The following is a 70,722-nucleotide window of genomic DNA, read 5'->3' on the forward strand; positions in this document are numbered from 1 at the left end:
ATAAGGACATCATCCTTTGTGTAGTCCTTTAATCAAATTTGAAAATGCTTATAAGGTAGCACCCTAGAAAATATTTTTCGGGTAAAGTGAAACTAATTCACAACATTTCAGGTTATTCATTTCTGCTTATTTCACGTTTAACAAACGTTAACGTTTCCTTAAAAGCTTTCATGAAGTTAAAATTTTAAAATCAAATTCATTTTTTTCAAGGTTATTTTAAATGATTTCTTTTTCGAAGTGAAGAAATATTATTTCCAACCTTTTACAAGAATATATATAAACTACTGAAACCTCTTAGTGCTATCCATTTGACAGTTATTAAAAATTATTTACACACTTTCCAGAATTAACGTTTAAAAATAAGGATAAAATATAGACTCTACAAAAGAAATTATAGAAATATTTTGAAATGATGACTTTGACTGCGTGCAGTAGAACAGTGTTTAGCATTTCGCAAAAATTTATTGCGAATTTGAATATATTGGTGTATTGGTAATAGGATGATATCAAAAAATAAATTATATTCACTGTTCCAAAATTGGAATTTAGCACAGGAAAACTGGAAGTTTGAACTATAGTGCAGTGGAAACATAGTATAAATTTTTATAAAATAAAGATTCAATAAAGAATAAATAAAATGAAAAAAATTATTTTATATAAAACCTTTTTAGAATATAAAATTTTAAATAATAGGAAACATATTTTATAAGATTTGGTAAAAATCGAATAATGTTAACTATGAAGGTCAAAGTCAAATTTTGCAATATTGGGAAATTTTTATTGAAATATTATTTGATTTAATTTGAGAAATAAGGACCCATATTTATAATTGCATAGAAAAAATCGATATTAACTTTTAAACGTGGGTAACTGGGTAGATCCGGAACCTTCGGAAGACTCTTCGCACACTATTTAACCTGGCACGGCGTAAAAAGACTGCAGTATACTGGGATGAGTACCGTAATAAACTTGGTGAATATAAGAAAATCGTTCGAAAAACCAAACGAGACTCCTGGAAACTTTTCTGTGAACAGGTAGATAACGTAAATGACGTATCAAAGATAAAAATACCTATCCAAAACTCATGTCCAACCAGAATCTAAGGCACTTTTGCAGATGGAGGCAAATGAAGGTACATGCTTGAAATTAACATATATCCCAGTTAAATGGCAGGATGCAAGTGTAATATTTATACCCAAACCAGGGAAACCTAGCTACGCGACACCTAAGTCCTATAGACAGTCCTTCCTATTTAAAACTTTGGAACGGATAATCGAGAGTATGGTTAAAAGCAGTATACCAGACAAAGATAAGCAGCATGCTTATGTAAGGGGACCATCGGTGAAAATCGCTTTAAACGAAGTTGTCCACAGGTGAAATCTTCGAGATGTACGATATAACTATCAAAAAAAAGGTATTTCGCGGTATACCACAGGGTGGCATTTTGTCACTTTTACTCTGGGTTACCACAATTAATAGCCTCCTAAGGACGCTAACGGAGAAAGGACTTAGACCTGTCTGCTATGCAGACGATGTCGTAATACTTTTAAAGGGAAAGGATCCAAATTACTTGTGTAGAAGAGCTGAGGAGGCTCTGAATACGGCCTTGAGCTGGGCTCAACCGAGAGGCCTCAATGTTAACCCGGCGAAAACGGAAGTCTGTATTTTCACAAGAAAGACAAAGATTTCTACGTATACTGAACCCTGCTTCCTGAGCAAGAAGATACCGGTGACAGACAAAGTTAAGTAGTCAGGTGTAATCCTTGAAAGAAAATTAAAATGGAGACACCGCACAGAGGATAGGATCAAAAAGGCACATCGGTGCTAGATATTCCTCCCATTGAAACATATATAAAATGTGAGGCGGCGCTTACAGCCGAACGGCCCTTTACTTTAGGCGAACTGGCCACAAGCGCTTATAGGACGCGTCATTAATTTATACTGGACGTTACGAGTGTTAAAAAAGTTTACACTCCAGCTGTCCGTCCGTCTGTTTACTAAAATCAGATTTCTTCTTATCTTCGGAACCTAAATATTAGATTATTTTATTAGATATACTCTTAGAAATTTTCCTGAGTAAAACCAGTAAAATCGATCTATAAGTATCAAAGATATGTTCAAAACAAATACGAACAACAAATTTCAACTCGTTTAGTGCTTATTTTTATTATTATATGTTTTAACATATGGGCAATTCCACGAAACCACGACTAAAAAAATAAAACCCTTATAACTTTTGCATTTTTGATCATAATTCAACAAAATTTGGTATATGATCTTTTGTAGCACCAAAGACGAAAATGTTGAAAATTTTTGAAATCGGTCTATTTTTACACCTCGCAGCCATACAAACGGACCCGCAAATATCACTTTTTAGCTCATAATTCTGTTAATTATAATAACTATCTCTTCAAAAATCTAAAATGTATATAAGCCTAAACCAGTGTTGCCCATACACACACTGTTACACATTCATTTGTATTGGTAAAGCAGCAGAGAACAAAATGTAACCCAAAATAAAACTGTACTAATAAAATGACTGCATACTAAAAAGTATATTCTAACTGTCAAATTGATATTATGGATTTTGACAGACAGCGTACATTAAAGTTCATATATAAAAAACTATCAGCTGTGCTCTCTCATTCACCTACATAAATTCGGCTTTCTCAAAATTTTGTTGTTGTATTTCTGTGTGGATTTTAAAAAAGTTGCGTACAGATCTTACTTCGACAAATGCTGATCAGCAACTGAGTTGATTTTGTTTTGCAAGTTGAGAGATAATCAACTAGCACATGCTCAAATAAGAAAATACACAAGTAAGCTTATAGTGTAGGTGAGTCAACGCAACGTCAGCAGAATATTCTTGCCCTATCTCGCGTGATAGGGAATAGTGATTTTGGGCACCATTGGCCTAAACCATTATGCCGATTTTCATAACGATCACTTCTAATCACTAGTATTATGATAAAATTTAGCACAAATAAGTTTTATATGAATAAAAATCCCACCACGAAATTTTATGAGGATCGGTCCATATTTGACCCTAGTCACCACATAACTCCTTTTTTTATTTTTATCTATAAATTGCTTAATCATGTATATAGGTCGACCATGTCCGACTGCACTTTCCTACTCCTTTTTATTTGTTATAAATATTCATTATAAAATTATATTATTTTCTTTTTAATTTTGGATTACGAATGAAAAATATGTTCCATAGTTTAAGAAATTAAAACAAAAAAGATACACCTACAGAATTCGCATATGTTCGTAAATATTTACATGTACTCTAAAAACACTTCCGTTTTTTGTCATGTATGATATCTCCATATTTTAGTCCATATTTTGGATAATAAGGTTCCGAATGGGATGATTTATTTGTCTTCCAAGTACTCCTGTTTTTTACAAAATCTATACCACTCTGAATTCGTCACATACAACCGTATGGAATTGCCCATATGCACATTAAAGCGGAATATTGTTTATTTATCGCTTTTTTCGTTCGTCTTCGCGGACTCCCAATGATGTTCCTACGGACCACTAGGGGACCGCGGGCCCCCACTTGGGAACCGTTGATTTAGATAATGGTATAAAATATTGATCCTTATTGATAAGATATTTCTAAGGGGGGAAGATAAATCACAAACATTTTCATTATCAATATCAAAATTTGACATTCTGTATACACTTAAGAGGTTCTGTAGATTTTGTTTGTTATTCTGAGGGAGAATTATTTCTTGAATTTGGATGTTCGGAAGGTTCTAAAGATTTACTATTGTATGTAAATACTTGTATATTTACGCTTGTATTTATAAAAAAATCTTATTTTGCTTTTAATGCACTCAATAGTTAAAGCACACTTTAGCCTTAAAAACCATTAATAAAATTGTGATATTCATAAACAAATAATAAACGTATATTAACTATTGTGCTGATTTATGTTTAAGTTGGCAGCACTGTACAATATGGCTGTCATTTTATGTGTTAGTGTTGCGTACAATTAGGATAAATATTCATTGATTCGGTTTTCTTAATTTCATATTTTTGTTTATAATAGATTTTTGACAATAAAAACAAACTTTTAAGAAAAATAAATATATATATGGCTTTAATAAATGTCTATTTAGTTCAGATGTATAAATATAACATATAATTTCTAATTATTATTAAAAGTATCCGAATAACGGATATTTTGCGACAAAATATACATCACTATGACACATTTTCTTATTTTTACTTATTTTCCTTGTAATTTTTGATAAATTTTTGCAAATATTGATAAATTTCTTTGATATTTGACTAATTTTAATGCCGGCGAATATATTTTGCATTAGTATAACACTAATCAATATAATTTACATGGTTAATTACTTTATGGCATTATATTTAACCAACTAACTTTGAAAAAGCCAAATCAAATGATTTTGTCCATCATTTGGTTGACAGACGGGCACTTCCAAATTGACTAAAAATAGTGCTGGACAATTGGAGTATTGTCAAATATTCATGCATTAATCCAATAATGCCTAGATTTGAGTTTTTTCCTCAAAATATAATCGTTTAAAAATTTTCTGGTATTTTATTTACAAATTTGTAAACGTTAAAATTAGAATTTTTAGATTTTATTTTAAAAGAAACCATAATTAGTTTTCGCAATCAACCTAAAATTACCGGAAAAATCTTTATCTGAGAAAAAAATTGTTAAAAATCAACTTATTGTTGGCTTAAAGAAGGGTCGAACCTACAATAAAATTCTTCTAATTGTCAATGGTTTATTGAAGGTGTTTTAAGCTATTTCACGTTTATAAATACGATTTTCCTAAATTTTGCCTAAAATTGTTTAATAAACCTAAAATAAGTTTTTATAAATACAGCCGTTATTCTTTAAATTTCAATGATGTAGTTGATGTACGCGTGTCTATTTCATTTGATGAAGAACTATATGAGTCTTGTCGGGGAAGTTTCTCGGTAGCCTTATCCATCTTTGGAGATGTTGCATTTCGATGGGTGCTCATCACGACAATTTGAACATTGAAGACGAGTGCAGTCAGAGGGATCATGAGGTGGGAGGTAACATTTGTCATAAGATGTTTGATTAGAACGTTTATTTTTGGCATGTCCCAGAAGTTGGCAGTTGCGACAACGCATTGGGTAAAGAAATAAGCTGCATCGACAACTTTGGGTTACCATTAAAATGGATAAAATGGATTAAGATGAACCATCTTAATTTTTGGTGGCGAGATTTAAGCTCAGTAATAATTTCGTCATCATGTACGTCCTTTCAACAAGGTCCATATACAACTCCTTTAACAAAGTTCAAAGTCTCATGAAGATGGCCTTTGATCTCACCTAATTTTGAGATAAAGTGGTTTTCATTCACCATCTTCCTTTGTAGTGCTTGAAAAATATTTGAAAATGAGTATTGATTTTTGGGTACTTGCACCTGTTTTGGGAACCTTACAATCAACTCAGAAAAAAAATTCAATAATATAATAAAAATTAGGACTTCCTTTACAATATTTCTTTCTTTTTGGCCCGATTTTTAATAATTTTTTGATACATTGCAATGAATTTCGAAAATATTATTGATATTTTATTCCAGAATCAAACTTAAGGATCTGAATTTATCCCTCATAGTTCATTTCTTACATTCTCATTTACACTTTTTCCGAAAACGTAATTTTTATATTTTTGTGACAGGATTCCATTGTTATAATGTTGTGACGAAAACCAGTAAAATATTTTATATAAAAAATAACTACAACTCTAAATATGTATTCAATTTTTTCCTCGTATTTTAAACCTTTTTTATAATTTTCTTTCTTTATGAATAATTCAAAAATTTTACGACATAGATTTTTTTAATATTTTTTCTGGACCTAGACGGCCAAAATAAAGAAATTCATATAAGTTTTATATCATGAGCAAAATGGTTGTAAACTAGTGTTATTAACATATCCTCACCTGAAATGCAAAAAGGCGTAACAACCAAACATTTGAAATCGACTTTTTGATTGAAAATGGTCCGCGGCGTCAAAATACATATTGCCGGAAATTTTTATACCCACCATCAAAAAGATGGGGGGTATATTGATTTTGTCATTCCGTTTGTAACACATCGAAATATTTATCATAGACCCACAAAAGTATATATATTCTGGATCCTTATTAAATTCTATGACGATCTAGCCATGTCCGTCCGTCTGTCTGTTGAAAACACGATACATTCCGAACGGAATGAGCTAGAGGGTTGAAATTTTCCACAAATATTTTCTATAAGTAAGGTTTGTTTGGTATTGAAAATGGTCCACGTTTTCAGATAGCACCCATACAAGTGTACCCCCGAAAAACAGCTTTAACGGGCATATCTGCTTTAAAAGTACGAGTATGAAATTCGGCATAAAGAAGTTTCATGTGAGCCAAAATATCATTACCAATTTTTATGAGAATCGGTCCATAATTGACCCCCCTCATAAGGTCCCCTTCAGAAAATGACTATAACGCGCATTACTGGCTTAAAAATACGAATATATCGATGAAATTCGACACACATAAGTTACATGCGAGGCAAAATTATTCTACCAAATTTTATGTGGATCGGTTCATATTGACCCTACCCCCCCATATAAAGTCTTCTTCAGAAAATGACTATAACGCTCATTACTGGCTTAATAATACGAATATAGCGATAAAATTAGACACACATAAGTTACATGCGTGACAAAGATACTCTACGAAATTTTATGTGGATCGGTCCATAACTGACCCTACCCCCATATAAGGTCCCCTTCAGAAAATGACTTTAACGCTCATCATTACTACCTTAAAATGCGAGTATAGCGATGAAATTTGTAATAAGTAAGTTTCTTACGGGCCAAAACCTGCTACCAAAATTTTTGTGGATCGGTTCATAATAGACCCTACCCCCCATATAAGGTCCTCTTCAGAAAATGTCTTTAAGGCTCATTACTGGCTTAAATATACGATTATAGCAATGAAATTTGATGTAAGTTTCTTACGGGTCAAAACCTCCTCCAAATATTATGTGGATGGGTTCATAATTGACCCTACCCCCCATATAAGGTCCCCTAATATAAAAATACGAGTATAACGATGAAATTTGATATACATAAGTAAGTCTCTTACGAGCCAAAACCTCTCTACAAAACTTTATATGGATCGGTTCATAATTGACCCTTTCCCCCTATAAGGACCCCTTCAGAAAATGACTTTAACGCTCATTACTTTCTTAAAAGTACCAGATGAAATTCGACATAAATAAGTTTCTTACGGACCAAAACCTTCTACTGACTTTTATGAGAATGACTCCCATAAAAGCTCCCCTTCAGAAAATTACTTCAAAAGCTCATTACTGGCTTAGAAATACGAGTAAAGCGATGAAATTCGACACACATAAGTTTTATACGAGTCAAAATCTCTCTTCCAAACTTATTGAGTATCGGTCCATAATTGACCCTACCTGCATATAGGGTCTTTCAGAAAATTACTTTAACGTCATTGCTGGCTTAAAAATAGTGTACAGTTATGAAATTTGATATAAGAAACTTATAGTAACGTAAACCTACCGAATTTCATGCGGAAAGTGTCGATAACCCGCCCATATAAAAAAATACTTTAACGCAATTACTGTCATTAAATGCGAGTACAGCGATTGTATTCGATGTAAACAAGCTTTATAAGCATCGAAAAGGTATACATAGAACTGAAACTGAGTATGAGAAAACCTAAGTCTGCTGTCAAAAACCTAAGTCATGAGAATGTATTAGTTGAAAAATATATAACTCAACAAACATAAACTCTATCGTTTATTTTTTCAAACATAATCTAGAAAGAAGCCTTGACTTAAAATATTTCAAATATATTTTTATTTTCTATTTGTTAAAAAATGTTTGAAATTTTCTTAGGAAATTTTTTGATTTCTTTATGATTTTTAGATTAAAATCGATGAAATTTGCGAGTAATTGGCGGGATTGTTTGCTGATGTTTTCTTGTTTAAGATTATGTTTTTCAGCATTTCAATTTATATTTTTTTTATCATACAAAATTCGCTACTAAAGGATTACTATCTACTATATATGGAAACATATTAGTAGATAATAGACTTTGTTAGCAATTTTTTCATAGGTACTACATCAAATCCGAAGAAATACACCTAGGCCGCTATCGGGCCTGTTGTGCGCTCCAATTCATGAAAAAAAAACAAGTTAGAGTGCTATATTCGGCTGAGCCGAATCTTAAATACCCTCCACCAGCTACTTTTATGTTAATAGTTTTCTAATTGATCAAATATTTGTAGAAATAAGATTTCCCATGTCTTAAATAGAAAAATCCTAAGATTTAAACAACTTAAATCTATTACAATTCTAAGATTTATTGAACATTGCAAACGCCATTTTCTTTTATATTTTTATAGCGCTTAGCAATATTTAGTAATTTGCATGTATGCATTTGTGTGAAAGATTTCAGGATTTTCAAAATACATACATATATATAATTTTGTTCTACACAAAATGATAATGCAACTAGTTAAATACGGTTTTCTGAAGGGAACCTTGTATGAGACCGACCGCACCCTTGTTATGAAAAGATCGTGAAAAAATCTTGAAATAGAATTTTTGTATACAAAACTAATATTTGTGCCAAATTTTGTATCAATAGCTTTATTTGGTAATGAGTAATGTGTGTTTAAGAGATTTTCGTAAAAGGACCTTGTATAGGAGCTATTACCAATTATGTATATAAAGACAAAATTTCAAAATTCTGTATCTATATCATTATTTGGTAATGAATATTGTGCATTTAAGTGATTTTCTGAAGGGGAACTAGTATGAGAGCTATGACCACATATGGACCGATCGTAAAATGAGTTATGTGCCTTTAAGTGTTTTTCTGAAAGGGACCTTGTATAGCAGCTATGATAAATTATGGACCAAACTTTATATGGATATCTTAAATTAGCAATGAGTTATATCCGTTTAAGTGATTTTCGGGAGGGGACCTTGCATGGGAGCTATGGCCAGTTATGGACCGATCGGAAAAAAATTGCTCAGTAATATTTCTGTGCAAATATGCAATACTTGTACCAAACTTTATATGGATATCTTAATTTAGTAATGAGTTATGTGCGTTTAAGTGATTTTCGGGAGGGGACCTTGTATGGGGGCTATGACCAATTATGGACCGATCGGAAAATTTAATATTTCTGTGCATATTGGTAATACTTGTACCAAATTTTATGTGGATATATTAATTTAGTAATGAGTTATTTGCGTTTAAGTGATTTTCGGGAGGGTGCCCTGTATGGGAGCTATGACCAATTATGGACAGATTGGAAAAAAATTCACAGTAATATTTCTGTGCATATGGGTAATACTTGTTCCAAATTTTATATGGATATCTTAATTTAGTAATGAGTTATGCGCGTTTAAGTAATTTTCGGGAGGGGACCTTGTATGGGAGCTATGTCCAATTATGGACCGATCCAGAAAATTTTTTTCTTTCTGAATTCTATTGACCTAAGATTTTAATTTTTGAAATTTTGTAAAGATATCGACATTGTGACGGAAGTTATTAACAAAAAACCCATTTTCCGGGAGGTATATGAAATTGTGGACTGATTCAGGAAATTTTCAGCAGCTCTTGTGTAGAAACGAATGTGTGGTGATTTTCATGGAATTATCTTGCATAGTTTTCGAGAAAGTTACATCAGAATGTGTAAAAAATGCTTATTTTTTTCGAGGTTGTTTCAAATTTTGATTCATAACTTTTCCCGGTGTGAACCGATATTGCCTATCTATCACCACTGATGGTGGTGGAGGGTATAAAAAAATTGTTCACTGAATGTATTATTTTTCCATGTTCAGAAACTCAGTTTCCTAGACGTAATTCCTAAGAATCTTCCAATCAGTTTTAGTTAGGAATGTTATTTCCGGAATAACATCACTTCCAAGATACTTGGATCTAACTTCGACGACAGTGCCTGACAGTGGCAAAGAAAGTGCTCCAGAGTTTCACTGTCCTCTCCACATGCTCTACATTCGTCTGAATCCGCACGTCCAATTTTGTATAGATGTGCACGTAATCCTGTGTGTCCACTGAGAATACGTACCATCATACTAACCTCAGACTTGCTCATTTTGAGGAGATTTCTCGTCTTGCTCTCATCAGGGTCACCCCATAGGATCTTTGTGGTTCTACCCATCGTTTCATTATTCCAAGATGCCTTATGGGATTCTCTCATCCATATTTTTAATTCAGCTTTTGTTGCGTCGAATGGTTTTGCATTTGTCAGGTTAACTACATCGAGCTCCCTTCCCTTTAAAGCTATTACATTCGCCCTTTCGTTGCCGACCACTCCCGAGTGGCCTGGTACCCATATGATGAAAACCTTACCTCTGGGAGAGTATTCAGTTAAAGCTTTCTTACAATCCAATACGGTCTTAGATTTAATTCTATCACCTGATATCGCTGATCCGCTTGACCAAGACATTCTATCTGGGATTAGCGTTTCAAAGTTTCCGACATATTCTGTGTCTGGTATGCGATCAGGCACGTCCGATGAATGTGTATAACCTTCCAATGTGTCCAGTATACATTGATGACGTGTCCTATAACCGTTTTTGGCCAGTTCGCCTAAAGTAAAGAGCCGTTCGGCTGTAAGCGCCGCCTCATATCTTAAATATGTTTCAATGGGTGGAATATTTAGCAACGTCTCCAGAGCTTTGGTTGAAGTAGTACACATGGCACCACTTATACCCAAGCAGCATGTACGCTGAACTCCCTGTAGTAGTTTGATATTACACTTTAAGCATAAGCTAGAATTGGTCTAATTACACTTTTATGAAGCCAATTTGTCATAGTAGGACTAAGACCCCATTTCATGCCTATGGTTCTCCTACATATCGCCCAGCACCGATGTGCCTGTGTTGTCTCCATTTTAATTTCCGGTCAAGTATTACATCTAAGTACTTAACTTTGTCTGTCACCGGTATCTTCTTGCCCAGGAAGCAAGGTTCAGTATATGTAGAAAATTTTGTCTTTCTTGTGAAAAGACAGATTTCCATCTTCGCCGGGTTAACATTAAGGCCTCTCGGTTGAGCCCAGCTCAAGGCCGTATTCAGAGCCTCCTCAGCTCTTCTACACAAGTAATTTGGGTATTCGAGATTCGGCACAGCCGAATATAACACTCTCACTTGTTATAACTCTATTGTTAAAAGTCCATACTTTATTGACATGAAATTCAAAAGGGCCTAACAACAAATTAGTTATTTCCACAAGTCAGAAAGAAAGAAAATGTCATTTTTATTACAATAGTAGTCTAAGTTGCCTATCTCGAGTAATTACTTTCAAACCTGTTATCCGATTATAACAAATGAGATCTCGTTCGACAGGACGCCGATTACTCATTATTGGAATTTCATATTTTTTGTCCTGGCTCAAGGACCATAAAAAGTAAAATGTTTCTCTCTGGACCATAGTGTGATGTTTTATAATGTAAATTTTAAAATTAATTTGGAGGCTTTTTTTTTTGTTTTTGCTCAAAAGTAAGCTTATACCATTTTTTTAGATATGCCCCTTGCATCCCACTAAGGGACCACAAAGCTCTTTGAGGAAATGGTCTAAACTTTCTTTAAAAAGAAATAAAGTGCCAAAAGTTGAAAAAATCTTATTCTTAAGTTAAAAAATATTTTTTGATAGATATCCCATTCGCATCCCATTTAGCGACTATAAAGTTCTTAAAGGAAATTATATAAGATTTCTTTTCAGCAAAAAATGGGTCCATTTAAAAAAAATATTAAAAAATTGAAAGTATAGAAGAAATTGCTATCTAAAGCCCATTGGACAATTTTTGCTAGGACCAATAGGTAAAAAGTTACACTCATTTGATAAAAAACCCTGTATGACCAAAATGTCTAACTTTGACCCTCTCATTTTGGCAGTTCTTGACTGATAGAACTGAAAAATTGTGTCTGGCTTACTATCCAATAGTACTAACTTTGGTGCGAAATTGCCCACATTTCTTTTCGAAACTCTTATTGAAAACAGCAACAAAGAATATCATTGCAAAATACAAAAACAAAACTGCAACAGAGAAGTTTCATGTTTTTGCACCCTCCCCTTTTTTCTACAATGAAAAAACGCAGTGTTGATGTTTTGCTTCAATAAAATCAGTCAATAAATAGTGTCGGAAAATATTCCGAATCGTTTTGGCTTCGCGTATGAATATGTATATATTAGAGTGTACAACAATAAAGAATTAATAAGTATTCTTTAAAATAATATAAAAAATGCAATTTTCCCGAAATCCGCAGAGTTTAAATCGCAGGTACAGCAGGTACAGGTAAGAAGTATTGATCTAATTTTTTACAGTTTTTATTCAATTATCTATTGTCCATAAATCCCCATGAGATCTTCTAAAAATGTTAAATTTAGTTTAACAAAGTTTCAAAAAATCTGAAATTGGAGTTTTGAAACGAAAAAAATTGATTTTTTCAACGGCTGAGAACAAGTTTGCATTATCTTGTAAGGACAAAAACTACTATTCGAGTAATTATAGATATATTTTAAGTTACAAAAGGTTCTTTTTTTGAATATATCCCAAATAAAAGTAAACTTTTTTTCCCATTTCGAATTCTTGTGCTGTGAGACACGTTACTGGCCTGGAGATTTTATGAACCAATTTTTGTGTATTATATCTTTCTGAAATGCTTATTCTGTGCACATTACGATTCCTTCACAATAAAGTTCAAAGTTTATTATTTAATGGCAAAACTGAAAAAAAAAATCATTTTCCCCTTGTAATTGCTCTTGGAAACTACAGAACCGTTGCGGAACCTATTCACATTATCCTGTCAGCCTAATTTTTTGCATGATATAGTTTTACAACCAAAAGAACAATTCTAGAGGGGGCGTCAAAAGTGGTATAGGAAAAAAAAAAGAGGGAAATAATTCGGTAACTTCTAAACGGTTAATCCGATTTTAATGAAATTTGGTATGCACAAAGAGGAGGTGTTGTCGAGTTTAGGTTTTGAATTTGGACCTTATAGGCCAACCAGGGGCCCGGCGGGGGGTCCTCAAATTAGGACACCTCGGCTATGTTAAATTTTTAAAACGATCCTATTTCTTCATTTGAGTTCCGATTTAAAAAAAATTCGTATATAGAATCTCCTCATCGAGCACTATAGAAAATGTCGTAGCAGTAAATTATCTCTTATAGTTTAGGAGATATTCGCATTTGAAAATTAAAATTTTTACCGTCCTTACTTTAGTTTTTTGATAATAGCGGGTCCAAATATTCGCTTAACAACAAGTTTATATATCAAGCAGTGAAAGAATTATGTAAAAATCATGACTGAGTCCAAAGTTATAGGCATTTTAATTTAAAAAATTAAAAAAAGACGATTTTTTGCCATTTTTTTTGGGAAAAAAGTATCTTTTTCTTTTTAAGTCATCTAAAAAGTTTCTAAGAAGATGTATATAGAATTTATACTTTTTGGAAAGCTGACTTTACATAAAATACGATAATTTTTTTTAAATCGGAACTCAAATGAAGAAATAGGATCGTTTTAAAAATTTAACATAGCCGAGGTGTCCTAATTTGAGGACCCCCCCGCCGGGCCCCTGGTTGGCCTATAAGGTCCAAATTCAAAACCTAAACTCGACAACACCTCCTCTTTGTGCATACCAAATTTCATAAAAACCGGATTAACCGTTTAGAAGTTACCGAATTATTTCCCTCTTTTTTTTCCTATACCACTGTGCGTCCTGTTGGACAATACAAGCTTGGTGCACTGTAATATACATACAGTGTCTCACATAAATATTCGAATTTATTATTTTTTATGAATTACTGTGTTATTTTATGATGTTACTTTAAAAATAATAATAGTATTTAAAATTTTTTAATGAAATTTTATTAATTTATATTATTTCTACGAAATACAAGAAAAAAGTAATAAAAACTCATTAATGGTTTCCAAGAAAATGGAAAAAACCCAAAAAGGGTCATTTCAGGTACTGCGCAAAAATATTCGAATTTTTTCTAAGAACTTCTTTAGAATCCTTGAACACGTGTTTTATTGCCCATTAATTAACCCATTATGCAGGTAGTGGTTATATGGAATATTTAACATTATATTTTTTGGAAATTTGCATAATTATGTTGTAAATCCTTCCTGTGTAAGCGCTTAAAATGTCCAAAGAAAAAGAGTTGATCAATTCAAATTAAAAAATTAATTTATATCTGAATAATCAAGGCCGATCAATTAAATACATATAGGAAATGGTTGATAGATTCCCATCGACAATATATTTTGTCATTACACGCATGGAACAAAGAATTCCATTGAGTATTTACCATTATCAAGTCGTCCAAAACTGCTGTCAATACAGGACGACAGAGAAATACTGAGGAAATACCGAAGGAACCTTCATCTATCAGCTCCAAAAATTAACAACGAACTCATGACAGTCCTGTGAATAAAAATTAGTGTCGAAATTGTGGGCAAAGTACTAGGGAGCAATAATTTGCATGGTCAAGTACCAAGGTGGAAACCGCTCATATCGAAGTTAATCGATGTTAAGTGTCTTGACTCCGCAAATAGACTCATAAGTAAGAATATTGGATTCTGGAAGGAAGTTATCTTCGACGATTAGAACAAATATAATATTTTTGGCTCAGATGGTCGTCAAATGATATGGCGAAAGCTTGGAGATGCCTTGGAATTATCTAACTTAAAACCAACTGTAAAGGACCCAAGTTGCTCTGCCATATTTTGGGGTTCTGTGTTCGTCCACGGTGTTGGAGTGCTAAAATTTATTATTGTAATTATAGACTAGAAGGTCCACTTGTCAATTTTAGAGCAGAATTTGCATGCTAGTACCACCAAAATGGGGCTACAACCCATTCAATTTATTTTTCAACAGAAAAACGATCCAAAATACACGACCTGGTACGTGAAAATGTTGATCATTTACAACACTAAGTATCTTCTTTCACCAAATTTTCAATGGAGTATATGTCTGGACTTAAACTCCATTGAAAATTTGTGGTTATATTTACAAGAACAACTTTTAAATCTTCTTCTTCTAAAACCACCATACGGTTGCTTTGCATGAAGAATGGGACATAATAACGCCAGAACTATTCCATAAATTGGTAGAAACGGTCCCACGGCGCTTGGAAGTTGTTTTTAAAAACAAAGGCTACTATACAAAACATTAATTTCATTTTAATTATTTATTTTTAGTTCATAATGCTAATCTAAATATGATTTATACAAAAAATTCGAATAATTTTGTGAAGCTATTTTTTGCACTTTTTTTAAAAAAATAAAATTAGTTTAAGTAAATTATTTTTTTTTTTAATTTTTAAAATGTGGTATAAAATTTAAGGACTGTCTGGACAACATAATAAATTTATTTATTTATTTTTCCCACAAAATCTATTTTAAAATGATGTCTGTTTTCATAATACATTAAATTCGAATACTTGGGAGAGACACTGTACATACAAATATGTTTATGATGATAAGTCCTCTTTCACATAGAGACTTTTTCTGCCGTTTTTTCTCAATTTTCTTTTAAATGCCCTTCGTAAAAAGGAGACTTCAAAGTCAAGCCTGCTTTTTGAAATTATGAGTGTTTTGTCGTCAAACCGTGGTTCAGTGAAAATATACAAAATAAATAAAATACAAAGAATTTGTGTAATAACAAGTTAGAGTGCTATGCCGAATCTTAAATACCCTCCACCAGCAAGCTACTTTTTATTAAAACGCATTTAACTATCTAATTTTTATATAACTTGTCAAAATTTTTGTTTCCGTAGTGAGGGTACTAACATTTATACATATTTGGAACTAATTTTGATTAGGTTCATAAAATTTTATATTAATAGGCCTGTTGCAAAAATTTTATTATAATGATTTATCTATACACAAACATACTCATGTCGAATTTTATCTGGATAAATAAGTGGTATTAAGTGATTTTCAGAAGTAAAATTCCGTATAACGATTTATATATACAAAATACACATTTATGTTGAATTTTATCCCGATGACTTTGATTGTCAATGTGCGTTTAAGTAATTTTCGGAAATGATCCTTATATGGGGGTTGTGACCAATTATGGACCGATCAAGAAAAATTTTCGTATAATGATTTATATGCAAAAAAAAATTCAAGTGGAATATTACTCCAATAGATTTATTAATTAATAAAATATGTGCGTTAAACTTATTTTCGGAAGTGGACTTTATATAGGAGCTATTACGGGCCTCTCCAGAAACATTTCGTAGAGTGATTCATATGTATGTACATAAAACATATTTGTGTCGAATTTTATCAAGATAGCTTTATTTGACAATGAAATATGTGGGTTTAAATGATTTTCGGAAGAGGGCCTTATATGGGAGCTATAACCAATAATGGACCGATCCGGGGAAAAATTCGCAGAATGATTTATATATACACAAAACATATTCAAGTTGAATTTTATACCGATAACTTTATTTATCAATGAAACATGCGTTTAATTGATTTTCGGAAGTGGACCTTATATGGGAGCTATGACCAATTATGGTCCTATCCGAAAAAAAATTTCGTAGTGATTCATATATAGACGAAACATATTTGTGTCCAATTTTATCAAGATACCTTTATTTGACAATTAAATATGTGCCTTTAAGTGATTTTCGGAAGTGGGCCTTATATGGGAGCTATGGCTAATAATGGACGGATCCGAAAAGAAATTAGGTAGAATGATTTGCATGTACACAAAACATATTCAGCTTGAATTTTTTTATTTTTGGAAGTGGACCTTATATTGTGGACCGACTGAGATCTACGTTGGTAATATGATTTCTATTCATATTATATTTGTATGTACAAAATGTTGTGTTGGTATCGATATATTTGAGGGAGTTATTAACGATAAACTAATTTCCGGGAATATACACCTTTGTATAGGTGCTATAGGAAATATTGGATCAATTATTATGAGTTTGAACATACATACTTGATCCCTGGCACAAACAAATAATGTGTGACAAAATTCATCGAAATATCTTTGGTAGTTTCTGAGAAAACTACTTAAGAATTGCGAAGAAAAACGTTATTTTTTTCGAGGTAGTCTGAAATTTTTACGTAGTGCACCGATTTTATTGATTTTCAATACCAAACTGTACCGGATAATAAATAAAGTTTTGGGTGAATTTCGTGAATTTCTATTGCTTCGTTTTAACTTGAGCGTATTTTACACAGACAGACGGATGGACAGACGGACAGCTAAATCGACTCAGAATTTCATAAGGATCTATATACATTGTTGGGTCTCAGATGAATATTTCTTGGTGTTACACACGGAATGACAAAAAGGGTATAAAAAGGAGAAGTGTCTTCCTCTATTTTATAATTTACCTTAAGAAGTTGTGCATAACAAGAAGTGCTCTTTAAGGCTTCAAAATGACGAGTGTAAGCAAACTCACGATTCGCACGTGTCAAACAAAAGGGAGTTTCGCCCCAACAAAATGGATTTTAGAAGCTGATGAATCGTACGGTATTTGCGACAATAAAACTTCTAACGTATCAGTTATATGATAGAACAACACATAACATTGTTGAACGTCGTGATATCGAAATAAAATATCTTAAAGCCTACCTATTACGTTCACTATGTCTGTGATGTAACATCTCTATATATCATAATTCCAAACCTACTCACTTTTCTGTTGCCTATGACTGCACTTTATTTTTTGTTAATGAATATTGTAGGTAATGTAGTTATTTCATACATTACTTGGTTGTTGTTGTTGTAGCAGCTACATTACTTGGTAATGAGTGGTGGTTATCAATAATATTAATTAATTTTTTTTAATAGGATTTGTAGCCAATGGTCTATAGCGTATGTCTAATAAGAAATTAGTTAGTGGTTCTATTCCTAGTCGATATTAGAAGATTTTTAAAGAAATATTGATTTTTCATTTTTGCAGAAACCATTTCAGACAGAATGATAAAATAACTTGTTAATGGAGCACTGAGTAAGAGAATAGACTAACAAACATAGAAAACAACTTTAAAGCCGGTTTTAAATCCGAAAAGTCGGGTAAGTACATTTGTAACCAGTTATTTTTTGGTCATCGTCGAACAAAAACAAGTAGTTATTTACCCAAAAAGAAAGTACTTACACTTTGTTGCAATATTACTTGCCCACTTACTGGGTAAGTGAAGATTACCTTGTCAATTCCCTTGTTAATACTCTTTATTCATTTGTACCTACTATGAGAAGAAAAATTCACCCCTATTCAGCATTTCGATTACGTTTACGCATTTAGTTAAGCTACGATCGAAAAAAAGGTATTACAATAAAAAACTGAATCGTAAGAAAAAGAAGAAGCAATTCCATTTCGTTTCAATGCTTTACGAATGTATGTATTCTGCGTTACGATCGCACCTAAGTTTTTGCAAGTTGTTGTTTATGTGGCAGAGAGTCGAATCGAAATGCAGAATATCAATAGGCTACTTTTTATTTCAAAATTTGATGTGGGAGAAGTGCCACGCTCACATACAAACTTAGTACTAAAAGTCGTATATCTCAGAAAGTACAACAGTTAGTCTTCAAATTTTGTATGGACATCTTTGACATCCATAAGAATATTTTCGGACAAAATGGGCGGAATGGCTATAGTGGGCGTGGCACCTTCCATATAAAGAAAATAATTTAAGAAAAAAGGGGGCGGACTAGAAGTATGGGGTGTTGCACCTCCCATATGAATTAAATAAAAAATTTTGCACGAAAACCTTTAACATCCATGTAAACATTTTGGGTAATAAATTGGACTACCAATGGGGGGCGTTACTCCTCCCATATGAATAAAATATACAAAAATTCGTTTATCTGGGAAACTAATAGAGCTAGCTTTTTTTAATTTTTGGAAAAAAGGGCGGACTTTAATCAGGGGGGGGGTCTTGGAACCCCCATATGAATAAAATAGACAATTTCGTATATCTGAGAAACTATTAGAGCTAAAATCCTCAAATTTTGCAAGAACAACTTTGACATATGTACATGTGAACATTTGGGTAATAAATTGGAGTTGACGTTTGTCTGGGAAACTAATAGACCTAAAATCTTCAAAATTTGCACGAAGAAATTTAACAATTATTTGAACATTTTGGGGGAAATGGGTGGACTTCCATATGAATTAAATAGAAAAAATCGTATGTATGTCTGGGAAACTATTAGAACAAAAATCCTTTGACATTAATGTGAACATTTCGGTAATAAAAAAGCAAATTTGAATTAAATACAAAAAATCGTATATCTGAGAAACTATTAGAGCTAGATAGTTCAAATTTTATTTGAAAAACTTTGACATTCATGTGAACATTTAGAGAAAAATGGGCGGACTTTCAATGAGAATTAAATACAAAATTTCGTATATCTTGGAAATTTTTATATTATTCAAATTTTTCATAGGTTACATTAAAATCTAAATTAAAATTTGGAAAAATTGGTGAACTTGCAATAATTTGAGTGACATCCCCAATATTTAAAAAAAAAATATATATATGGAAAACTATTATAGTTAGAATCTTCAAAATCGTAGTGTTTTTTTTTTTTTATTTAAATTACTTTTAGGGTAGCAAAGCACACTGGGTATAGCTAGTACAGAAATAAAGCTAAACAGCTATTCTTAAAGAAAAGAGAAAATTCTACTCTAGACTGTTTTCGAACCTTGATTCATCGAATATGTATATGGAAAACTCTGAAGAACTGTAGTGTATATAATAATAATGGTTGGGAGTGTAATTTTAATGTTGATGATATAAATGATTATTTTGCAAATATAACTATCTCAACTGATAATAATGAAATTGATTTTAGTACTTTTAGTGAAACTATTGATTCCTTTTCTTTTTCTTGTGTAAATCAAGATGAATTATTTGAAGCTATCTGTAAGATTAAAACAGAATCTGTTGGTACTGATTCTATTCCCATTCGCTTCATAAAATCTATTTATCCTCACATCTCTGATATTCTAATTCATCACGTTAATACGATTTTGACCAGCTTGAGTAATCCCAATCTTGAAATCGAAAGCAATCCATACAATAGATGAATTAAGACCCATCTCTATTTTACCAGCTTTATCAAAAGCTGTAGAACACATAATAAAGGACCAAATAATGCATTCTGTTCATTATCATTTGGAAATAATGGAGAGGATTTAAATATTTCTATTGCTGGCTCACCTGTATCGTTTGTTAATCAACTAAGATGTTTAGGTATTCATATCGATATTCGTTTAACCTTTGGAAATCATATTGATAATGTATCTTGTAAAATTACATATACTTTGCGTAAACTTTACTCTACCAATATTTATTTACCTTTTGGGTTGGCTTTCTCTCATTTAATATCAATTATATTGTATGGTCTCGAGGATTGTGTCAGGAACTTTTTCATATTTTATTACAAAATTAAATAAAATTGTAAATACGATTGTTTTTAATTAATACGATGTTTTTAATTTACGAAGACGTGAACATATTTCTGACTATATCAAACATTTTCTTGGTTGTTCTTTTCTAAATTTCATACGCTATCGTAACTTATTATTAAGTCATTAAGTTTGGATTACCAACATTACTATGTTCTAAATTCTATTTTTCACATTCTATTAGGAACCCGCAAATTTTAATACCAAGGATTTCTTTAGTAGTATTTGAACAATCCTTTTTAGTTAGAATAGCTAGATATTGGAATTATTTACCTCTAGAACTAAGATTCCATTCCAATAATGAGTAAGAGAATAGACTAACAAACATAGAAAACAACTTTAAAGCCGGTTTTAAATCCGAAATGTCGGGTAAGTACATTTGTAACCAGTTATTTTTTGGTCATCGTCGAACAAAAATAAGTAGTTATTTACCCAAAAAGAAAGTACTTACACTTTGTTCCAATATTACTTGCCCACTTACTGGGTAAGTAAAGATTCCCTTGTCAATTCCCTTGTTAATACTCTTTATTCATTTGTACCTACTATAATTTTTTTACATATTGGGGATGCCACGCAAATTATTGCAAGTTCGCCAATTTATCCAAATGTTAATTTAGATTTTAATGTAACCTATGAAAAATTTGAATAATATAATAATTTCCCAGATATACGAAATTTTGTATTTATTTCATATGGGAGATGGCAAGCTCCCATTGAAAGTCCGAGCATTTTTCTTTAAATGTTCGCATGAATGTCACAGTTTTTCATGTAAAATTTGAATTTTGTAGCTCTAATAGTTTCTCAGATATACGAATTTTTATATTTAATTTATGTGGGAGGTTCCAATTTGCTAGTCCGTCAATTTATTACCCAAATGTTGACATTATTGTCAAAGGATTTTTGTGGTTTCCAAGCCACCCTTATAAAAGTCCGCCCTTTTTCCCGTGCCTATAGTTCCTTCCAGATATACAGGAAGACACTGTGAAAATTACAAGAAAATATGTTCAGCCGTTTAGCCGTTCATAAAGTCCAAATAAGCATACAAGCATACATACATGCATACATACATACATACATACATACATACATACATACATACATACATACATACATACATACATACATACATACATACAAACACACATTCATTTTTATATACATATATATTTTTCGGATTCAAATGTTTTTTATTTATTTTTAAAAATAGAATTCCTATTTTGTAAATTAAATTTTTTATTGTTTGTTGTTTACTCATTTTTGTTTTTGTAAAGGACATTCATGTTGAGGAAAAGTGTTAAGTCTGGGACACCCTTTTTACATGAATAGTATACAGTCCAAATTTCGTTAAATTTATTTGTATGGCTAAAATAAAAGGCTAAAAATTGGTGAAAATAAAGCACTTCGAATTGCTTTCTAAATTATAAATCTTAATTAAAGAAAACACTTGAAGTACGTTAATTAAAGTTATTTATTTGTTTTTAGATTTTAATAGACCTTTGGATCGCAAATATCGTACAATAAATGGAGTAGCTCCTAAAGTTATACTTATTCGAACTGGTGCAAATACTTTATGTACGGCATACGCTATTACAAAGTTACTTGCTCCTAAGGCAACGCTATTTTTTAAAGCTGTTGGTGCGAATTCCAAATGTTCGAGTATTGCAATTAAATCTATTCCGCTGAAATGAAAAAAAATATTAATTAATAACGAAATAATGTATAGAAATTTTAAATGCATAAATGGAGAATCTTAAAGCAAACACCCAAAAATTCTTTATATTTGGCCCACAAAAACTTTTTAGTACATTTTGATATTTAAAAATTTCCAAATTCTTAGGGTCTTAATTATAATGCCAAATGAGTTACTAACTAAAAAGCTTCATAGGGCGAGCTTCTTACTACCCAGTTAAACGAGGCTTAACTTGCTCTTAGATTAAACTCGGAACAAATTTAGGCGGACTTTAACCGATAATTGTGTTTTTCAGTTATTTATATATACTTTATAGGGTCGGAAAATTATATTGTGGCAATTACAAACGGAATGACAAACTTCTATATACCCTTCTCACGAAGGTGAAGTGCATAAAAATATAAATATTGTTTAATTATGGGAGGATGTCATGAGAGTGGATGAATAACGATGTCAACTTTAGAACATCTATGATCTTTAGGTCTAAGCGGAGTTTAATGGCCACAAGTGTCGTGCAAAATATTTCTTTTTCGATTAAGCTATAAAGTCATTCTCTAAAAAACTACATGAAGTTACAAAAATTTATTTATTGGAATATATGTATGTAATTAGGAGATTATAGCACCGTGCAACAGTCATTTTCATACATAAAAAATCTACATGTACAAGATGCTGTGGACCATTAGTATTAACTTTGTGTACTTTCATAATCAGCTCTTATGCCCCTGTAAAAGCACTTTAAAGTTTAAAGGACGTACAATTTCAAAAGATGAAATTCCAAATTTATATAAAAAATAATAATTATTAATATCTAATGAAGCTGAGAACCTAAGGTTCAAAATAATATTATTTATTTCAATTCATCAGGATTAAAAAAGAAATGGAAGCTTATAGAAAATTTGTCACAAAAAAAGCAGTTAAAAATGTTTGTTTTGAAAATGGGACCTTTTTTAAATATAATTTCTTTAGAACTCGTTAACGACTCTAAAAGGCTCCAATTTTTTTCATTATTTTCCATTGATAGTACTTTTAATACGGAGTCTAACGATACTATTTTTTGGTTTGCTCTCTTATAGTTATAGAGTTATACGCGTTCAAAAACTGTATATATCAAGTTAAAAATTTCGGAAATGGCTTGCTCGACTGCAAAAAAAAATATATATATGAAAGGTCACGGAAAGGCCTTTCAGATGATGTACAATATTATATGAATTACACATTAAGTGCCAAAAGCTAAAAAATGGTTTTGAAACATGACTTTTTTTGTAAAACTGTCCATAATTCGAAAGGTAGCGATATAAGCACATAACATAGTGTTAACCCTTTAAATGCCGGAAATATATGTAGTTGAATAAATTATATTTAAAAAAATCAATTTGTAATTTTAGTACCTATTTATTAAATGATAATAACTGATAAATGAAAAAAAAAAAACAATTTTAAAGTTCTGCATTTTTATATCTTGATATTTTTTCAAGTGAAAAGTAAGGACCGGGAATTTCATAAATACATATAATTCTAAAGTGTAGACCTACAAAAAACGTGATGCACTAATGGGTTAAAAAGAGTCGCAGATGGAAAAAGTATGCGATTTTGTGAAAAAAGGTAAAATTTTTATGAACTGTTTGTTGTATTCGTTTGAAAAGCGCCTAAGCGAAAAATTATTTGAAAAAATAGCGCGATTTTTTCAAATAATTTTTCACTTTTGTTGATTTTATCTTATATTTTATCCCACAGAGAAAAATTCCAAACATTTTGTGAAATAATTTATAAGTGTTATGAACTTTTTGTTGTATTCTCTTTTTTTTCTTTTTTAATTTTTTTCACTTTTCACTTTTTTAATTTTTTCTTTTATTTTATCCCACAGAGAAATATTCCTAACAACACAGAAAAAAATAGTACATAGCTGGAATAAATTTTGTAATAAATTGTATAAATCGAACATGACTTTTTTTCCCAAACCATTTTCATTCCAACTATTAAAAGTTCATAAAATGTATTTGTACATAAAAGATTTTTTTGGTTTTTTTTTTCATTTTCTTTGATTTTCATAAAAAAATTTGCAATAAATATCCGTTACCTATTAATGTCTTCCATTTTTTAGAAAATAATCACATATTAGCGAGTTTCTATGATAAATAAATAAAACTATTGGAAAACAAAATATGAAATAAAAAAAAAATCAGCAAATATAGCTGAACATCCATTCTTTGTTTTCAATCTAAAAATCATAAAGAAATAAAAAATTTTCCAAAGAAAATATCAAACATTTTTTAACAAATAGAAAAATATAAAGAAAATTTTTAATATTTTAAGGCAATGCTTCTAGATTATGTTTAAAAATATAAAAATGAAAAAATTCATTCAATTTAGGAACAATGAAAGCAGCTCATAATATTAATGCTGAAACTTTTTTCTGTGAAAAAGGTAATTATGTATTTAAAAATTATATTTTAATAATAAATATTTGAATTGGTTGGGGTCTCATAATATAAATATATCCAATGAAAAAGTATGATTTTGTTAAAAATTGGTTTAAGCAAATCGTATTTTTCAATTTAAATATGAATATAATAACTAAACTTCCGAAATAAATGAATTAACTTAAAAAAAATATTGAAACTAAGTTTTTAATTCAATCATTCTAAGGCATTAAATGGGTTAGGAATTTACAATGTACATCAAATGAAAGCTCATTCCTTCTCCTATTCAATTTTTCCGTTTATATATTGTGTTCATACCGTAAATTAAAGATAAATTCTTAAATTTAAAAATCCTAAATAAAAATCACATTTTTTCGAGATGGCGCTCAATGGGTTAATAGAAGGGTTCCTATCGAATGATATATAAAAAGTAATATTTGGATAGATAATGCGGAAGATATTCTACATTATATTATAAATCATTAAATGTCTGTAACTCCTAAACCAAATGAAAGCAAGAAAAAAATATTAAATTAAGTTTGCTACACCTGGCAGCCGTTTAGAGTCTGTAAGTTACGCCATTTCTTTTTCGATTTTTTGTCGAAGTGAGACAAACAAATAATATAGATAGAATGTACAGATTCCCAACTTTCGTTTGATACCAATATAAGCATCATACAACATATATAAATATTTAAAATATTCGTTTGAAATTGTAAGTCCTTTAAACTTTGATGTCCTTTTATAAGGACATAAGAGCTAATTATAAAAATCGGAGTACGCAGAATTGCTATAAATGGAATCTAGTTTCACATGCATATCAACTTTTCTATGTGTGAAAAAATTGTTACAGGGTGTAGTATTCAATTCAATTTTCAAATTCTATTTTAATTGGTTTGGTGGGTTCAACCTTTATTCTATATTATGGCAAATTCCATGTAAATCGGATCAGTAGTTTTTGTATGTTTTGAATGTAAATTTGGTTTATAATTTTAGTTTAACAATACTTTTGTTAAAATATTATAGTTGTAAAATAAGAATAATGGTACAAAAAATGCCGTTGGGTCAAAGATATCTTAAAAACGAATTCTTTATTCTTTAACAAAAATAGCTTAGAGCCATAACTGAAAAACACAATAATCGGTTAAAGTCCGCATAAATTTGTTCCGAGTGTAATCTAACAGCATGTTAAGCCTAGTTTAACTGATTAGTAAGAAACCCGGCCTTAATGTGCTAAACAAAAAAAACATAATAAAACAATAATAAGGTAGAATCAGTAGAAAAGTACGTTCTCAATTATACATGCCTTGAATTGTCACAAAAAAGAAAATTAAAAAATATAAAGAAAAACATCAAATAAAAATTATTGAGAAATTTTTGTTAAGAAAATAAAATTGAATAATTTGAATCAAAAAGATTGTAAAACCAATAAAAATCAAAAACAGGATACAGAAGTGTGGAATGCTGTTTGCGTGTGCCGTTCAAGAATCATTTCATGGTATTTTTCGTGGTTTTCATTTGAAAATTTTTAAGTTTTTCTCTTTATAGTTCTTTTTTGTTTGACTTAACAAGGCAGAGAATTGACAACTCTCCCTACTGATTCTACCTTTCTATGGTTGTATCATGAAAAAAACCAAATATTATAAAAAAAAAAAAAATACTTTTAGTAAAATAATCCACTCATTTCCATACAAATTTCAAATATCATCATCTTTCAATTTGCTTTTTGTAAGAAATGTACCGTTGTAATCGTATAAAATCGTATATGCAGCTATGATATAAGTTTTAAGTTTTTAACAGTTTAACGATAATCGGAGAAAATTCACAGCGAACTAAAATGACAATACTTAAGATAAGTGTTGTAAATTTTGAATATAGAACACTGTCACAGATGAAAAAGTTTTCAGTTGAGTATCTATTCACGATATTAAAAAACGTCTTGGGGCGTAGTTTCAATAAAATTAAAAATTAAAGTTTATTTCATTTACGTAGAAATTAAAAGATTAACAAGGACGTGTTCTGTACGTATCAACGACATAATCTCAACTACCTCAAGCTTCTAACCGTTGACCATTCAAAATAATTCAGTACAAAAGAAAAATAATAAAAACAGGGTTGTCATTTCAGTGTTGTATACTTTACAGTTGACAACACCAAAATAGTTAATGTTGTGAACCAAAATAGGGGCATACGATTCTTATTAAATTATATTTTTGATTTTTTAATATTAAAAAATCTAAAGGCCCAACTATAATGTGCATAAGGTAGCTTAAGGTAATGTCAGAACGAAAAGTCTTTCAAGTGCTTAAGAAAATCCGAAGAAACTTTTAGGTGGCTATAATGTACTTACGGGCATTCAAAACATTGATTTATTAAAATCTAAAACAATTTTTTTTTTTGTTTTAGATTTTAAGAAATCAACTTTATGTATTAAATATTTATCATACATGGGAGAAGTTAATTATATCGACTAATTAATTGACGATTTCATTAGCATTATTTTCTCTAATGGTAATGCTTTTTAATGAAACGATTTCATTAGTAATTATTTAAAAATAAATTTTCATTACCATTATTCAATGGATTTTAAAAATTTTCGAACATTAGTTCGAATTTCGAAATTAATTTCGAATATCCGAACATTATAATGTATTTTCATTAGGTGAAATCATGTATGCCAAATTTCAGCACATTCAGACTAGAAGAACTAGTTTTAACAGCTTTAAAAATTTTTCGAACACAAGTTCGAATTTTCGAAATTTTTTTTTTAGGTTTTATGACACAGAGATTAATTTAAAAACATAAAAAAATTTTCGAAAATAACTTCGAATTTTCGAACTTAATTTCGAATATTCGAACATATTATTGTATTGTCATCAGATGTACTTATGACTGCAAAATTTCAGCCAATTTGGGCCACGTGAACTGGTTTTAAAAGCTTTCAAACCTCGAATCTTCGAAAAATTTTCCTTAATATATTTTTCGACAATTATAAATACTAATTAAATTCGTTTTTGAAAATTCATTATCAAATTCATTACCATTATCAAAAAAAGTTATAATGAAAAAAATATAATTTTCATTAAATGGTACTTAAAATATTTTTCATTACAATTTTTTCTATAAATGGTAATGAAATTTTAATGCTTAATGAAAAATTCCCATGTATGATATTTATTTCGTTTAATATTTTGAAAATTAAGTGATGACGAATTTTTATTCACAAGACTTGAAAGAAAACGTCCATAAAATTTTGTGGTCGAGAGTAGTTCCATGTTGGAGAAATAAACACTCAAAGTTAAAATTTCTCAAAAATGTGATTGAAACCAAGTAGTTTTTTTTTAGAACTTTTTGATATTGTATACACTTACTGAATGACTATAGTCCATATATAATTGTTGTGCGATTTATAAGTAAAAAATTACGTGGTCGTTTTGAAACCAAATTTATACAATTTTACAAAATTTGCAGTTTTTTGGATAGAATAATTGCGGCTCTTCGGTTATGTAAAATTTAGAAATGAGAAAAAGTAGGCAATGTAATTACGCGTCGTTTGATGTATATCTCCAAAATGTGCTCTAGAAGGTATCACAGTGGGAGAAGCTTAAATATTGGAAAAACAAACGTGAAAGTTTCAAAAAAAAAAGTCTTTTTGGAGAAACACACTAACAGCGTAACTTCAATATACCCAAAATATCGCGTGATCGAAATAGTTTTAAATTGTACATGTTGAAATCATGTATTAGCACGTGAAGATGTTAGAGCGAATAAAAAAAATTGTGAATTTTTAATTTTTTACTTTAGCCAATTTTCGCACTATAAACAAATTTTAAATTCTGAATTTTATCAGTAATCAATCTTTATATAGAAAAAATTGGACTGTATACGCGGTGTTTCTTGTGTATAAATCGATGAAGCACACCTAAGCCGCTAATTTAAATTGGGGACATTATACATCAACCTCTAGCTGACAATGATGCTTATACGAAAATCTATCGATTAAAAAAGTATAAAAAAGTTCATTCATGTAAATATATAATTTCTTTACAAAATTTAAATTAACTGGACTGGTTATCATTTTAACGGTTTTTTGGATTAATAATTCATTTAAATTTCGAAAAGAAAAAAGCAGTTAATTGTAGATAAGAAGGGATATGTTAATTACAAAAGATATTTCATAAAAATTTCTCTTTAGCCGAAAACGCGGTGTTTCTTGAGTTACAAGATAATTCGACAAAGCACACCTAAACCGCCAATTAAAATTGGTAACACTTAACATTAATCGGTAGCTAACAATGATGCTTATACCAAAATCGATAAGCCGTTAGAAAAAAGTACGATTTTGTATTAAATGCATTGAAAAAAGTTAGGTCATGTGTATGAAATTTATTTCCAAATTTATATAGATTTTCATTTTAAAGGTTTTTATATTATTTACTCATTTAAATTCAGAAATGGCAGCAGAAGATAATTATAAACAAGCAGTTATTGGCTAACCAAAAAAATATTTGCATCAAAGTTTCTCGTGTGCAGACAACGCAGTGTTTTTTTTTTAAGAAAAACAAGTAAGAAAGTATAGTCGGGCGTGGCCGACCATATGATACCCTACACCAGTTATGAATATTAAATGTGATTTATTTTTCATAATATCGCATTTATCCTCAATATTCCCTTGTTCCGATACATTTAAGCAATTTATGGATGAAAAACTAATTTTCTGAAAGAGGCTTTATATGGGGGCTAGGGGCAAATATGGACCAAGCCCGATAAAATTTTGTGAATATATTTATATTTACATAATATTTTATTGTGCTGAATTTCATCGCGATATTTGTGATAATAAGTTAATTTGGGACATTCAAGTAATTTTCTGAAGGGGACTTTGTATGGGAGCTAGGGTCAAATGGGGCCCGATCTTTATGAAATTTGGCAGGGTTATCAAGACTTCTATAAAACTTAGTTATGCCGTATTTTATCGATATATCTGTATATTTAACATAATTATGAGCTCAGAAGCCCTTTTCGGGGGGTTCTGTTCTATGGGGGCTAGGTGAAATAATTGACCGATTTTAACCATTTTCAATAGGCTTCGTCCTTGGGTCAAATAAAACGTGCGTGCCAAATTTCATCCAATTATCTTGAAAATTGCGACCTGTACCTTGCGCACAAGGTTTACATGGACAGCCAGCCAACCAGCCAGCCGGCCAGACGGACGGACGGACGGACATAGCTTAATCGACTCAGAAAACGATTCTAAGCCGATTGGTATACTCCACAGTGGGGCAGAATGGAAATTTTTTGGAAATAAATCTGGCATTTCTAAACGGCTGATCCGATCGGGATAAAATTTGGCGTGAGCGTAGCCAAGGAGTATTCGAGTTTAAGTTTTGAAGATGAACCCTGCAGATGCCCCAGGGACGGCGCTGTGGCGGCTCAAAGTAGGGTACCTACGACATGTAAAATTTTTTAACTCGTGCCATTTTTTTGTTTTTCACCCAAATACAAAGATTTTTATATTTTGTGAAAGCGCTCGACGAGATCTTGAAAAAACATGCTTGGACATACTACTTATCTCTTATAATATCCGAGTTATAGGCATTTAAAAATTTAGTGATCCAAAATTTACCATACCTTGGTCCGCCTTTTTTTGAATACCGGGCGTAATTTTGGACCAAATGGTCCAAATTTTTTCTTGTTAGTTAGACAACAAAATTTCCAATAATATACAAAAAATTTCAGATCAATATCGTTTACAGATCCAAAAATATACGTTTTTTAATTTAAAAATTCAAAAAATTTTAGATTTTTGGCGTTTTTTTGCCAAAAATGTGTCTTAACTCTTTTATTAATAAACTAAAATTTTTATTAAGAACATATAACAATTTTATAGTTTTCTAAAAGATATCTTTACGCAGAACGCTTTGGCGTAAAAAACTTGTCCTATTTTTTGAAAATGTTGCCACTGCGTCCTTCCGAATATGACCTATTTTTTATCAAAACTTCAACTTTGGGCGACATGTTCTAAAATCCCAAAGCTGGGATCAGAAAACTGAAAGCAGTTTTGGAAACCTCAATATGTTTTCTATTTACTCCAAAAGTATTTTCAAAGCCCTGAAAGAAATGTGGACCCTATGGGCAAAAAAGTAAAAAATCCCATTTTTGGGATTTTCATTCCTATTTTTGGGAATTGCGGGATGCCCTTTGACCTTTTCAATTTTTTTTTTGCATATTCTTATTTGAAATGACAAATTTAACAAGCGTTGAAAATTTCATTGAGTTTTGTTCATAAATAAAGATTTTGTCATATATTACATATTTGTTTAATTTCTAAAACTATGATTTATATCAAAATTTTAATAGGATCGCAGATAGCTACAACAATTTAGTCCATATTTATCCCTTAATATCTCAATTACATTCAAAAATATGTTCATTTAAACCTGTGTCCTTTAATTTCATCTTTTTCATATTTTAGTATTAAGTATGACAGCACATATTTAAATATTATATTTACCTATTTTCTATTTGTTTGCTTATCCTTATAATTGAAAGGTCCTATTATGCTTAAATTTTCAAAAATTTATAACTATTTGTTACCTAAATTTTTTCGACAGATCATTTCGTTCTGTTTCGTTTATGATCATGTAGGTAAAAATATACAGGTAATGATAATTTCGATTCATTCACTAATAAGAAATATCAATGACTGAATTACAGGTTATAGTAATATAGTCCTAAATGTTAATAGGTAGACAATTCGTAATTTTTTACTTTGGAATACCTGTATCGGAAATGACAAGAATTGGTATATAAGTAAACTTCTCAGATTTTAAGTACCATATTTAATAAATCTACAATGAAGATTACATTAAAGTACGAAGAGTTGTGTTCCGTAAAGTACGAAGAGTTGTGTTCCGCCAGAAAGAATTGAAGACATTTCAAATTATATAAAAACTACATATAGTAGAAAAGTAGACAAAACAGGCATATCAAAAATTGAAAACTTTTTGATGTAAAAAGTAAGTCTGTGGATGGAAATCAAAAGAAATTTCGATTAAAATTTTGTAGTTGGATGGAAACTACTACGGAAATCTCAACTTACAACACATCAACAGGAGCGCCTTGCAAGTCATACGAAGACTTATGTTCAAGGTAAAAAAAAGAGGGTCACACAAAAACTTTTTTCAATCTCAAATGAGGAAATTGCTGATACATTTAACGAAATGCTGAAAAAGGAAAACCAACATATGGATGTCGTACATATTGCAACTATTCTTCATAATGCATCACCAAAACGACTTAAGCGAATTGTGGAAAGTATACCAACTCCAACATCATAATCAAATTTTACTGAAGAGGAAGCAATAGCGCTTATGTTGGAACTGGGTCTCAGTCGAAATAAGTACCAAATATTAAGGAAAGCTCTGCATGAAAAAGGACACAATATATTACCATCATACAAGGCGATCCAGGAAAAAAAAAAACAAACTATCCTACTAAATCAACAAAAAATAATGAAGAATTGAAAGAACTGAGAGCTGCGGAAAAAAGCAGAATCCAAGAAGAATTTAAAGTTCAGATGGGATTAAACATCGACAAACCACTTTCAAGTTGCGGTAGTACAAATGACGGTAATACGTCGAGAAGGTTTTTTCGTGATTTTGAAATTACTTCAAAAATAACTGGAATCGACAAGGAGTTGCTTCGAAGAGTTAAAACTATTTTAATGGCACTGAATAGTAAACATAAAATTAATGAAAATCGATTTGGGGAATACACATCTGAAATTTCTAAATTACTTGTATCTCTGTATCCATGGAGGGAACTAACACCAACAGTACACAAAGTATTGTGTCATGGTCAAATAATAATTGAATCGAATATTCTTCCACTTGGAGAGTTAACAGAAGAAGCCCAGGAAGCGAGGAATCGAGATTTTAAGCATGTTCAACTATTCAGCTCAAGAAAATGCTCCAGGCAATCACAGAATGAAGATATTTTTAATAGTTTACTTCTATCTTCTGATCCTGTTCTTTCAACTATGCGAAAAAGATGGATTTGTTATGAAAATCTATCATCTCAAAACAAGGAAGATTTAAAGGACTTATATTACCTTCTGGATATGTATACCGATATGACAGATTATTTTATAGAAAATAAGTAGTGTTAGGAATTAACTATATAAGTAGGTTGTAAGAATTAATTGTATTATGTTTAAGATAAACAGTTCGAATAAAAAAAGCTATTATACTAACTGATGATATTGTATTAAATTGTGTTTTATATTTCGGTGGGCGGGAAAGGTGGTTTGTGTGGGGTGATTTAGGTGTTGTTGTGCGTGGCTCATAATAAAATTATAATTTTTTTTATTTTATATACAATATTATAATAAAATAATTAACTAAATAATTTTTAAAAATTGTCCAAATATTTTATTCAACACCAAATGTATGTGCTGTCATACTTAATACTAAAATATGAAAAAGATGAAATTAAAGGACACAGGTTTAAATGAACATATTTTTGAATGTAATTGAGATATTGGCTTGAAATTTTTTGTAAAGGGTCGAGAATTTCCATATCTAACTAAAAAATGATATTAAGGGATAAATATGGACTAAATTGTTGTAGCTATCTGCGATCCTATTAAAATTTTGATATAAATCATAGTTTTAGAAATTAAACAAATATGTAATATATGACAAAATCTTTATTTATGAACAAAACTCAATGAAATTTTCAACGCTTGTTAAATTTGTCATTTCAAATAAGAATATGCAAAAAAAAAATTGATAAGGTCAAAGGGCATCCCGCAATTCCCAAAAATAGGAATGAAAATCCCAAAAATGGGATTTTTTACTTTTTTGCCCATAGGGTCCACATTTCTTTCAGGGCTGGGAAAATACTTTTGGAGTAAATAGAAAACATATTGAGGTTTCCAAAACTGCTTTCAGTTTTCTGATCCCAGCTTTGGGATTTTAGAACATGTCGCCCAAAGTTGAAGTTTTGATAAAAAATAGGTCATATTCGGAAGGACGCAGTGGCAACATTTTCAAAAAATAGGACAAGTTTTTTACGCCAAAGCGTTCTGCGTAAAGATATCTTTTAGAAAACTATAAAATTGTTATATGTTCTTAATAAAAATTTTAGTTTATTAATAAAAGAGTTAAGACACATTTTTGGCAAAAAAACGCCAAAAATCTAAAATTTTTTGAATTTTTAAATTAAAAAACGTATATTTTTGGATCTGTAAACGATATTGATCTGAAATTTTTTGTATATTATTGGAAATTTTGTTGTCTAACTAACAAGAAAAAATTTGGACCATTTGGTCCAAAATTACGCCCGGTATTCAAAAAAAGGCGGACCAAGGTATGGTAAATTTTGGATCACTAAATTTTTAAATGCCTATAACTCGGATATTATAAGAGATAAGTAGTATGTCCAAGCATGTTTTTTCAAGATCTCGTCGAGCGCTTTCACAAAATATAAAAATCTTTGTATTTGGGTGAAAAACAAAAAAATGGCACGAGTTAAAAAATTTTACATGTCGTAGGTACCCTACTTTGAGCCGCCACAGCGCCGTCCCTGGGGCATCTGCAGGGTTCATCTTCAAAACTTAAACTCGAATACTCCTTGGCTACGCTCACGCCAAATTTTATCCCGATCGGATCAGCCGTTTAGAAATGCCAGATTTATTTCCAAAAAATTTCCATTCTGCCCCACTGTGGAGTATACCAATCGGCTTAGAATCGTTTTCTGAGTCGATTAAGCTATGTCCGTCCGTCCGTCCGTCTGGCCGGCTGGCTGGTTGGCTGGCTGTCCATGTAAACCTTGTGCGCAAGGTACAGGTCGCAATTTTCAAGATAATTGGATGAAATTTGGCACGCACGTTTTATTTGACCCAAGGACGAAGCCTATTGAAAATGGTTAAAATCGGTCAATTATTTCACCTAGCCCCCATAGAACAGAACCCCCCGAAAAGGGCTTCTGAGCTCATAATTATGTTAAATATACAGATATATCGATAAAATACGGCATAACTAAGTTTTATAGAAGTCTTGATAACCCTGCCAAATTTCATAAAGATCGGGCCCCATTTGACCCTAGCTCCCATACAAAGTCCCCTTCAGAAAATTACTTGAATGTCCCAAATTAACTTATGAACACAAATATCGCGATGAAATTCAGCACAATAAAATATTATGTAAATATAAATATATTCACAAAATTTTATCGGGCTTGGTCCATATTTGCCCCTAGCCCCCATATAAAGCCTCTTTCAGAAAATTAGTTTTTCATCCATAAATTGCTTAAATGTATCGGAACAAGGGAATATCGAAGATAAATGCTTTATTATGAAAAATAAATCACATTTAATACTCATAACTGGCGTAGGGTATCATATGGTCGGCCACGCCCGACTATACTTTCTTACTTGTTTTTTCGTTGCAAATGTGTAATATGTAGTGTGTATGTATGTACATATATCAGTTAGTTATTAAAATGATAAGCATGAAGGCAAAATATACGTACCTAGAAACTAAAAGATAGAACCCGCCTAATGATACAAGTGATATTGCAACATGGAATATTATTATTGTAGAACCATAATCTTTGAAAGCTTTTTTTAATTGATCTTTTTTGCTTTGAGCTTGTGGCATTTCATCTGGTTTATTAGCCTTATTGCAATATCTGCGCTTAGATTGTAAATTCCATGCAAGTGTTGAATCTGTTTATGTAGAAATATTAATAATTTATTTAGTTCATTAGCATTGATAATGAATGTTAGACTATAATGATTTATTATTAATAGTGGCGTGATATAAATTATACAACTACTTACATACAATAAAAATAATCCATGCTTGATTTTATTAAAAAGTAAGAAAGTTGGGTAAGTTCGACCATATGATACTGTACATCAGAAAGCTTTTGGGACAAGGACTTGTAGTGGTTCGTTCTTCACAGAATTCATTAGATATTTATGTTTAATTTTATTACAATACCGATATCACTGTCCGACAGGAGGAGAAAACGACCTTTAGACATGAATCGGATGATATGCGTCTGAAAATATATATTTAATGGAGAAAAACTGCGTCTTTAGTTTCCTGTGATCCTGTGTCTATTTTAAAAGACTTCAAAGTTTTAAAGAAGTATATTTTTCAAAAAATATTTAAAAATACTTCTTCTGATCAAACAATACCAAATTTGATGTCAACTGAAGTAGAAGAGTTGAGAAATATTTTGTATTATTTTTATTTTATACTATCAGAATAAAAAGATGTCAAAAATGTCTTTAAAAGTTTTTATCCTTTAATATCTATTTATGTATCCAATATTATTATTTTCAGAAAAAATGTTTTAGGGCATTTTTGACATATTTCGAAATTTACAAAATAAAATAAAAATAACACAAAATATTTTACAAATCTTCTTCGTCATTTGACATCAAATTTGGCATAGTAGGGTAAGCAGTAATATTTATAACGTTTTTTTTTAGTGTGGTCCTTAGAAATTCCTTTTACAAGGAAACAGGATCACGAAAAACAACTGTAAACTCAATTTTGATCCATTTAATCTCTAGTTTCAGACTTATGTATATCATCTGGTTCATGTCTAATTTTGAGTGTTGGAAGTTGGCTTTTGTTACTGGTTGAAGGCCAGCATTAGGCCCTTAAGTCAGTTATGGAACGAATTGTGTTAGATTAAGACAATTAACAACCGATCCTAAAAATACTAAACAATGTATTTATACAGCATTATATTTATTAGTCAAGTATACAGTCAATTTTGGAAATAATTTTTTTTGAGATATCTGATGCATATATCCTGTTCCTTCTTTGTGATATGTATCTTAATATGTTTGAAACAACTATAAAGCAATTATAATTAATTTTATGATTAAAAGTACAACTTTTCTTAACTGCTTCCCGTTTTATGTACCATTAACGGTTTACTTCTTAGTGGAGGTTCACAATGACCAACTTTTGGAATTTGTGGGAGAGAGAAGAAAGAAATATCAGAAATTTCTTCTTTATTCTTGCTCATTCAAAATCAAAAAGTTGCTGAATATCCACCGGTACTTAGAATTTTCCAACAAGGAATCATATTTAATATACAGGATGAGGTTTTGTCCAAAATTAAATTAAATTCAAATAACATATCTAAACTAAGTTTAGCCGGACTTATCTTCAAATAAGTCTTTCCAAGAAAGGGATTTTGTATAGAGCTAATGTTCAATTATGGACCGATCATTACACAATTCCGTACTATGATTTTTACTTTTATAAAATCTAGTCTAGAGTCAATTTTGAGTTAAGAGGCTCTAATCGGGGGTTTTCAAACAGTTTCAAAAGGCTTACAAATACAAATTTCAAGAAATTTGCATCATAATTTCTGATATCTCGAAAACGTTTCAGCCGATTTCAATGTTGATTGATTTCAATTTCTTTATTCCAATAACCTATTTGTCAGATTTTGCAACTGAAAATTATCAGGAGCATATTTTGGAAAAGATTAAAAGTTTTGAATTCTGAAATAAAAGTTTTTGAAGATATACTGCCAATCACTTGAATAATATAGGGCTCCCTTGCGAAACGAAGCTCGTCACTAGCAAGAAAGCATACCGACAAAAATTGCAATTTGCATACAAAAATAAACCAAAAAAATATTTTTCATATTACTTGAATGAATGAATAAATAAAATAAATAAATAAAAAACAAGTAAGCATGTATTGTCGGGCATGGCCGGCCATGTGATACCCTGTATCAATGAGTATGTATGTGATTATTTTTTATAATAAAGCATTTAAGTTGTTTTCTACCCTACTTCCGAAATATTTTAACAATTTATTAACAGACAAGTGATTTTCTGAATGAGGGCTTATATGGGGGCTAGGGTAAATATGGGCCTATACTCATACATTTTTGTAAAGGGATTTGTGTTTACATCGAAGTTATTTATGCAGAATTTTATCGTGATATTAGTGTTTTTAAGTACATTATTGACCTTCAAGTCATTTCCTGAAGGGGACTTTGTATGGGGCTGGGGCCAAATAAGGCCCGATCACTACGAAAATCAACTTTATCATACAAACTTAAACATAATAATAATGTCAAAAGCTTTATTCGGAGGGTAAGATTGTATTGGGGTTAGGTGAAGTAATGCTCCGATTTCAACCATTTTCTATAGGCTTCGTCCTTCAATAGAAGAAGTATGTGCCAAATTTCATTAAATTATCTTGAAATTTCGACCTGTAGCCTGCGTACAAGATTACATGGACACACAGACGGACATAGCATAATCGACTCAGAAAGTGATTCTGAACCAACAATATTTTTTGGTGACAAGCAATTGGATTTTGTACAAAGTATTCTAGTGTAAAGGAGGTTTAAGAAGACATCCATCTCACTGAATTTTTTATGATAACGTTCGTCGCTTTAAATTCCACTATACGGCCTTGTTTAAATGATGTGTAAAAATGCGTTCTTGATTTTATTTTTCTTTAGGAGAAAAATCCGTTTTACCAAATTAGTAGTAAGAATAAAAAATCAAGAATTTTGCATGCAAAAATATAAATTCCACAATGAAATAACAATTTTTCTACTGTTTTATTATTTACAAATTTACAAAATATTCAAATATCTGATCTTTAAATGAAGATATATTAATCATCCCTATTGTGTAAGACTCGACTTCACCATTGTCGAATCGAAATGAATTAGCTTCAATTGGACATTGGTAGTCTAAAGAAAATTACATATTGCGTTCATTATTAGAAATGACTAAATAATTACTGTGTCAAAAAGTGTTATTTATTTATTTTATTTATTTATTCAGTAATAAAAAATCCAATTTGGCCAAAATAATATTAGGTTAGGTTAGGTTAGGTTGATAGGAGGATGTATACTACATCAAATCCGAAGAAATACACCTAGGCCACTATGGGGCCTGTTGTGCGCTCCAATTCAAGAAAAAAAAAATTGTTCACTGAATGTATTATTTTTCCATGTTCAGAAACTCAGTTTCCTGGACGTAATTCCTAAGAATCTTCCAATCGGTGTTGCTGAAGAATGTTATTTCCGAAATAACATCACTTCCAAGATACTTGGATCTAACTTCGACGAATGCCTGACAATGGCAAAGAAAGTGCTCCAGAGTTTCACTGTACTCTCCACATGCTCTACATTCATCTGAATCCGCACGTCCAATTTTGTATAGATGTGCTCGTAATCCTGTGTGTCCACTGAGAATACGTACCATCATACTAACCTCAGACTTGCTCATTTTGAGAAGATTTCTCGTCTTGCTCCCATCAGGGTCACCCCATAGAATCTTTGTGGTTCTACCCACCGTTTCATTATTCCAAGAGGCCTTATGGGATTCTCTCATCCATATTTTTAATTCAGCTTTTGTTGCGTCGAATGGTTTTGCGTTTGTCAGGTTAACTACATCGAGCTCCCTTCCCTTTAAAGCTATTACATTCGCCCTTTCGTTGCCGACTACTCCCGAGTGGCCTGGTACCCATATGATGTGAACCTTACCTCTGGGAGAGTATTCAGTTAAAGCTTTCTTACAATCCAATACGGTCTTAGATTTAATTCTATCACCTGATATCGCACAAATTGCCTTCTGGCTGTCGGTAAATATATTAAGCCCTGTGGGCGCCATATTTATTCTAATCCAATTTACACATTCCGTTATTGCTCGCACTTCTGCCTGGAAGCTTGTGTTATGATTAGGTAAACGGTGGTATATTTCTGTTTCTGGGTCTTCAATATAGAACCCCAGGCCCACTTTGTCCCCTAATTTAGAGCCATCCGTGTAGCAACGGATTCCTACTGGTATTTGCTCTAATGTTCCGCTTGACCAAGACATTCTATCTGGGATTAGCGTTTCAAAGTTTCCGACATATTCAGTGTCTGGTATGCGATCAGGCACGTCCGATGAATGTGTATAACCTTCCAATGTGTCCAGTATACATTGATGACGTGTCCTATAACCGTTTTTGGCCAGTTCGCCTAAAGTAAAGAGCCGTTCGGCTGTAAGCGCCGCCTCATATCTTATATATGTTTCAATGGGTGGATTCCGTGTGGAGTTGTCAGATCTCCCATCGGACGCGTCCCAGGTGGCGGATAGGGGGAGCTAAGCATGGTCTTTTTCGACACATTGGACATAATGGTCGAAAACGACGATGCTAGCTCGAGATAAGGCAGACCTGACTAGATACATTTTTGACAAATGGTCTAACAAGCCTGTCATATCTAGATGAGTGCATGAATCAGGACAATCTTTTATCACATCAGTGGATACATTTTTGACAAATGGCCTACCGATATGTAAAGAGATGGTAGAGTGCTGATATGATTTATGGTACATCTGATAACAGGCGGTCATATATGATAACAGGACTTCTCCTGTTCCCCATGCACAAATCCGCGGACCAAAACTGTCAACCCCACCCCCATCCCCATATTTCCCAATCCACCTAGTTTATCCCTCTTCAATCCAATCCCAAGAACCCATTCCCTCATCCCCCACTTGTAAGGTTAAGGTGGTTGGAAGCAGTGCCGAGAACCTGAATGGCTAGTTAGTGGTTAAAGAGGACTAGTCGTTAACAGCTCCCCTCCGATGCCAGGGCACGGATCGGTTGTAATGCTTAGCCTAGCCCACGTACGCCGTCCCTGCGTGGGTCGTCCACCCATTACGCGCCTACTCGTGGGAATCACATGGAGAAAAAAACAAATAAACAAACAAACAACAAACAACCCGTGGAAAGCCAGTTGGGGAAACCTAAACTGGTGGACTGCAAACAGCCTGCTATCCAACCTTCTGGTGATAGCACGGCTGAACGCAGCGAGGAAATCTTGTCCGTAGTGGCAAGCACCTCATCAGCTGCACAAGCCTTAGCTGGTACGCAAACCCCCCTAGTCGCAAAGATCCATCTAGGAAGGCTTTTGTTCAAAGGCGTGCCGCCATGCGTTTAGTCGAGCGACTTGGAGTTAAGTCGGTCGATACGCTTACCACGGACGAAAAATCGTCCCTAGATTGGGCTAAAGCCCTACTGGCTCAGCCGGAGTGTTCTGACCCTCCTACAACCTCAGATGCAGCGGACCAAGCTACATCTGCAGGGCCTAAACGGCAGCGATCGGAGGAAGAACATGCTCTCCAGGCAGTCCCACAGCCGAAGACTAAACGTCAGAAGCAGTTCGAGACTCGTATAGTCAACAGACCCTACAGCGAAGTTGCCAAAAACCCGCTGGTTAGGGCCATTGTTGACAAGAGTGTCAACGACGGAGCTATCTCCCAGGATAAATGGTTGATAATCCGTCAAAAAATGCTGGAGGTGTATTGGAAAATTCTCAAAGAGAATCCCGGTCCATCTCCGCAGAATGATGATGCTGGCTGGTACCAAGGTCACATCAAACTGCTGGCGTGCACGAACGAGCGCTCAGCAAACTTGCTTAAGTTGGCGGTTACGTCTATAGGGGAAGTGTGGCCCGGCGCGAAACTTGACGTGATCCCGGTTAGTGAGATACCTCGCAGACCGAGATCAATCACGGTTATTCCGGCGGAACCACACGAACCAGAGGCGATTCTGGCGTACCTTCAGAGTGGAAACCCTGACCTACCTACCCACAATTGGAAGGTAGTCAAGGTCTCCGAACCTGAAGGTGCTAACAGAAAGGCGGTCGTGGTCCTTAATAAGGAATCGTTGCCGTTACTCCGAGAGAAGCAAGGCAAAGTATACTACGGATTTGATAGTATCAAGCTGCGCGTCTACCGGGGTGACGACAAACTAGACCCCAAACCGGTAAGCACGGACGGAGGAAAGGTAGACGATACCACTAACTCTGACGACCAAATGGACACCCAATCAAATACAGACTTGATTGGGAATCTATTTGATAGCCAGGGCGAAGTGATTGACGAAGACGAGCTTCTGAAAACAGACCCAGAAGACGCCGACGTCACAATCGTCTACGACCCTGACCAAGATGAAGGTGATCCAAGTGAACCTTCACCACTCTAAAGCAGCTTCAGCTGCATTACACCTCCACCTTGGATATCAAGGGGAGGATATAGCGTTGATCCAAGAGCCGTGGACCCATAACGGCAACATACTTGGAATCAACGTAAAAGGCTATAAAATACTATACGCAAAAGGCACAGGTAACATTAGATCTTGCATACTTGCTAAAAGCACCCTAAATATCTTCATTCTATCTGATTACAGTGATGAAGATACAGTAACCGCAGCATGGGAGACAGAGGAATCCACAATGTGGATCCTCTCCTGCTATATGGCGCACGACCAGACAGACCCCCCGCCAAGTAACACGGTCGTCAGGGCAGTAAGTGCAGCAAACGGAAAACGCATCCCTGTTATTATAGGCGCAGATGCAAACGCACACCATACACTATGGGGTAGCACCAACATCAACACACGAGGTGAGTTCGTATTAGACTTCATTTTAAACCATAATCTTGAAGTAGTAAATAGAGGTTCAGAACCTACATTTGTAGTTGCAAATAGACAAGAGGTACTGGACATAACGCTTGTAAATACAAGTCATTCGCACATAATCCGAAACTGGAAAGTATCGGAAGATTGTTCCTTTTCAGATCATAGATATCTCGTATTCTCGATAGAAAAAACACAGGAAAGGAAAACCCCCTTTCTAAACAGAAGAAAGACAAGATGGGAAGAACAAAATCGAATCCTGACAAGTCTTCTTCAAAATACGCCGGAAATAAACAATACAGCAGATATTGATAGAGCTGTAGACAACCTTACACGCTCTCTTAATCAAGCAACAAGAAGAACATGCAAACCTTCGATACCAAAGGGTAAAAGTAAACCTCCTTGGTGGTCCTCGGAAATAGCGAAGACTAGGAATAGATGTCGCAAACTTTTCAATGAGGCCAAAAGATCAGGTGAATGGTCCACATATAAAGCCTCATTGAATAAATTTAAGAATCAGGTTAGGAATGCTAAACGCTGCTCATGGAGAAGCTTCTGTGGTAGCATCGAAAGCTCTTCAGAGACAAGTCGTTTATGCAAAATCCTGTCTAAATCACAAACCGTTCAAGGCTACATCCAAAAGCAAGACGGTGAGTGGACAACGAGTGGACAAGAATCCCTACAGGAATTAATGGACACTCATTTCCCAGGTAACTTACCATTAGATACTACAATGGAAAGACCACAAACGTATTGTCAAACCCCGATCGGAATCACTATAGACGAGGGAATGATAAAATGGGCAATAAATAGCTTTAACCCATATAAGTCACCGGGCCCGGACGGCATAATTCCAGCTGACCTGCAATATAATGCAGAATTAGTTATACCATGGCTACTTGAAATATTTCAAGCCTGTCTTACATGGTCATACGTACCAGAACAATGGACCACATGCAGTGTGACGTTTATCCCCAAAGGAGGAAAAACAACGCATATTAAGGCAAAAGATTATAGGCCCATAAGTCTATCATCGTTTCTGCTTAAGACCCTAGAGAGGATCATTGACGTTCACATAAGATCGTCAATAGATCCTATGCTCCTATCTCCCTCACAACATGCCTACACCAAAGGCAAATCAGTTGAGACGGCCCTACACTCACTAGTGGGACATATAGAAAAGTCCTTGGAATTTGGTGAATACACGTTAGTGGCCTTTCTGGACATAGAAGGAGCCTTTAACAACGTCAAACCCGACATCATCATATCAGCTCTAGAAGAGCTCGGTATTGAGACATCAGTGATTAAATTCATAAAAGACCTTCTTCAACACAGGATTATCCGTTCTAACATGGGAATGGCATGTATTCAAAGAATGGCAATCAGGGGCACACCTCAAGGTGGAGTCCTATCACCACTTTTATGGAATGTGGCCATAAACAGCCTACTAATGAAACTGGACAACCAAAGATACAAGACTGTCGCTTACGCAGATGACGTTGCGGTAGCAGTATCAGGTTTCCATCTGAATACGATATCTCAAAGACTCGAATCAGCACTCAATCTACTAAGTAAATGGAGCGTTGATAGTGGTTTGAGTGTAAACCCTAGTAAAACCGAACTTGTACTCTACACCAGGAAATACAAGATCGAAAATTTTACCCTACCTCGACTAAACGGAGTCGTACTCTCACTTTCGAACAGTGCGAAATACCTAGGGGTGATACTTGATAGTAAACTATCATGGAAGGAAAATATCACAGCCAGAGTAAACAAAGCCTTAATGGCAATGTACATTTGCAAGAAGGCCATAGGAAAAAGATGGGGACTAAATCCCAAACTGGTAAATTGGATCCATGAAGCGGTTATTAAACCTATTCTCTTTTACGGGGCTGTTGTCTGGTGGAAAGCACTGGACAACAACTCCAATTGTATACTTCTTGATAAGGTACTAAGAAGGATAGCAATCCTTATAACAGGAGCACTGAGAACAACTTCAACCAAATCTCTATTCGCAATGCTTAATTGGATCCCAACGGATCTGATAGCCAGAAAACTGGCACTCATCACTGCCCTCAGACTTGATGCCATAAATGCTTGGACACACAGGCCATACGGCCATGCGGCTATTATGAGGGAAACATCTTTCCTCCCGGGCAATATTGATTACTGCATACCCAAACCTTTCCTCCGTAGGGACTTCGGATACACAATATCCGAAAACTCTTCACCGGAGGATAACAGTTCCCCAAGAACCCTCCTGGTATATACGGATGGTTCTAAAAAAGGGGAACGAGTTGGAGGTGGCATTTTTATCCCTGAATTTGGAACTAAAATAAGCTTTAGGATACAGAATAATTGTAGTCCACTACAGGCTGAACTATCAGCCATAAAAAGAGCAGCAAATTGGCTTTGGTACTACAGAATATCAAACAGAGATATTCAAATTTGTACCGACAGCCAAGCTGCTATCAAATCCCTGATTGGTGTATATACTACATCTAAACTAGTCCAGGAATGCCGGGCATCCTTAAACAGGATGGCGAGACATTCAATAATCGTGCTCAAATGGGTACGGGGACACGGGGATTTGACTGGCAACTATATCGCTGATGAATTAGCGAAACTAGGAGCCTCAATGTCCGACAGAGACATAGACATCTTTTGCGGAATACCGCTAAAAGCTTGCAAGACCATAATAGATGGAAAGTTCTATGAAATTTCTCAGACAAGATGGCGTAATGAACCAACTTGTATCAATACAAGGAAGATATGGCCAAATTTGGACAGTAAACGCACGTCATATCTTCTGCAACTAAACCGCCCTCATATCAGCAACCTTGTTGCTGTCATTACGGGGCATATCTCATTGGGAAACCATGCAAGAAGACTTGGAATTCCCCACAACGACTTCTGTAGAAGCTGTCAAGACGAAGAGGAGGAAGAATCCATCGAACATCTTCTCTGTCAATGCCCGGCGCTAGCGGACACTCGATCCGTATATCTAGGAAAACGACTATTTGATGACTTGTCAGAACTATCCAATCTAGGACTGGATAACATAAATGCCTTCATCAGGCACAGTAACTGGTTTTAGGACCACCAAGCCATAATTAAGGCACTCACTAGTCCGCAAGGACAGACCTCTCAATCTTCTCCTCCACTTCAATTTCTCTTCTATGACTTAATCCTAAACTATCTTCTACTATCCTCTACCCTCTTTCTTTTATATTTTATTATCTTTACAGGTATCACAAAGGGACCAACAGGACCCAAGTGTGCGTCTTTGCAGCCTGAATACCTAACCTAACCTTCAATGGGTGGAATATCTAGCAACGTTTCCAGAGCCTTGGTTGAAGTAGTACACATGGCACCACTTATACCCAAGCAGCATGTACGCTGAACTCCCTGTAGTAGTTTGATATTACACTTTTTGTCCAAAGCAGTCCACCAGATTATTGAAGCATAAGCTAGAATTGGTCTAATTACACTTTTATAAAGCCAATTTGTCATAGTAGGACTAAGACCCCATTTCATGCCTATGGTTCTCCTACATATCGCCCAGCACCGATGTGCCTTGTTGATCCTATCCTCTATGTGGTGTCTCCATTTTAATTTCCGGTCAAGTATTACACCTAAGTACTTAACTTTGTCTGTCACCGGTATCTTCTTGCCCAAGAAGCAAGGTTCAGTATATGTAGAAATTTTTGTCTTTCTTGTGAAAAGACAGATTTCCGTCTTCGCCGGGTTAACATTGAGGCCTCTCGGTTGAGCCCAGCTCAAGGCCGTATTCAGAGCCTCCTCAGCTCTTCTACACAAGTAATTTGGATCCTTTCCTTTTAAAAGTATTACGACATCGTCTGCATAGCAGACAGGTCTAAGTCCTTTCTCGGTTAGGCTCCTTAGGAGGCTATTAATCGTGGTAACCCAGAGTAAAGGTGACAAAATGCCACCCTGTGGTAAACCGCGAAATACTTTTTTCCTGATAGTTATATCGTACATCTCGCAGCTTATCCATCTGTTCCTTAGCATGTAATTGATCCAGTTACGGAGCACCCGGTCAACATAAAACTGGTCTAGGGATTGGATAAGGGTATCAGTGTGCACGTTATTGAAAGCGCCTTCGATGTCAATGCATACTGCCAGTGTATACAGTTTGTTATCGAAAGATTCACCTATGTAGTGGACAACTTCATTTAAAGCGGTTTCCACCGATCGTCCCTTTACATAAGCATGCTGCTTATATTTAAGGTCTTTGTATGGCATGCTGCTTTTTACCATGCTATCGACTATCCGTTCCAAGGTTTTAAGTAGGAAGGACGTAAGACTTATCGGTCGATAGGACTTAGGTGTCGCATAGCTAGGTTTCCCTGGTTTGGGTATAAATATTACCCTTGCATCCTGCCAAAATAATATTACATAGTAATTTAATAAACCTAAGTATAAATACAAAGTTAAAATATACAATAAATTTCATGTTATAAAAAAAAATATCAAATAACAAATCTCAAATGGGCTCCCCAGCCGTAAAAGAAAAAAAATAAGAATGTCAAGATTACCTTAAAAACGAGAGAAACAAAATATGTCCAGTTAGGGATAATGAGAACCGGAACAATAGCAATAAAAGAGGTTACAAAGAGATTGAGAAATATTCCAAAAGTTTCAATTTGAAAACATTATTAGAGTATGTGAAAACACGCAACACTAAGGGCAGACTATTCCAATAACATGTTATCCTGTCAACAAAAGCCCTACTATAAAAAGATCTAAATATCCTAGGGGGAACAAAGTGAGGATTCCTATTACGAGGAGAAAAAATAAATGCATTACATATAACAGATGGTCTACCAGCTTTCATAATTTTATAAAACTTTAGCAAATTACGAAACTTTATAAATTCACTAAAGGAACGACCAAGAAATAGTTTCACTGAATCAGAAACATGTTCTCTACGTCGAATGTTATAAGCAAATCTAACAATCGAGTTCACCAAGCTCTTCAGTCTAGCAAGACATAATCCAATAGTACCAGAAACCACTTCAAAGTATTTGAGGCATCAAAATCGCACGTGCTAATTTAGTTCTCACCTCCTTGGATAAAAACAGATTAGTACGATAAATCTTACGTAAAGAACTCCAAATTCTACCCGATACAGAATCAATATGATATTTGAAAGAAAGTTTGGAGTCTAAAACCACCTCCAAACACTTATGATGTTCAACAAATTGGATTATTTCATCACCTAAGAACACTTCTAAATTAGAAAAGAAACGGTTTGTAGGACCAAACATCATGGCCTTAGTCTTAGATGTGTTAACCTTTAAAGAATTGGCTGTCATCCAAAGTCTAATATAGTCCAAATTAGAATTAATATCATTCTCAAAAACTTCAATAAATCTTCTATTACCTCTGAATAAAAGAAAAACATCATCTGCAAAAAGGAAAGGCTTACAATTACTGGTTTGGATAACATCAACAAGGTCGTTTACATATAGTACAAAAAGGAGAGGACCCAAAATGGAACCCTGCGGGACACCATGGTTAAGTGGAAGTAAATTGGAGAAAACACTATTTACTACCACAAATTGCGGCCTCCCAACCAGATACGACATTATAAGCCGACAAGTAGACCTAGAAAAACCAAACACATCCCTCAGCTTCAAAATCAGCTTAGTAAAATCAATAGAGTTAAAGGCTTTTGATAAATCCATAGAAATCAAAACACTCAACGTATCACTAATGACGTTTTCTTTTTCTTAATGGTAAGATAGTTCCTAAAGATCTAGAGATTTTTTAATATGTATATCGTATATCGGATGTATCGCGAGATATTGGTTAAATAAACAAGTGATTTGTTGCTAAATTAAACAATGTATGTAAATGTACCCAAAATTATGGTTCTTATCGAATTTATAGAAAATTTCGAAACTTTTTTGGAAAATTTTTACATGGTGTTATGAATGGGTTTCTCAATTTTTATGAATTGCTTATTTATTTTCCTTTACCTTTTTGAGTTGTTGCATCCTTGTCATAAGTCGACCAATTAGAACGAGCATTTTTTCTTAATGTTGTATAATGGGAACTTTGTAAATTTTGCGACATAAACTTACAATCTTGAGACCATTGACCACCTGGCATGTTTAAATGAGTAAACTTGTGCATGCCACCGAATGGACTGGGAACATTACTTTGCATAGCTGAATTAAGGCTAATGGCTCCAAAGCAATCGTATGATTGTACATGAGGATCTTGCTTATCTAAAACAGCATTACTAAATGAGTTATCCGTTGTTATATCTATTTTTGGAGATGATATTCCCTGATAATTTTGCGATAAAATGACAGTGGAAGAGCTCGGTATTGAGACATCAGTGATTAAATTCATAAAAGACCTTCTTCAACACAGGATTATCCGTTCTAACATGGGAATGGCATGTATTCAAAGAATGGCAATCAGGGGCACACCTCAAGGTGGAGTCCTATCACCACTTTTATGGAATGTGGCCATAAACAGCCTACTAATGAAACTGGACAACCAAAGATACAAGACTGTCGCTTACGCAGATGACGTTGCGGTAGCAGTATCAGGTTTCCATCTGAATACGATATCTCAAAGACTCGAATCAGCACTCAATCTACTAAGTAAATGGAGCGTTGATAGTGGTTTGAGTGTAAACCCTAGTAAAACCGAACTTGTACTCTACACCAGGAAATACAAGATCGAAAATTTTACCCTACCTCGACTAAACGGAGTCGTACTCTCACTTTCGAACAGTGCGAAATACCTAGGGGTGATACTTGATAGTAAACTATCATGGAAGGAAAATATCACAGCCAGAGTAAACAAAGCCTTAATGGCAATGTACATTTGCAAGAAGGCCATAGGAAAAAGATGGGGACTAAATCCCAAACTGGTAAATTGGATCCATGAAGCGGTTATTAAACCTATTCTCTTTTACGGGGCTGTTGTCTGGTGGAAAGCACTGGACAACAACTCCAATTGTATACTTCTTGATAAGGTACTAAGAAGGATAGCAATCCTTATAACAGGAGCACTGAGAACAACTTCAACCAAATCTCTATTCGCAATGCTTAATTGGATCCCAACGGATCTGATAGCCAGAAAACTGGCACTCATCACTGCCCTCAGACTTGATGCCATAAATGCTTGGACACACAGGCCATACGGCCATGCGGCTATTATGAGGGAAACATCTTTCCTCCCGGGCAATATTGATTACTGCATACCCAAACCTTTCCTCCGTAGGGACTTCGGATACACAATATCCGAAAACTCTTCACCGGAGGATAACAGTTCCCCAAGAACCCTCCTGGTATATACGGATGGTTCTAAAAAAGGGGAACGAGTTGGAGGTGGCATTTTTATCCCTGAATTTGGAACTAAAATAAGCTTTAGGATACAGAATAATTGTAGTCCACTACAGGCTGAACTATCAGCCATAAAAAGAGCAGCAAATTGGCTTTGGTACTACAGAATATCAAACAGAGATATTCAAATTTGTACCGACAGCCAAGCTGCTATCAAATCCCTGATTGGTGTATATACTACATCTAAACTAGTCCAGGAATGCCGGGCATCCTTAAACAGGATGGCGAGACATTCAATAATCGTGCTCAAATGGGTACGGGGACACGGGGATTTGACTGGCAACTATATCGCTGATGAATTAGCGAAACTAGGAGCCTCAATGTCCGACAGAGACATAGACATCTTTTGCGGAATACCGCTAAAAGCTTGCAAGACCATAATAGATGGAAAGTTCTATGAAATTTCTCAGACAAGATGGCGTAATGAACCAACTTGTATCAATACAAGGAAGATATGGCCAAATTTGGACAGTAAACGCACGTCATATCTTCTGCAACTAAACCGCCCTCATATCAGCAACCTTGTTGCTGTCATTACGGGGCATATCTCATTGGGAAACCATGCAAGAAGACTTGGAATTCCCCACAACGACTTCTGTAGAAGCTGTCAAGACGAAGAGGAGGAAGAATCCATCGAACATCTTCTCTGTCAATGCCCGGCGCTAGCGGACACTCGATCCGTATATCTAGGAAAACGACTATTTGATGACTTGTCAGAACTATCCAATCTAGGACTGGATAACATAAATGCCTTCATCAGGCACAGTAACTGGTTTTAGGACCACCAAGCCATAATTAAGGCACTCACTAGTCCGCAAGGACAGACCTCTCAATCTTCTCCTCCACTTCAATTTCTCTTCTATGACTTAATCCTAAACTATCTTCTACTATCCTCTACCCTCTTTCTTTTATATTTTATTATCTTTACAGGTATCACAAAGGGACCAACAGGACCCAAGTGTGCGTCTTTGCAGCCTGAATACCTAACCTAACCTTCAATGGGTGGAATATCTAGCAACGTTTCCAGAGCCTTGGTTGAAGTAGTACACATGGCACCACTTATACCCAAGCAGCATGTACGCTGAACTCCCTGTAGTAGTTTGATATTACACTTTTTGTCCAAAGCAGTCCACCAGATTATTGAAGCATAAGCTAGAATTGGTCTAATTACACTTTTATAAAGCCAATTTGTCATAGTAGGACTAAGACCCCATTTCATGCCTATGGTTCTCCTACATATCACCCAGCACCGATGTGCCTTGTTGATCCTATCCTCTATGTGGTGTCTCCATTTTAATTTCCGGTCAAGTATTACACCTAAGTACTTAACTTTGTCTGTCACCGGTATCTTCTTGCCCAAGAAGCAAGGTTCAGTATATGTAGAAATTTTTGTCTTTCTTGTGAAAAGACAGATTTCCGTCTTCGCCGGGTTAACATTGAGGCCTCTCGGTTGAGCCCAGCTCAAGGCCGTATTCAGAGCCTCCTCAGCTCTTCTACACAAGTAATTTGGATCCTTTCCTTTTAAAAGTATTACGACATCGTCTGAATAGCAGACAGGTCTAAGTCCTTTCTCGGTTAGGCTCCTTAGGAGGCTATTAATCGTGGTAACCCAGAGTAAAGGTGACAAAATGCCACCCTGTGGTAAACCGCGAAATACTTTTTTCCTGATAGTTATATCGTACATCTCGCAGCTTATCCATCTGTTCCTTAGCATGTAATTGATCCAGTTACGGAGCACCCGGTCAACATAAAACTGGTCTAGGGATTGGATAAGGGTATCAGTGTGCACGTTATTGAAAGCGCCTTCGATGTCAATGCATACTGCCAGTGTATACAGTTTGTTATCGAAAGATTCACCTATGTAGTGGACAACTTCATTTAAAGCGGTTTCCACCGATCGTCCCTTTACATAAGCATGCTGCTTATATTTAAGGTCTTTGTATGGCATGCTGCTTTTTACCATGCTATCGACTATCCGTTCCAAGGTTTTAAGTAGGAAGGACGTAAGACTTATCGGTCGATAGGACTTAGGTGTCGCATAGCTAGGTTTCCCTGGGTATAAATATTACCCTTGCATCCTGCCAAAATAATATTACATAGTAATTTAATAAACCTAAGTATAAATACAAAGTTAAAATATACAATAAATTTCATGTTATAAAAAAAATATCAAATAACAAATCTCAAATGGGCTCCCCAGCCGTAAAAGAAAAAAAATAAGAATGTCAAGATTACCTTAAAAACGAGAGAAACAAAATATGTCCAGTTAGGGATAATGAGAACCGGAACAATAGCAATAAAAGAGGTTACAAAGAGATTGAGAAATATTCCAAAAGTTTCAATTTGAAAACATTATTAGAGTATGTGAAAACACGCAACACTAAGGGCAGACTATTCCAATAACATGTTATCCTGTCAACAAAAGCCCTACTATAAAAAGATCTAAATATCCTAGGGGGAACAAAGTGAGGATTCCTATTACGAGGAGAAAAAATAAATGCATTACATATAACAGATGGTCTACCAGCTTTCATAATTTTATAAAACTTTAGCAAATTACGAAACTTTATAAATTCACTAAAGGAACGACCAAGAAATAGTTTCACTGAATCAGAAACATGTTCTCTACGTCGAATGTTATAAGCAAATCTAACAATCGAGTTCACCAAGCGCTTCAGTCTAGCAAGACATAATCCAATAGTACCAGAAACCACTTCAAAGTATTTGAGGCATCAAAATCGCACGTGCTAATTTAGTTCTCACCTCCTTGGATAAAAACAGATTAGTACGATAAATCTTACGTAAAGAACTCCAAATTCTACCCGATACAGAATCAATATGATATTTGAAAGAAAGTTTGGAGTCTAAAACCACCTCCAAACACTTATGATGTTCAACAAATTGGATTATTTCATCACCTAAGAACACTTCTAAATTAGAAAAGAAACGGTTTGTAGGACCAAACATCATGGCCTTAGTCTTAGATGTGTTAACCTTTAAAGAATTGGCTGTCATCCAAAGTCTAATATAGTCCAAATTAGAATTAATATCATTCTCAAAAACTTCAATAAATCTTCTATTACCTCTGAATAAAAGAAAAACATCATCTGCAAAAAGGAAAGGCTTACAATTACTGATTTGGATAACATCAACAAGGTCGTTTACATATAGTACAAAAAGGAGAGGACCCAAAATGGAACCCTGCGGGACACCATGGTTAAGTGGAAGTAAATTGGAGAAAACACTATTTACTACCACAAATTGCGGCCTCCCAACCAGATACGACATTATAAGCCGACAAGTAGACCTAGAAAAACCAAACACATCCCTCAGCTTCAAAATCAGCTTAGTAAAATCAATAGAGTTAAAGGCTTTTGATAAATCCATAGAAATCAAAACACTCAACGTATCACTAATGACGTTTTCTTTTTCTTAATGGTAAGATAGTTCCTAAAGATCTAGAGATTTTTTAATATGTATATCGTATATCGGATGTATCGCGAGATATTGGTTAAATAAACAAGTGATTTGTTGCTAAATTAAACAATGTATGTAAATGTACCCAAAATTATGGTTCTTATCGAATTTATAGAAAATTTCGAAACTTTTTTGGAAAATTTTTACATGGTGTTATGAATGGGTTTCTCAATTTTTATGAATTGCTTATTTATTTTCCTTTACCTTTTTGAGTTGTTGCATCCTTGTCATAAGTCGACCAATTAGAACGAGCATTTTTTCTTAATGTTGTATAATGGGAACTTTGTAAATTTTGCGACATAAACTTACAATCTTGAGACCATTGACCACCTGGCATGTTTAAATGAGTAAACTTGTGCATGCCACCGAATGGACTGGGAACATTACTTTGCATAGCTGAATTAAGGCTAATGGCTCCAAAGCAATCGTATGATTGTACATGAGGATCTTGCTTATCTAAAACAGCATTACTAAATGAGTTATCCGTTGTTATATCTATTTTTGGAGATGATATTCCCTGATAATTTTGCGATAAAATGACAGTGGAAGAAATCTCACGACTACGATGTGGCGAAAAACGCGTTGTTTCAGCAACATCAATGTTGTTCGGTATTGGTAGAACATCAGCAGCTACTAAATTATCACATTTTGTTGTAGTGTAAACATCTCGACCTTTAAAAATAAAATACAAAATTTAATAAATATTTGTTCGTTTCACAAAAAAATACAAATTATAAAATTAAAAATAAATGACCACTCTGAATTTTATTTGCGAATAAAACAACTAAAACCAAACCTGTTACGTACCTATTTGGTATAGAGAGTTTAAACAAAATTTTTATTAACCAAATATGAATTGGAAAAACATACGATTTATTTTCGATGTTTATAGCAAAATATCCGTCTATTTTTCCGGGAAAAAGATACTTTTGCATATTTTTCTTTATAAACAAATATAGTAATACGCTTTTGCCAAAAAATATTTATGGATACTTAATGTTACGCAGCAAAAAAATTTTGCAGTAGTACAAAGATAATATAATTTTCATGACTTTTATAAATAAATTATATTATTAATTTCTAATTTTCCTTAAAAAAATTTCAAATTCACCAAATTTTTGTTTGGTTTGTTTACATTTTCAAACATTTGCCGCCAATTCATTGAGCACCCTGAGAGAGACAAGGCGAAGCGAAGTGTTGTTCGCAAACTTCACAACGGACATACCAGTCACGGACATACCACAACCCTTCACCCCAGCTGAAGTTGTAGGCGTCATCAACAACGCCAAACCATCTAAGGCTATTGGCCCCGACGGAATATACTTGCTGATGTTAAAACACCTTGGCGAGCGGGGAGTTGAGTACCTGACTATGGTCTTCAACAAGTCAGTGAGCAGCCTCGTAATACCCGAAGCCTGGAAAAAGGGTAGAGTCATTCCCATTTTAAAACCTGGGAAAGACGCGACAGAGGGACAACCATACAGGCCGATTTCCCTCCTATCACCAGTCGCGAATACTCTTGAGGCGCTTCTCCTCCCACAGCTGTCCAGCCACCTAACAGCACCTCGTCACCAGCATAGCTTCCGCAAAATGCACAGCACCACCACAGCATTAACCGCCATTGCCACTCAGATCTCACAAGGCTTAAATCAGCAGAGGCCCTGTGAATGGACGGTCCTAGTGGCTCTTGACCTGTCGAAGGCCTTCGACACTGTCAGTCACGCCACACTCTTCGAGGATATCCTGCAATTTACAATGCCCAACAACACGAAGAGATGGATCGTAAATTATCTGAGTGGCCGTCAGTCGTTCGTGGAGTTTAGAGACAGACGCTCCAAACCCCGTAGAGTTAAACAAGGCGTACCTCAAGGTGGAGTACTATCGCCACTTATGTTTAACTTCTACCTCTCTAAGCTCCCCGCACCTCCACAAGGCCTGGAAGTGATTTCATATGCGGACGACTGTACAATCATGGCGACGGGCCACAACATTGATGAATTATGCGTTCTGGTGAATGGTTATCTCCACGAAATACATCAGTTCTTCACCGCGCGTAACCTGCAATTATCACCAGCGAAGTCGTCAACAACACTTTTTACCACCTGGACGAAGGAAGTAAACCTAAACCTTGGCATCGTGGTCGATGGAGTCCAAATTCCAACCGTGCACTACCCAAAAATATTAGGGGTCACATTTGATAGCCTCTTTACTTCCTCAGCTCACGCCACTGCAATCACGCACAAATTGCGAAGTAGAAACAAGGTCCTCAAAGCGCTAGCCGGCAGCACTTGGGGTATGGATAAAGAAACCTTGTTGGCTACATATAAAACGATTGGTCGTTCAGTGGTTAACTATGCTGCTCCAGTGTGGTCACCTTCGCTAAGTGATACCCAGTGGAGAAACATTCAAAGCTGCCAAAATGCCGCCCTAAGGACTGTAACGGGCTGCCTACAAATTACCTCGGAACATCACCTACACGAGGAAACGAAGGTCGTTCCAGTCAAGGAACACAATGTCATGTTGACTAAACAGTTCCTCCTGGAATGTCATCGGAGAAGTCATCCCAATTTTAACATCACACAATTGGATACTCCCCCGAGGCATGTCAGGAAGGATCTTCGTATATACGAGGAAAACATATGCAGATATGTGCGGATCCACTGGATCAGTCCTCGTATTCGGCAGCTTTGAACGACATTCATAGAGACGCCATAAATTCCGCGGTTGCAGGATACCGCATGAATGTCGTACTTGGAGGTCGCCCACCGCCCATAGGAGACACGGAGGAAAACCTGCCGCGGAAAACAAGAGTAGTTCTGGCACAACTAAGATCGGGATGGAGCAACAGGCTCAATGCCTACTGGTCACGTATAGACCGTGCCGTTTTTAGGCCTGGACATTGATGTAGAACCCCCCAACTAGATTATTGTATAGTTATAGCTGTTACAATGACAACATATGTTTGATATCTTTTACTAAGAAAAAATATCCAGTAAAATAAAAAAGTATCTGTCAAAGAACTGTCATTCTTTTCGCTCTCTTACTTTCTCGTTGCAAGTTTTGTAAAGTACGAGAACGGAATCCAGTAACAATTTGTACAAATTGTTACAAATTATCGAGTATGCGAACACAACTAATTTTTTACACTCCACTATGGTTTAAACTAACAGTTTTTCTGTGAAATGTTGTGATTTAGTTTCACCTTATGAGAATTTTGAAATTTGACTAATGGAGCACGCGAAGGATGATGTCCTTATCAGACATGGGTTTATGTCATCGTATTATCCATGGTGTTTGCAAGAATTCATTGGATTTAAAAGATTTTAGGCTTAGGTTAGGTTAGGTTTTTCAGACTGCTTACTAACACGAGTAAGTCTATACTTGGGTCCTATTCGGTCCCTTTGTAACGTCTGTAAAGAGAAAAGATAAGGGAAAACATTTGGAAGGGGAAGAGTAGTAATAGAGAAAGTAGTGAAGAAACAGATATAGAAAGTAGAATGATGAATATAGAATAGCGAAGAAGTTAAGACTCTATTACCAGAAAAATCATAGTGTGTATTTAGTTACACACCCACTTCGACAATTTCAAGAATGCTAGTATACACTCAGGTTGAATAGCTGACAGATCAGATAGATCAGAAAAGTGAGACGAACCCAGCGCCTGATGACGGAGCGATTCCAGGGCCGGGCAGTTACACAGAAAATGAGTAATAGTTTCCTCTTCTTCTTCATTTTGACAGCTCCTACAAAAGTCATTATATGGAATACCAATACGTCTAGCATGGTTTCCAAACTTTGAATGACCTGTAAGAACTGATAACAAAGCGCTCAGATATATTCTGTTTAGCCCTAAAATGTAGGATGTTTTATGAGAATCCATACGAGGCCACAGTAACCTAGCGATCGAGCAAGTGTGCTCCTGAGACCATCGCTCCTGAGCTGAATTGAAGCAGTAATCAAGTATTTGCTTCTTGATGACCGCTAAGGGGACACCACAGAACTGGTCAATATCCAGTATGGTCATCCTCGTGCCGGCTTTTGCCAGAATGTTTTTTAGGCTTCAAAGAGTATAATTATTTTGTCGTTATTTATTTCGCACAGAAAAAGTGATGATTTCAACCAATGTTGATTAAAGAAGGAATTTATGATAAATAAAATTAAAATTAATCTAATTACAAAAATTAAAATTAATCTAATTACAAATAATTTGGCACATATTTTTTAGAACTCAGTTCAAAAAAGTCAAATTTTAAATTTTGACTTTATTGTAGTAAATAGTAAGTGATATGTTGTGAACATAGCTTGCGATCTTTTAATTAAAATAAAATTTTCATTATATCCAAAAAATTCTGTTATATATGAATTGTTTTGTTTTTGTTGGAATACATGTGCGAGTATTATACAAAAATATGTTTGCAACATCCCTACAGTACGAAAAGTGCCAGTTTGCACCTTTCACTAGTTATATTACCGCATTTCCAACTAACTAGTTACCTCTGGTAAATAAAGTGGTCGATAATTTGTCTAAACGTTCACTACATTTCACCATTCTAATCAATTGTTCACATTTGATAAATTTTCGCATGAAGTTTATGAAAATAAATTCAAAATAAATTAAATGTTTTAAAAATGTCACTTTGATAGCCACATGTAGTGCTTAAAATAACCAAATGGCACATTTTTGACGAAATGTAATGCTGAAAGTATCTCTTTACATTTAATGGCGCAGAAAGTACAAAAATTGTTACAAAAATTACATGCTCTTGATAACAACAATTAGAGTTTTGTACGAACAAGAGATCAATAGCTCAGTGGTAAGAGCTTCTAACTACAAATCGATAGACACAGAATTAATTTTTTCTCTTTATTTTTTAATTTTTGTTGGAGAATTTGAACTAGTAATATTAATGGAAACATGTTATGCATAAGGTGTCAATCGGCCACTCGCAATGATATCCCCATGTTAAATTCAACAGTAAATAATATTGCTAGTGGGGAAATCGCGGCTGGATGTTGGTTTAAGACTTTATTGCACCTGTAGCCATTAATGGCTTCTGTAACCGCCGTTTGGTGTAATGCCTTCTGCGCGTTTATTATAGACAATCTGTCGACGTCAGATGGGACGACGTCCTGGATGTCTGTAATATAACGCCGAAAGTCTTACCGAATTTGTCATAGTTTAAGATTGTTTTAGGCGATGTTGCCAAACGTAGGGAAAATTATAATATTGTAGGGAACTTTTCTCAAAAATTTCACTTGTACGATTAAAGAGAAATACATAATTCGTTTTTTTTTTATTAATTTGTAGAGATTTGTGGGACTATATTCTCTTAAAAAACAAACTAAAAAATAGAAAACAATAATGTTTGAAATTGGGAATTCAAATTAAAACAAGTAGGAAAGTATATTCGGGCATGGCCAACCATAAGATATTATAAACATTATTTATTTTTTATAAAAAAAGTTAAATTTTACATTAAATCCCACGTAATTGAGCCATTTACTGAAGGAAATCGGATTTCTTAAAAAGGGCTTTAAATGAGAGTTAGGGTCAAATAGGAGCCGGTCCTCATAAAATTTTAATTTGGGGTGTATTTTTTAGAATTGTTTTTTATGCTGAATTTTATCGTGATACTAATGGTTATAAGTCAATTTTGGATTTTTAAGACACTTTTTGAACTGGTGTTTGTATGGGTCAAAATCGGCCAATCGTTACAAAAATCGGCGGTGTCATTTATGCTTATATAAATCTTAGTTATGCCGATTTTTAGAGATAGTGGTATATTTGAGCTATAACACCAAAAATGGGAAGGTCTGGTTGTGTGGGATCTAGTTGAAATAATGCAACGATGTCAACCATTTTTAGGTTGAAGACTTCGTCCTTTTGCCAATAAACACGTATGGACCAAATTTTATCAAAATAACCTGAAAATTGCGGTCTATACCTTGCGCACAAGATTTACATGGAGAGTCAGTCGAACAGACGGATATGTCTTAATCGATTCAGAATGGGATTATGAATCAATTGGTATACTTTAAAGAGTAGAATATATATTTTAGTGCTTTACAAACATCTGCACACCCACTATAGTGGTGTAGGGTATAGAATACAACCATCTCAGTTCCTGACGAATTATTTTGGCAAAGATTTAATATTCAATTTATGAAAATATATGTAGATATGTACAAAGTACATTCATATATGTAAGAACATTTTATTTGAAGAAATTGCGTTTAAATTATTTTTATTAAAATGACCTTTGAGATGTCCCATCATACAACCCACTTCTTTATAAATACATATGTATGTATGTATAAACATTCATATACTACATGTGTAAATACGTAAATATTTATTAGACCGGCCCATAAAATAAATTAATGGGCATTTTGTTCTTGAGTTTCAAAACCAAACTACCTATAGTCTTATTTGATAACATTAAGGCTCGTTCATAATGACTATGAAATATATACAAATGTATGTATAAACAAATGAAAAGAATTGCAATAATATCTATTAGAATCAGCAAAGATGCGATATTTGAAATTATATCGTAGTCGCATTGGTACATATTAAATATGTATATCGCTATTATAATTAAATTCATCGAATATATTTTTTAATAAATTTGTTAATGATATGTTGTTTAATACATATGTATGTATATGTACCTACATATCGCTCGTTTACTATAAGACTGGCATAATCCAACTTTCGGGTTTTTTGAACAGAGTGCGAAATTATGGTTTTTTATCTAATGTTTTTTTTTTTTGCTTATTTTTAGATAAATAATAAGCAAAAAACTGATCTCACATAAAAATTAAATTTCAATTCAGATAAGAAAAATCTTACCGTCGAAAAAAATCTTACAATATGAATCTGGTTTAATTATTACATTCCCTTTATTTTTTTAAATTATTTAAAAAGGTGTAATATTTAATTAAACATTTATCTCGAAACGACTTTTTTTGGATTATGCCAGTCTTGTAATAAATGAGCGATACGTTTCCTTTGTACTTACCACATATTCTCGTAATATTTTGAAGATGTTGTACCTTATGGAATTTTAATAAATTTTTAGAAGCTAATCCATTTCGAAATGAGAAAAACATTTTACTTGTCGAATTGTTTAAATATCAGATATTCTTAAAAAAATCAAACAACTTTGCCCCAATAATATACGTTCTATTAAGTGTATTAATAAAGTGGCGACTTGAGCTCATCTAATTTTTTTAAAACGTAAAAGTAACAAAAACAACAGAGAAATTTTGACAATACAAAAGCAACTGACAATTCGGTAGCTATATAACATATATAGTTGCCTGTGGTTGTTGTAGTACAAATACTGTCATCATCACTTTATTAATACACTTTGCGTATATACAAAAGTCCTCAGCCGACAAGCTTTATAAACGGAGTTAGCTGGATACAAATTTTGGCGGCGGCTTCAAATCGAAGTAAAGGCTCAGTTAGTTTGAAAGTTCCGTAACGTTTCCGTTCTGTGACGTTCCGTTGGCTGTTTATATGTAGTTAGTTTCTACCAGAGACTGAAAATAACTGGGCCACATAACCAAAGTGAATAAATTGTGATTTATTTTTGTTTTTTTTTTTTAATAAATCACTCAGAATAACAGTTATAAAATGATTTTTACTTAAATAGTTTAGTATAACCTTTACTACTTTTGTTTTGTTACTTATGTTTGGTTTTTGTATTCCTTTTTTCTCTTGCTTATATGAGAGTGGGAGAGTATATTGTTGTTTTTTGCTATGATTTCTGAAGATAGTATGTGTGTCCTAATCGTGTATTTACATTTGCGATTTATTGTTTTGCTTTTAAAAATAAAAATCATAAGCAGACCTTTTCAAAAATTTTGACAAAATAAAAATCAATTGCAGCGACTTACAGCTTAATTACAATTGGAACCACAACCGCCGTCGACAATGAGTTTTCATTCATTTGGTATGGAGAGCAAAATATCGTCTTGTGGTTGGCGATATTGTGGTTGAGATAGATTCTATCAAGGCGAATTTAGATAAGGTGGTGGCAGTTCTGCAACAACAACCTTTTTGGATGTATTTTGTTTTTGCATTTGGTTTACGTAGATGTCAAAAACCATAGGTACGGGGAATTCATTTGATGAACAATTTTTGTAATATGTTTATATTTTATTAAAAAACAAGTAAGAGTGCTATATTCGGCTGTGCCAAATCTTATATACCCTTCACCATAGTGTATTTAAAAAATATAAATTTTATAAAATTTAAATTTATGTACCTATTTAATTTTCCCGATTATATCATTATTATAGCAATAGCAAAACAAAATGAACAACAACAACGCTAAACGAAATAAACACTCAAAAAACAGAATACACAAGGCAGTAAAACCAACAAACGAAACTGTACACCAACAAACAAAAACAATATACACAAGGCAATGAAACACACAGCCATCCAAACATACAAAACTGAATACACCAAGAAACAAAAACAATATACACATGCCAATGAAACACACAGCCATCCAAACATGTGAAACGAAATACTCAATGAATAAGCAGTGTTGTTGTTGTTGTTGCTGCTTATTAATCAAAGCATGAATAAATTGTCTTTTTTAATGAAATTTTCAGAGGTTGTCTCGGATTTTTGCTTATATCTCCGTCATTTATGGACCGATTTTGCTGATTTTAAATAGCGATCTTCTCGAAAGCATGCCTAACAGAATTATTGAAGATTCGGATCTCGCCGATATCTGGGGTCCTCTAAAAACTGATTTCAACAGACAGACAGAAAGACGGACATGGCTTAATCGATTCCGCTATCTATAAGGATCCAGAATATATATACTTTATAGGGTCGGAAAATTATATTATAGAAATTACAAACGGAATGACAAACTTATATATACCCTTCTCACGAAGGTGAAGGGTATAATAAAGATAAAGGTATTCAAATTTGTGAGGAAAATATATTCTGAATTGAATAATGTTTGTTTCAAACGAAAAATTCTATTCCGCCAGATTAATTTGCAAAATTTAAGTGAGTGCCTGAAGTTAAGTACAACTTAATTTTTTGTGAAAAATTATCATAAAAAAGTACATATTCATGAAAATATTATATTACGAATGAATGAATATTTCTTGCGAATGGATAATTCTACTCTGGCGGGGTAATTTTCAATATTTGGCCATAATGTAGCAGCCGCCGGACGAGGAAATACTTCATATGGGTTTTGTTATATAAAGCGTTCCGGAACAGACTTTTTTTAGTATATCTCTTTATCTACATAGTGTATATATAAAACAATATTGTTTAATTTGTTAACATTTAATAGATTTCTAAATTAAGCCCTAACGTAGAAGTCAGCTGCCGCCAGCCGGGTAAATACTTCATATGCGTTCCTTTTTTTTTAGTTAATCACATTATCTACACAATTTTAATATAAAATATAAAACAATATTGTGTAATATGTTAACATTTATTAGTTTAGTTTAGTTTATTCATTCTTATACAGAATCCTAGCCAAAGGCCATAATCGGATCCAATAACACTACTTAATTAGACAACATTCAATTTTAATAAAATAACAATAATAATAAAAGTAAATAAATAAAGAATATAAATTAAAGTTAAAAAAATGTAAAAAAAATAATTATAATAATAATATAGGACATTTTAGCATATAATGAGATGAGCTGAATGAAGTATATGTAAATTTTATATTTAATGGTGTATATAAATAAAATTTAACAAGCAGTCTTTTTTAAGGCAAAAAAAAAAAAATACTAAATTTAAAGTTAATACAAATAGAAATCAACAAGCATATGGACAAGGTATCATTTAAACAAGTTATTCAACGCATATATATCAATAATTATAGAGTTTTAAGTATTTGAAAACAATTACCAACAAAAAAATTTAAATCACTCAGAAAAAAAAAATATTTTTCTTAAATAACATATTTGTATACATACCAATTATGCCATTATTTAAATAAAATGATATTAGTTTACGAGATGCTTGGATTTTTTACATAAATAATTCAAAATATTAACGAAGTTTTTCTCCGTTTAACGGACATTTATAAACATAAAAATGTAAACAAAAACATACTTTGACAGCTACGTAAACCAGGCGAATTAAGAAAAATATTATCAGCTGATTGAATAACACCACCTTATATGAATTCGCCTTGGATTCTATTTTATTTTTATTGCGCTCTCTGGCGATTCTCTTTTTCTCTTATTTTCATGTTGTAACGTTGCAATATGTAATAATATTTTGCTAAAAATCTTGCAAAATTCCAAAAACAGAATTGTTATAATGCGCATTTTTCGCCATGTGTTATTATTAACAGAAGATATTAAATGAAAAAAATTAAAATTAAAATGCGAAAACATATTGTTTTGTTTCTTTTATTTTATTCTGAATAACTTTTTAACCATTCCTATTTATTTCTTAAAAAATAATTCTAATTTTGAACAAAAACATAATTTTGCTTTGATTTTTTCTAATAAACGTTGTCTGTCGACAGTCGCTTAATTTTAATTCGGCACTCGCTCTTTTTTTGTGGTTTGTCGACAGCGGTTCCAATTGTAATTAAACTGTTATTTTGTTTCTCTCAACCACTTATCAAAAAAAATCTAACATTAAGGTTTCTCTCAGTGATAAACTCCAAAAACACAATTATAAATGGTGATCACAGCAATTAACCTTATAAAGACAAAGTGGACCCGTTATTTTCAGTCTCTTGTTTCTACGTAAGAACTAGAGTTCTATAAATCGACTTTCGAATAATCGAGTTTTTGTCGAAAAAAGTCGAAAAGTCGAAGTCGACTATTTTGTTCGAAAAATGTCGATAACTCGACTATCGTCTATGAAAAAAGTCGAAAAGTTGACTTTGTAAATAAAAGTCGGAAAGTCGAAAAAGTCGGAAGAAGTCGAAAACTCGAAAATAGTTGAAAAAAGTCAAAAATAGTCGGAAATTTTAAAAAGTGGAAAAAGTCAAAAACTCCAAAACAGTCGGAAAACTCGAAAAAAGTCAAAAAATAGTAGAAAAAAGTCGAAAAAAAACCGAAAGAAGTCGAAAATAGTCAAAAAGTCGAAAAAAATCGAAAAGTCGGAAAAAGTCGAAAAATTGTAAAAAGTGGAAAGAAAAGTCGACTATTTATAAAATACTAAAAGTCTAAAAGTCGACTTTTAATTAAATGAAAAGGTCAAAAAATCAACTTTTCATAAAATGCAAAATGTCGAAAAGTCGACTTTTAACTAAATGCAAAAAGTCGACATTTCGTTTCAACTATAGAACCCTAGTAAGAACGTAGCAGCTGTTTCTAAGAATAAGCAAAAAAGCAACTCTGATTTGTTGTGTCAAAAATCAGAGTTTATTTTCTTTCTTTGTGTTTAAAGCTAGATTAAGTAATATAAATTAATTAATATTGTTATATAATTATCATATAATTAATATAATTATAAAAAGTAAAAATTTTTATTTTCTTTCTTGATCTTTTTTGTTTTCTTATGTCGTTTATGTTCTAAGTTTTTTCTTTCTTACTTTCAAATTTTTTTAATTTTAAACTTCATAACATTTAGTATGATAATTTTTTTAATAAATATTTATTTTAATGTTAAATTTTTAAATATTTCTATTAATCGTAATAATTAAGGCCTAACTATAATATGCTTACATAAACTGAAGTCAGCTTAAGCAACTGTGCGAACACATATAAAATGTATGTGACAAACTATAATGTACTTAAGAGAGTTTCGTCAAGATTCGTCAAATTTTATTTGCTTAAGCAAAGAGCGATACTGACAGCACATTCAGTACGGAATCAATTGTTTGTTTATTGTACACAAAGAAAATTAAAAAAAATAAAATTGTGAAGAATTAATTTTAATTTTTTTTTTCAATAAAATATTATGAAATATGTACCTTTTTATTACGTGTGGCACATAAATGTGCAAATGGAGCTAACATGTTTTGAATGCAAGTAAGTACATTATAGCCACCTAAAAGTTTCCTTGGATTTTCTTAAGCACTTGAGAGACTTTTCGTTCGATTTTGTCATTAACTTAAGCTTGCATATTCACATTATAGTTGGGCCTTTAAAATGTTCGGATGTACATTATTTTTAAAACATTAACATCGACGTATTTTTATTTATACCCTTCACCTTCTTGAGAAGGGTATATACAGTGTCTCACATAAGTATTCGAATTTAGGTGTCCTTTTAAAAGAAACATAATTTAATAATATTTATTTTGTGTAAAATTAATTTGATATATTGTCTAGAGAGTTCTAAGGTTTAATATCACACTCCTTAAAATTTGGATAAATTACATTTATTTAAATAAATTTATTTTTTTTTTTAAATTACTTCACAAAAGTATTTGAATTTTTCCTGTATTTCATATTTGACCATATTTTACGAAACACAAAAATTAGAATAGAATGATCTTTTTGCTAAAAATTGTTTTAAGGGGTAACTATCAACCGAAAGGATATATTTTTGGACCATTTGGTCCACAATTTTGGGGCATCTGTTTTTAAAGTATAAGTATCTGTTTTTAAACATTCCAAGATATATTTTTGGTATCCTTCTTCTGTTTCTAATTGAATTATCTGGATCTTAAGTCCCTTTTCGTACCACTAGGATCGATATTTTCCGAAAAAGTTGGCTAGTATATATGATTGTAGATATTAGCACTAATATATTTTGAATTTTCAAGACATCGTAGCGGTATACAACTCCAAAACATGCCTTAACAAAACGTCATCCTATACAGTAGATTTTAGTTTTGGGTTTATTTTGATCATAGTAGAAAATATTTAAACAGATATCAATATTTTTGAGTTAGACCATAATGATATGGTGACATTCAGTCTAGAAGACTCCAGATGGTACAAATGCCCCAAAATTGTGGACCAAATGGTCCAAAAATATATCCTTTCGGTTGATAGTTACCCCTTAAAACAATTTTTAGCAAAAAAACATTCGATTCTAATTTTTGTGTTTCGTATAATATAGTCAAATATGAAATACAGGAAAAATTCCTATACTTTTGTGAGGTAATTATCAAATTTAAATTAATTAAATTAATTTAAATAAATGTGAATTTTTAAAGTTTTAAAAAGCGAGATATCAAAGCTAAGGACTGTCTAGACAATTTAACAAATTAATTTATTAATTTTGCATACAAAATATATTATTAAATTTGGTTTCTTTTCATATTATACCTAAATTCGAATACTTATGAGAGACACTGTATAAGTGTGTCATTCTGTTTGTAATTTCTATAATATAATTTTCCGACCCTATAAAGTATATATATTCTGGATCCTTATAGCGGAGTCGATTTAGCCATGTCCGTCTGTCTGCCTGTCTGTCTGTGTGTATGTTGAAATCAGTTTTCAGAAGACTCCAGATATCTGCGAGATCCGAATTTTCAATAATTCTATCGGAAATACGATCAAATAGAAAGCTATTTAAAATCAGCCTAATCGGCCTATAAATAACGAAGATATGAGTAAAAATCCGAGACCACCTGTGAAAATTTCATGAAAAATTTACATTTTTCGTGCATGCTTATACAAAACAATAAACAAACAAAAACAACACACAGTATCAAACGGTAAATTTTTTTGTTATTGTGATTTCTTGTTTATAAACACAGAGCAAAGAATGAACATCACGTTACGTTACGTTGTTATTGGCTAGAAACATGAAATTAAGTATGTAGAGCCTGGATTAGGCGAGGACTTTTTGAATTTTCTATAATATTGAACCTAGAAACATGAAATTTAGCATGTAGGTCCTTGACTAGGTAAGAACCTATAAAAAGGGACATTTTGGTACATTTTCTTTCTACAAGAGGTACTTTTTGAATTTTCTATAATATTGAACCAAGACTTGAAATTAAGTATGTAGAGCCCGGATTAGGTCAGAACACATAAAAGGGGACTTTTTTGTAATTTTTCGTTCTACAAAAGGTACTTTTTGAGTTTTCTATAATATTGAACCAAGACTTGAAATTAAGTATCTAGAGCCCGGATTAGGTCAGAACACATAAAAGGGAACTTTTTGGTACTTTTTCGTTCTACAAAAGGTACTTTTTGAATTTTCTATAATATTGAACCTAGAAACATGAAATCAAGTATGTAGAACCCGGATTAGGCGAGAACACATAAAAGGGGACTTTTTGGTACTTTTTCGTTCTACAGAAGGTACTTTTTGAATTTTCTATAATATTGAACCTAGAAACATGAAATTTACCATGTAGGGCCACTAGGTAAGAACCTACAAAAAAGGACTTTTTGGTACTTTTTCGTTCCACAAAAGATACTTTTTGAATTTTCTATAATATTGATCCTAGAAACATGAAATTATGTATGTAGAGCCCGGATTAGGCCAGAACATATAAAAGGGGACTTTTAGGTACTTTTTCGTTCTACAAAAGGTACTTTTTGAATTTTCTATAATATTGAACCTAGAAGCATGAAATTTAGCATGTAGGGCCTTGATTAGGTAAAAACCTATAAAAGGGGACTTTTTGGTACTTTTTCGTTTTTCAAAGGGAAATTTCTATAATATTGAACCCAGAAACATGAAATTAATTATGTAGAGCCTGGATTAAGCGGGAATCCAAGAAAAGGGGACTTTAGGCGAGAACACATAAAAGGGCACTTTTTGGTACTTTTTCGTTCATCAAAAGGTACTTTTTGAAATTTCTATAATATTGAACCTAGAAATATTAAATTATGCATGTAGAGCCCGGATTAAGTGAGAACCCATAAAAGGGGACTTCTTGGTACCTTACCGTTTTGCAATTGGTATTTTGTGATTTTTATACCCTACACCACTATAGTGGGGAGGGTATTATACGTTTGTGCTGATGTGATATTGCTCCTACACCCACCTTTAAGTATACCGATCGACTCAAAATCACATTTTGAGTTAAGACATGTCCGTCCGTCTGTCCGGCTGGCTGGCTGGCTGTACATGTAAACCTTGTGCGCAAGGTACAGGCCGCAATTTTAAAGATAATTTGATGAAATTTGGACCAAGCATGTTTTTAGGCACAAGGACAAAGCCTATTGAAAATGGTTGAAATCGGTCCATTATTTCACCTAGCCCCCATACAACCGTACCTCCCGATTTGGGCTTTTTATGCCATAATTACGTCAAATATGCTCTAAAAATTGGCACAAATAAGTTTTATATAAGTATATATGATACTGCAGATTTTCGTAATGATCGGCCCTTATTTGACCCTAGCCCCCATACAAACTCCCCTTCAAAAAATGTCTTAAACGTCTAAAATTGACTTGTAACCATTTGTATCGCAATGAAACTCAACATAATTAACTATTATTTAAAAAGATATCCTTTTCACAAATTTAATGAGGATCGGCCCATGTTTGACCTATACTTCTATATAAAGCCTCATTAAGAAAATTTGTTTTTTATCAATAAATTGCTTAAATACTTTGGAATTAAGGTAAAATTCAACATAAAAGTTTGTTTGTGAAAAATAAAAATTTTTAAAATATACTCATGGTGTAGGGTATTATATGGTCGGCCATGCCCGACTATACATTCCTACTTGTTTTTTTTTTGTAATAAAATGCGTACTGACTGTTTTTTAACACATCATGGTGAAGGGTATATAAGATTCGGCACAGCCGAATATAAAACTCTTACTTGTTCTTGTTTACATTTGTTTGTATTTTACGTCAGCTGTTTATAGCTGTCACTTAACGTTGCGGATTGAATTATATTTTCTACAGGTTCATCCGCAACGCAACTTCAACGTTACGGCCAAACTAACGACTTACACCCAATTTACACGATGATTTTTTTCATGTTTGCCCAGACGTCTGTTTTCATGTTTGTCGATGATTGGTGGTGAGCGGGGTAGAGAAGAATGGGGGGTAAGAAAACAAACATGATTTGGGATTTTCATGATTGTTTTTGACATTCCTCTTTAAACTCATTCGTACTGTTGATATTATGCTCATGTAAAAAAATAATTATGTCTTTTTTTTTACATGAAAACATTAAAATTTGCATTAAAAAAATACTAAAGCGTGTAATTAAATTTTCTTAAATCAAATTAAATGGTTTTTATGTTAAAAATTTCATTTTATTTTTATTACGAATAAGTAATTAAAAAGGATTATACAATTAAACATCAAAAAAAGACATGCATAGTTGCATGTAAAAAATCACCGTATAAATATTCATGATTTTTTGGAAGATTCTCAAAAGAGAATTGGAAAAAACAGACGTCTGAAAAGTCTTCATGTAAATTGCGCCTTACACAGGTTTTCGTAAACCAAAGACGAATCAGCTGATTTATCACGGAACGGAACGTAGAGACTAATTGAGCCTTAACTAAGCCTTAAAGCACCGAATCTTTCAACGAACTGCGACTGACAATTCGATTTGTATGTCCTAAAACTTCCTAAAAAGGTTTAGGGCCCAAATTATGGCATACGATATCGATCGAAATCTCCATTTAGATTGTAATGAGATTTCGATCGATATCGTATGCCGTAATTTGGGCCTAGTTCTTTTTATAATAATTTATTTTTCATTAAAGAAACAGTTGCATTTTAATAAACAAACATTTGAAAAAATAAATTACTTTTAAATCAAATGAAATATAACTACTAGAAGTGGCAACTCTTATTCATGTGTGATAGTGTGGGAGCAGAACAGAAATGAAGCAACTATCAAAATTACGAACGTGTGATAAAAGTGCCGGTTCACACAGCAAATTTTTTTGGAAAACTTTTTATTTTGTGTGTGAGAAAAAGAGAACGAAATATCAACCATCTCTCTCTCCCACACATCAAAATCAAAAGTTTCTCCAAAAAAGTTTCCCTGTGTGAACCGGCGCAATGTCGAAAAAACCCTTCAAAATACGTTTCGTACCGTTCAAAGTAAATTAATAAAGTAGAGTCACAAGAACAACTTTTTTTTAAACTTTTAATTGTGAATCGACTGTCAAATTTATTTTTGACAGCTCAAAAGTAATCAGTGAGATTTGTCAAATTTGGTTATGTTGCCATTTTTTAAAAGTTATAAAACCAAATTTAGTGAGTTTTCAAAGTAATCATTATTATAAATTATTATTTATTTTGTATAATTGTGTTTCCTTTGTATGAAAGAAATCAAAAAGGGCAATGGAAGCTTTTTAATGGTACCGAAAGACGTACACAGGAAAAAGAAGTGGTGTGATGCCTGCCAGATGGAACTCTGCTTTGTTAAAACGGGACGGTATACATCGTTGGTGTATGATGCCGTTCCTTCAGTTCAGGTATCGTGTTCGCTGATCATTTTTGGAAAAAAATAACTTCCGCCTGTCCGCCTGTCATATACATACAGTGTCTCACATAAGTATTCGAATTTGGTTGTACTTTGAAAAGAAACATAATTTAATAATATTTTTTGTGTGTGAAATGAATAATTAAATTTTTTATATTGTCTAGAGAGTCCTAAGGTATTATTATTTGGAAAAATTACATTTACCTCAATTGATTTAACTTTTTTTTAAAAAAAGTCCATAAAATTGCCTCACAAAAGTATTCGAATTTTTCCTGTATTTCATATTTGACCATATTATACGAAACACAAAAATTATAATCGAGTGTTTTTTTGCTTAAAATTGTGTTAACGGCTTACTATCAGCCGAAATTATATATTTTTGGTCCATTTGTTCCACAATTTTGGAGCATTTGTA

General features: G+C 33.1%; 1 protein-coding gene and 1 long non-coding RNA gene across 2 annotated transcripts; one reads left to right on the forward strand and one right to left on the reverse strand.

Annotated features, from left to right (window-relative positions):
- Positions 1-21,974: 21,974 nt before the first annotated feature.
- Positions 21,975-60,368, reverse strand: LOC119603514. Its single transcript, XM_037955561.1, has 5 exons — positions 59,996-60,368; positions 53,469-53,645; positions 48,114-48,404; positions 35,174-35,369; positions 21,975-22,203 (listed from the first exon to the last, which is right to left on the reverse strand). Exons 1-5 carry the CDS (start codon positions 60,084-60,086, stop codon positions 21,993-21,995), a joined length of 966 nt encoding a protein of 321 aa, XP_037811489.1. The 5' UTR covers positions 60,087-60,368; the 3' UTR covers positions 21,975-21,992.
- LOC119603524 lies at positions 40,927-45,420 on the forward strand. The gene is made up of 3 exons (XR_005231413.1): positions 40,927-41,816; positions 41,881-42,095; positions 45,357-45,420. It is a non-coding gene; the product is annotated as an uncharacterized LOC119603524 (long non-coding RNA).
- Positions 60,369-70,722: the final 10,354 nt, after the last annotated feature.

This window comes from Lucilia sericata, unplaced genomic scaffold (genome assembly GCF_015586225.1).
Source record: "Lucilia sericata isolate MDLA Ls3-8-SP2 unplaced genomic scaffold, ASM1558622v1 Contig000010F_arrow, whole genome shotgun sequence".
Classification (NCBI taxonomy): Eukaryota; Metazoa; Arthropoda; class Insecta; order Diptera; family Calliphoridae; genus Lucilia; species Lucilia sericata.

What these genes read in the sequence shown, in the direction of transcription:
- LOC119603514 (XM_037955561.1), bottom strand. Translation starts at nt 60,086, where the DNA reads ATGTTTTTCTCATTTCGAAATGGATTAGCTTCTAAAAATTTATTAAAA. An exon ending in AAATATTACGAGAATATGTG is followed by an intron (nt 53,646 to 59,995) that starts GTAAGTACAAAG and finishes TTATTTTTAAAG; the next exon opens with GTCGAGATGTTTACACTACA. An exon ending in AATATCATCTCCAAAAATAG is followed by an intron (nt 48,405 to 53,468) that starts ATATAACAACGG and finishes CTCCAAAAATAG; the next exon opens with ATATAACAACGGATAACTCA.